Source organism: Lissotriton vulgaris, chromosome 2_1 (assembly GCF_964263255.1).
Source record: "Lissotriton vulgaris chromosome 2_1, aLisVul1.2, whole genome shotgun sequence".
Classification (NCBI taxonomy): domain Eukaryota; kingdom Metazoa; phylum Chordata; class Amphibia; order Caudata; family Salamandridae; genus Lissotriton; species Lissotriton vulgaris.
The window spans coordinates 1,636,690,092-1,636,762,180 of NC_141687.1; positions in this window are offsets into that span (position 1 = coordinate 1,636,690,092).

A 72,089-nucleotide genomic window follows, 5' to 3' on the forward strand; every position below is an offset into this window, starting at 1 on the left:
CCACAGGCTGTATGATATGTTGAATGATGTCTTGGAAAATTTCAACAGAAGAAGATACACCAATACTCAATCGCTTATAGTGATATAGAGCATTATGCGCAGGCAAGGTTGTAATGTACCTGGATTTTTCTTCAAGTTCCAAATGGTGATATCCTTTATTTAAGTCAATATTGAGAGAAGAATTTCTCTCCATTCAATTGAGTTATTCTATCAGCAATGTGTAGACCAGGATGTCTCTCTTGGTCAATCACTTTGTTGGCCTGATGCATGTCAATGCATAGACATACAACTCCTTCACTGTCTCTTTTAAGCACTAATACAATAGGAGAAACCCATGGTGTTGTACCAGTGGAATGATGTTGTATTTAAGCAACAAAGTAAGTTCCTTTCCAACAGGTTCTTGAAAGTTAAATGCAATTTGTCTGTGTCTTTGAATAACAGGACGGACATCCTAATTTATATGTAACTTTACTTTCATTGTTTTGAGTCTTCCTAACCCATGAAATAATGAAGGAAATTGGCTTACAATTTAATGATGGTCATTCTTGTTGTCGTTCACTGATATCACTCCCATATCAGCAGCACTGGTGAAACTGAGCAAACAGGCACTTGAAACCGTTCCATGAAGTACATGAACAGGCGCTTGTACCACTGTTTTCTTATGTTTCATTGTGGCTACAAATTAACCTTGACATCTTAAAGGCATTGAGGCAGCTCATGTGTAGACTTTAGTATTTGATTTTGTAAGTGGTAACAGAGACAATTCTTGATATTTCTCCTCAAGCATGATATTTATAGATAACACCGTGGGCAAATTTAACACAAAGTATCAGAAACGCACTCGCCCCCTGATATTACCGACCTCTTGGGCACAATGCAAAAACATGCTGCCACCCCCCCCCCCCCCCTCAGGGAGGGAACGCACCCCACGCACTGGACATAACCAGTAACTATGCTAAGACCTAGTGGACCTGCCCCTATGATCCTATATTGGCGCATCACATACCGCATTGGCACTCTTACCTCACTCTACTTACATCACAAACACTAATTTTCTTACAACCTCCCCTCTCCTACTTGTATATCTGAGGAAGTTCCTTTTTTCTTTTTATGCCTCACTTTTTATTACCCTCTCTTACTCCCTGTTCTATCCTGTTTTCCTGTTTCCATAACGGTTACAATATGTAACCAGGATACTTCCCCGCTAGCACGACACAGTTGAATTGGCATACAAATGATCAGTTATTACACAATAATTGATGCCCAGATCTTTTCACGAACACCAATGGCACATGACATATTGTGCACTGCCTGCAAGGAATGGACAGGGAACAGAAAACTCCAGGGGAAACATGCAACTCCAAACGGCAATGTATCATTATGTCTTCCCTAGAACTGTCACCAAAGCTAGATGTCAACACCCATGTTGAAGTATAAGATACAGTATATCCGAAATTAACGATTTGTTTGTTGGAATGCCATTATGCACACAGTCCTCTTTCGCATCACTACTGTGAACTGTAACTGCCGTGATATTGTGAAAATTGCAGTAAATATGCGTTTATCATTTACCTCTTCTTTAATCCTCTGATGACTGTCGTTGCATGTATTTAATATACTTGCAATGTTTAAGAAATGCTAATAAAATATATGCAAAAAAAAAGCATGATATTTATAGACACACCACTATCAATTATGAATGATATCGAACACCCATTTATCTTTAGAATAATCTTCAGACAATGTTTGGATGTCTTTGGTGCTTTTTCATGTCGATTTTCTTCACGTTGAATTGCTCCTCACATTTGACTAGTCCCACATGTGCATGCCTTTCTGAAGTAAACATTGACATTGCACAATTGTCAGTCACTTTCACTGAAAACTGATACTGAGGAACTTTTTGTTGATGATTTAGTTGATGATCAACTTAGTTTGGTGTCGATTTGCCTCAGTTGGTGTGACCGCTTGGTCTTGTGGGAGTGCGTCAAACATCACTGAGGTAGCGTTTGATCTGCAATTTTGTCTTCACGCTGTTGAATCAATTACCTTTCTATTCACCTTGCAAATCATCACAAAATGGTTCACTTTACCACAGGCAATTCACATCTATCCAATGGCGGGAGATTTACTTTCATGTGGAAAGGAAAGTCCACATCTATAACAAGTTTTCTTTTTCTATAGAAACATCACTTTGTTTTCCTCGGCCTTGTACTTTGACTTACTTTTCCTGCTTATGACTGATGCGCTTTGGGCATCTCTGGCCCCCATGTTAGTTTCTTGACAATCAGCATGCTCTTCAGAGTGAGCAGCCTTGAGGCCTGGTAGAAATGGGGGTATGCACCCTGTCCAAGTAGGGACCCTTATTTCTAGTCAGGATAAGGGGATTAAACACCTAAAATAACCCCTGCTCACCCCTTAGTAGTTTGGCACGAGCAGGCAGGCCTATCTTAGAGGCATTGTGTAAAGTATGTGTACAATGCAACACACATGGAAATTACAAAGTGTCATTTTTTGAGGATTGTTTATGTGTAGGAAGGGTCACATTCCTACACATGAACAATCCAAGGCATTTTTCATTTCCCGTGTGTGCAGCACAGCACACATGGAAAAAGCAAAAACAAGGAGAAATAAAGCATTTTTCCTAATTTTGCCAGGTTAAGACCAGGTTTGTATTGGTCTTAATTTTGGTGCTGCCCCTATTTACGATGTCCTTAAAAATAGGGGGCTGCATCAAAATCATTTGGTGTTGTGGTGGAACGCCCAGCGCAACACCCACTGCCCACCCCTTTCACGCATAGTGTGTAGGGGGCCCTTATTTACAAGGCAGCATTAAGCCATGTTAAGTTGCTTAATGCTGCCTTGTAAATAAGGCAAAGCCCCTATTGTAACAGAAACGTCACAAAAAGTGATGTTCCTGTGGTGATCGGGACTTGTACATATGCACCATTGTCTCTCAAAACTTCATCAATAGTTTCACCTGGTCTCTGTCTTTCTTGACTGAATATGTATCTTTCGTAATCTACATTTGGCAATGGATTTAATTTGATATTCGAGGCTATTTTGATTTGATTGTCCGTCACATCACCTTTTTGTGGTATCTTTTTTATTGCTTCCTTTACTCCTTCACCAGCCATGTTCCTCAGATACTTTATTATCTTCTAATTGTCCTATTCATCTATGAATTTAAAACATCATCAAAAGTCTCTATCCCTGCAGGCAATCTATTGACAAAATTGTGTTTTTGGCAGTATGAAATGCTGATGGCTGTTTTAAGAATGCAGCAGCCCTATACGCATTGGAGGACTGTAATGGTCTCTCAGGCTCTTCTTGTGGAACTTGTTCATGCAAAGCTTCTCTAGTGCCTTGTGACATGCTGGCTTAATGGCCAGCTTTAATAACTTTTAGAACTTGGACCTCGCCCTCTCTCTCATTGGAGCTCTTTATTTGATGGTACACTATGGAGTTATTCTGAGCCACTACGCAGCAGTTTTGGTGGTGGGCCTCTTCGTTTGGGGACAGCTCTGCAAGCACAACCTCCTGATCCTCCTTCTGGGGCCACTTTGCAGCGCATTGTAGCACAATGACTCGTTAATGGTTTCGGTAAGTAGCTAAACCTATATACTACTAGTCCATGAAAGCAGATAACGTTATAATATTTGAGCGGCATTGTGCTTAAATGTTTCTTCACAAACACCTGGTTAATCTCTGTTTCATAGCACAAGATTTTTCTATTTAACCCCTTTAGTGCTGCGAACGTTCGGCGGACGTTGCGTGCACTACCTCGCTAGTGCTGCGCACGTCCGCTGAACGTTCCATTCCCGTTAGCGCAATGGAACGTCCGCACTGGGGCGGAATTTGCGGCGCGCTTAACGGGTTAATATGTACTGAACTATTGCTGTGCACTGCTTTTGTATCCTGGTTGCATTCACCTTTAGCTTTCTTATTCCATATCACGTATGAGCATATGGCATTAATTTGTGAAATGGCACATTACCTTTTATTGGTGGCCGTTTCATTCAGTTCCAGGACACTGACATGTAGATTTTCAATGTCACTTTCTTTATCTTCAAGCGTTTTACACAGGCTGGCTTTGCACTGATTTCCCATCTGTGTCTGCATCAACTCTGCACTTCGACTGCGGGACACGTTGCACGCACAAGCAGTTTCCTGGACTATGGCAAACACTCTGGAAGAGCGGTTTCAGTGTACTGGTTTCGTATCCCCTATCTCGTCACTAGTTGTACTGTCCTACCAGCCTAGGTACTCACCATTAACCCCTTCGATGCTAACTGTTGACGATATTTGGCAATCACAAACCCACAATACCTCCTTGAATTGAACGTTAGAGTGTGAGGTTACAAGAATGCAATTATACAATTCTTAATCGTCAAAGGAAAGATTAGATTCCTGCTATTTTTTTTCAAGAGTGCAGTTGCAGTGCCATGGTACCCCATCGCAGACAGCAGAGGCCCACATCAACGTTATTGTAAAATCGAGCACACCAGCTGCCAAGTCTTTAGAACAAACTGTCACTGCCACAGTCAAGATAATGCATGTTGAAGTTAAAAGACATTATTGCTCACCATTGTGGAACCAGCACTCTAAACCTCTCACTAATGACAGTGAGGATTTAAGTTAAAAAAAGTGAGAAATTAAATATCAGTGCCTCAACAAGGCCACATCCTGTGAGGTACACAAATTGTTATTCCAGAGAGTCTACGTTAACAAGGGATTGACGTCGCCCATGAGGGACATTGAGGAATAGTTGCAGAAAAGAGAGCTCTCTGCAACCAAGTCCGGTCCTTATATTGACGATGGGGTCGAAAAGGAGCTAAAAGCTTGTTATGTATGCAACTGTCATTTGTTAGAAATGGGGATTTCCGGTTGGCTAAGGCTTGCGCCAAAGCCAGGCAGAAACCACCACTCTAGTCAGGGCAAGGAAGTCACCCGCCAAGATAACCCCTGCTCACCCCCTTGGTAGCTTGGCATGAGCAGTCAGGCTTATCCCAGAGGCGATGTGTAAAGAGTTTGCGTGCGCACCCAGCAACAACACCCAAGGCCCACCAAAAAAGGAAACTCCATACAAGGTTATATATAAAAATAGCCTTTGTATTATACCAAACACATTAGATCAGAAGTCTTCCAACTTTTTTGCTCTGAGCCCCCCTAAGCATAATGTTTTAATGTCAAGCCCTCCTTCCAAAACTTTACGGTAAGGAGTGGGTGAGTGTGAGGGAAAGGGCTGAGCGTAGGGGGCATGGATTATGAAATCATTTCAGGAGTACTTTTTCGATAGCTCATGAACCACACTAATTATGAGACTTCAAAAACAGCAAATGAATCAAACAAAAACAGTTATTGATCCCAAAATACTGCCTACTATAATTGAGGTGTTGTGAGCCCCTCGCACTACTGGACCTCAAAGCAACTACACTTGCTGCACAAATGATAACTTCAGTCCTGAGTAGCAGGCTATCTCATCTGACTCTTATACCCCTTCGCCACTATGCAGGACCTTCATTCTATTCTTAAAACAGGCCCTTTCAGAAAAAAAAGAGCTCCCACATGTGGTCTTCCTTTATCTGCAATGGTGCCCTTGGTCCTAATGTTAGAAAATAAACTCCCATGCACCTTTTTTAAAGTGAAACAGTCATAATTGTGTTTAAGTGAGCCCCTCTGACCCCTGGTTCACTAATGTTAGCTACTGCCTAGCAAAGAGGGCAGTCTCCTCTGCCGTTTGTTAAAAACATGGACTCCCATCTAGCCACACACCCTTCTCTGCCATCTCTCCGAGGCCAAACAAAGGTGTCTCCCCTGCATTCACTTTTCCCCTCCTATGGGCTATTGCGCTGAGGCCCAAATCAACACCGACAAGTGTATAGCGGGCCCTAATGCAAAGAAGGCTGTCACACTACATCCTCTTACCAACTGTTAATTGATTACTCACTTAATTTCAGGGCCACTGGAATTATACGTTTCTGAGGCAGAAATGTTTTCTGCATTGCAATGGATGTACCACATTTGCTACATAACCTATCATCTGCTGCATAATCTGCAGATTTTAACGAAAAAATGTGATTCTAGTTCAAAGGGATTAACAGTGACTTAAAACGTGGCTGGTGACATGTTCCAGAGCAGTAGAAGGCCCTTCATAAATGCTGATTGGTCATCTTGAAGTTGCTTATTGATATATTTGGGTCTTAAATTGGTACTAAAGAGGTATAATATTTCACCTTAGTGTTATCATGACTAAAAATGAAATAAAGCTAACCACAAAATGTGACAGATTATGCTGCATCATTTACCTTTTCTTCCTGCATAACTTGGTCCTCTCTTGCCACATAATTCCAATGGCCCTGCTTAATGCGTCAAAGTGACAATTCTTTTTTTAGAGGTATTGTAAGGGTGTTATACTTCAGAAAATGCTTACATTAGGGACAGTCTGATCATTTATGACTAAAGGCTATATTTTGTAGGAAAGTGTTTTTATTTCAAACACTGCATGATATTGCAGCAGCCTATGATAGACTGTGTGTATTGTAACTTGATTTTATTTTTCAGGGAATCATTTGCCCATTATTTCATATATAGTTAGCTGACAGCGAAAAAACAAAATACTCAGACTAGTTAATTCTTTTCCTTTAGGCACCTTATTGACACTCAGTAAATGTAAATGTACAGGAATTTATATAGCGCAAATCACCGAGCGGTTTCTAAGCGCTTGCTTAGGGAACCCGTCCTGGTATTCCCCTGTGAGATAACCCCAGCAGGGTATCCACAAGGTGAAAGCCAGGCATCCCGAAGCGAGGGGCCGTTGTGCAGATTAAGCAAGCTATTGCCCAGAGTCGCAGAGTGTGAACCTGTGAATCGCGTAGGCACCGGAGCGAGAATTGTCGAGTCCATGGACATTTTAGGACTCAAGACTCCGCCGAGCCAGGAATTGAACCCTGGTCCCGGGCTGACCTCTGCTTCCAGGTCTGCCTCCTCTAACCAGTGAGCCACACTTCTCCACGACATCAGTGACCTCCTTCACAGCACTTCAGGATGCGTGTAAATGAAGACAGCCAGGAAATGAAGCAGATAAATAAGGCTGCAGTTCCAGGCCATCTTCATTTACATGTAATTGCAGAGGCATTCGCGCCCCCCTTGGAAACCATCCACGGACCCCCAGGGGGGTGCGTCCCACAGTTTGAAGACCTCTGCATTAGATAGTAAACACACAATTTACAATGTGCCACAAGCACGGGCAGAATTTACAGAGGGATTAAGTACAGAGGACAGGGCCACGTGGGTCACTGTCAGGAATAAGCACTTTTAGAACTAGCACTTGGTAGAATTAGCACTTTGTAGGAATAATGCTTAGCACATAGAACATATAATAATTGTAGCACCAAATAGCAAATGTAGCACACAACCAGTAACCACTGGCAACAGGTAAGTACACACTACGTAACTCTAACCACCTTAGGCATGTATCACGCAGGGCACCATGAACTCACCAGTATAACTATACTAGGTAAAACAACCTCCTAGGCATAAAAATACATTTAGAGGTATAGGCAACCAGCATTGCATAAATCACATTAGGCGAGTATCACATTTGCGCCAAAATATCACAGAACTGACTCCAGGCCAACCTGACCTCTCAGGGGCTCACATGCCCAATGTCCAGAATGTCTGGGCTGGCTGCGCAGGCAGCCAAAGAAGAATGCGCAACAGTTCTCAGGGCCTAAATATAACAGCTGCCCACTAAGTGTTGGGCAGCTGGGGAACTGCGTATGGGCACCAGCCTGCCTTCTGAGCCTCCTCTGGGTTTCCAAATATACAACAGTGCCCAAGAACAAAGTGGGAGCCTCCTGGGCTCTGAATGCAAAATGCCCAGGAGCCTCTCAGGCTCGGATGCCTGCAATGCGCGTTGGAGCCTTGTGGGCTCAAAATAATAATGCCCCAGACGTTGGAGCCTCTTGGGCTCTGAAACAAAATGTGCCCAGGTCACGTTGGAGCCTCGTGGGCTCTAAATACAAAAATGCGACATTGGAGCATCGTGGGCTCTGGACTAAAATGCTGCCACCACTGGGGGAGCGGCCCGCTGCCAGCCGGGGCTGCTCTACCACCAAAAATGCCCCTTCCAGCGTTGGAGTCCCGCTCCGGGGACTCGGAAAGACAATGGCCCCCTCTGGGTAGGAATAGCCAGTCTGGACTTACCGGGCATCTTTGCTTGCAGGGGACTCCACCGTGGGGCTTTTCTCTCTGAACACGCGGTGGGGGCAGGCACCAGCAATGTGCCTCAAGCCCCCTCTGCCTCTCAGCTCCACTTGATGGCACCTGCGGGGCTCTCCCTCCGTCATGGCAGCCCCGCACAGGCAGGCGCCGTTGTTCTTCTTTTTAGGCGACTGCTTCTTCTTTCGTGGTGACGGGCGGCGGGGGCGGGACTTGCTCCTAAACCGGAAGTCCCACCCACCATCAGGCACTATGGAGCCTGACTTCCTGATTCCGCTGGGCGGCGGTGATTTCCCTCGCAATCCGGGGTAGGCTCCCGGTTCAAAAACACGGTCCCTGGCGGACTGGGCACCCGCTGGAGGCGCCGTCATTCTTCTTTTTAGGTGACTGCTTCCTCTTTCGCGGTGACGGGCGGCGGGCGCGGGACTTCCCTCCTAAACAGGAAGTCCCGCCCGCCATCAGGCACCTGATTCCGCCGGGTGGCGGCGATGATTTCCCTCGCAATCCGGGGTAGGCTCCTGGTTCAAAAACACGGTCCATGGCAGGGTGGACACCCGCTGGGGATGTAATTTATGGCAATAAGCGGGATGGGCACTCGCGAGGTGTGAGAGGAGGGGGAATACCTACGCCCAGGATTCCCTCTCGAGGAAAGGCAGCACAGCACTGCAAAAGCCCCCTCACGCTCCACTTCTTCTGGGGGGTCAGAAATACAGGGCGCCTAGAAAAGGAAAACTAAAGCGCTCCGTGGACAGTGTAACTAAAGCGCTCCCCCAGGCGCTTGGCAGGCCAAAGTTCTGGAGCAGTCCTTAGGAAGGCAGGGGGGGCAAAGGCTGGGCCCAGGGGCCAGCTCACAGGGCCCTCCAGGCAGGGAGGCAGTCCCCAGTGGTGGTTCCTCCTGGCACCCAGCAACAGCAGGCCCCCCTCAAGTTAGGATCAGGGAATGAACATGTTGCATGGGGTCACAGCCCCTTCTTATACACAGAATTCCTTTGTCTGGTAGCACAGGGTTAGGGACAAACCAGATGCAACTGGTTTTGGAGCACTCTGTTGTGCTCAGCCCCTCTCCCCTTCCACAGGACAGGCTAGGGGCATCAGACGCACCACAGGGGGTGGAACCAGCATTGTGTAGGGAAAGCCCAGCCCTATTCAGGTCCCAGGTGCACCCCTCCCTCACATCAACATGCAGATCTCTCCATTCACCACCGGGGAAGACCCATCCTGACTCCTGGAGCCAGGCACACCAGCTAGCTCCAGCCAATCACAAGCCAGACAGTCATTTCACATGTATTACACAGACATGCCAACTTCTAGAAGTGCAAAAACAACAGTTGATGGACAGAATGCAGAACAATATCATACATTCACCCCAGTACAGAGATCTGGGCCTAAATCCATCGTTTTTTTGTACTCCACAGCACCCCAGTTCAGACATGGCCAGATTCAAATCAGTCTTGACCCTCTGCCTCATGGGAACAGTCCAGCCCGAACTGCCAAGCCATGTCTTTCCTGAACCGGAATCAAGCATCCTAGGACCGGTTTCTGGCTATCAGCTGTCATATAGCTTGACTCCTGTGGTGTAGAGAGCATGGGACTCACGTCTGGGCGTAGCCATCCCACTCGGGGTGACAAATGCAAAAACAACAGGTGATGGACAGAATGCAGAACAATATCATACATTCACCCCAGTACAGAGATCTGGGCCTTAATCCATTGTTTTTTTGCATTCCACACCACCCCAGTTCAGACATGGCCATATGCAAATCAGCCTTGACCCTGTGCCTCATGGGAACAGTCCAGCCCGAACTGCTAAGCCATGTCTTTCCTGGACTGGAATCAAGCATCCTAGGACCGGTTTCTGGCTATCAGCGGTCATCAGCCAGGATAGCTTGACGCCAGTGGTGTGGAGAGCATGGGACTCACGTCTGAGCATACCCATCCCACTCGGGGTGACAAATGCAAAAACAACAGTTGATGGACAGAATGCAGAACAATATCATACATTCACCCCAGTACAAAGATCTGGGCCTAGATCCATCGTTTTTTTACACTCCACACCACCCCAGTTCAGACATGGCCATATGCAAATCAGCCTTGACACTGTGCCTCATGGGAACAGTCCAACCCGAACTGCCAAGGCATGTCTTTCCTGGACCGGAATCAAGCATCCTAGGACCCGTTTCTGGCTATCAGCCAGGATAGCTTGACTCCAGTGGTGTGGAGAGCATGGGACTCACGTCTGAGCATACCCATCCCACTCGGGGTGACAAATGCAAAAACAACAGTTGATTGACAGAATGCAGAACAATATCATACATTCACCCCAGTACAGAGATCTGGGCCTAAATCAATCGTTTTTTGCACTCCACACCACCCCAGTTCAGACATGGCCATATGCAAATCAGCCTTGACCCTGTGCCTCATGGGAACAGTCCAGCCCGAACTGCCAAGCCATGTCTTTCCTGGACCGAAATCAAGCATCCTAGGACCGGTTTTTGGCTATCAGCCGTCATCAGCCAGGATAGCTTGACTCCAGTGGTGTGGAGAGCATGGGACTCACGTCTGAGCATACCCATCCCACTCGGGGTGACAAATGCAAAAACAACAGTTGATGGACAGAATGCAGAACAATATCATACATTCACCCCACTACAGAGATCTGGGCCTAAATCCATCGTTTTTTACACTCCACACCACCCCAGTTCAGACATGGCCATATGCAAATCAGCCTTGACCCTGTGCCTCATGGGAACAGTCCAGCCCGAACTGCCAAGCCATGTCTTTCCTGGACCGGAATTAAGCATCCTGGGACCCGTTTCTGGCTATCAGCCAGGATAGCTTGACTCCAGTGGTGTGGAGAGCATGGGACTCACGTCCGAGCATACCCATCCCACTCTGGGTGACAAATGCAAAAACAACAGTTGATTGACAGAATGCAGAACAATATCATACATTCACCCCAGTACAGAGATCTGGGCCTAAATCAATCGTTTTTTGCACTCCACACCACCCCAGTTCAGACATGGCCATATGCAAATCAGCCTTGACCCTGTGCCTCATGGGAACAGTCCAGCCCGAACTGCCAAGCCATGTCTTTCCTGGACCGAAATCAAGCATCCTAGGACCGGTTTTTGGCTATCAGCCGTCATCAGCCAGGATAGCTTGACTCCAGTGGTGTGGAGAGCATGGGACTCACGTCTGAGCATACCCATCCCACTCGGGGTGACAAATGCAAAAACAACAGTTGATGGACAGAATGCAGAACAATATCATACATTCACCCCAGTACAGAGATCTGGGCCTAAATCCATCGTTTTTTACACTCCACACCACCCCAGTTCAGACATGGCCATATGCAAATCAGCCTTGACCCTGTGCCTCATGGGAACAGTCCAGCCCGAACTGCCAAGCCATGTCTTTCCTGGACCGGAATTAAGCATCCTAGGACCGGTTTCTGGCTATCAGCCGTCATCAGCCAGGATATCTTGACTCCAGTGGTGTGGAGAACATGGGACTCGCGTCAGTTCGGGCTGGACTGTTCCCATGAGGCACAGGGTCAGACTGATTTGCATATGGCCATGTCTGAATTGGGGTGGCAGGGTGGGCTAAAGAACGGTGATGGATTAAACCCATATTTGTCGACTGGGTGTGAGTGTTTTATTGGTTCAGATGCTCCGTCCATCACCACCCCCTTTTGTACCGCTTTGTTCGCCATTTGTTGGCAGGCTATGCTCAGACGTGAGTCCCTTGCTCACTTTGCCACTGGATTCAAGCAAGCCTGGCTGAAGACGGCTGTAATGCCAGAAAATGGTCCTAGGAAGCTTGTTTCTGGTCCAGGGAAGGCATGGCTTGGCAGTTCGGGCTGGACTGTTCCCATGAGGCACAGGGTCAGACTGATTTGCATATGGCCATGTCTGAACTGGGGTGGCAGAGTGGGCTAAAGAACGGTGATGGATTAAGTCCAGATCTGTTGACTGGCTTTGAGTGTTTGATTGGGTCAGATGCTCCGTCCATCACCACCCCCTTTTGTACCGCTTTGTTCGCCATATGTTGACAGGGAATGCTCAGACGTGAGTCCCTTGCTCACTTTGCCACTGGATTTAAGCAAGCCTGACTGAAGAGGGCTGTAATGCCAGAAACCGGCCCTAGGAAGCTTGTTTCCGGTCCAGGGAAGGCATGGCTTGGCAGTTCGGGCTGGACTGTTCCCATGAGGCACAGGGTCAGACTGATTTGCATATGGCCATGTCTGAACTGGTGTGGCAGAGTGGGCTAAAGAACGGTGATGGATTAAACCCAGATCTGTTGACTGGGCGTGAGTGTTTGATTGGTTCAGATACTCCGTCCATCACAACCCCCTTTTGTACCACTTTGTTCGCCATATGTTGACAGGGAATGCTCAGACGTGAGTCCCTTGCTCACTTTGCCACTGGATTGAAGCAAGCCTGGCTGAAGACGGCTGCAATGCCAGAAACCGGTCCTAGGAAGCTTGTTTCCGGTCCAGGGAAGGCATGGCTTGGCAGTTCAAGGTGGACTGTTCCCATGAGGCACAGGGTCAGACTGATTTGCATATGGCCATGTCTGAACTGGGGTGGCAGAGTGGGCTAAAGAGCGGTGATGGATTAAACCCAGATCTGTTGACTGGGTGTGAGTGTTTGATTGGTTCAGATGCTCCGTCCCTCACCACCCCCTTTTGTACAACTTCTAGAAGTGACACTTCCACACTAGACACATGAACACCGCACACATCATTGCGCAGCATTCCCTCTCATGAGTTCACACATACCAAACTGGACCCTGCACTCCCCACGCATCAGGAACTACCAGGGACACATACATTTCCCATGCATTCCTATGGGAGGGCAGGACAATCTCACTACACACACTCACTTTACAGTGGGACACTGTGTTAAAGTGCGTAGAAGCCAAAAATAACTAGCACCAGGTCACAATTAAAAGCAAAAAGTTTAAGGGTGAACCTGCCAGAAGGGCCAAGTACAACTTCTTTCATCTCAAGTTATTCAGCACCCTTTGAATATGCCAAAATTCCCACATCATGCGTAGGAGAGATTTTCTGTTGATTCATGTTTTCCTCTTGAGAATGGACATCATCTTCTAGTCATTGTTAATGAATATTCCTGTTTTTCATTGGTAGAAGACCTTTCATCCACTATACATGAAAAGGTTATTTAACGATTAGATGGCATCTTTGTAACATAGGGTGTACCTGCAATCTTAAAATCTGACTTTTAATAGTTGAGAATTCAAAGACTTTTCAAAATCACCTTAATATAAAGAATCAAAAAAGCACTCCTCTTTAACACCAGGCCAATGGCCTGGTAGAACGGTAAATGAGTACTCTAAAGAAAGCTGTTTAGAATGCTGCTCTGGAGAAGCTCAACCCCTCTCTCAATGATATGGGAAGCCCTGCAACTCTAATGTTTGAAAGAGCCATGTTGACCAACCTGCCCCAATGGACCAACCTCAGATCCAAGACTGAGGAAGACTTTCATACTAAGGACTTTATTCGCAAATGAAAGATGAAAATATATGCTGACAAACAACCTCTTGTAAAAGATGTCAACTTTACAAGAGGAAATTGAGTGCTTGTCAGACAAACGAGAAAAATAAAGTCTGATTCTCCTTTTGAGACTGAACCATTTACTATCAGTAACACCAAAGGACACATGATGACTACCCAGCGTCCTGGGAAGTCCCTTACGAGAGCTCCCTGTCACTTTTGACTTGTAGTCGGATGGAGCCGGGTTCCACGTTCTAGAGTTACTCTGGAACCCTGGTTGATGAATCATTGGTTCCTGCTTAAAAGTGTAGAGGGAAAAAAATCAATTGCCACTATGTCGCCAATTTCATTGTACCATGACGCCAAAGAATCACCAACTCCTGAGTAAAGTTTAGTTAAATTATTACAAAGCCAAGAACAACTGGACATAAAGACATCTCAAGATGAGGGTATAGAAATACATTGGTACTAATACAAAGCCAAACCTTCAGGTGAAATTGAGTCTATGAAGCATACAAAGAATGCCCAGTTCTAGAATAAGAACGCAGAATATAACTGCGCCTACATCTTCATTGAAGGTTTGCAAGTAAAAATCATTAGTCTGTCCATAAACTATCACTAACGTGACAGCCCTACTTAGCGTTCCCCAGGCAAGTTCAGGAAAAGGTGTCAGTGTGTGACGACTTCCTAAGAATGGGTCAAGTAGCACAAAGTTACAGAGCTCATTCTAAGTTGCTCCTTCCTCTATTCATATCTCCCGAGAAGAACCCCAGACACTGTTCCTAACCCCAAGACCAAACTCATAGGACACACCCATCATCACATTACCTGATCGTCCCATCGAGCTAGACACCTCCTCGTAGGTAACTTTCCAGGCAGTTGCAATGCTCCCAGTGCTGGCTTGATGACCTTGATTCCCAGGCCTTCTCCAGTGAGAAAGAACACCGTCCCACATTATCAGCACCACTTGTTCAAATGAATCCTCTCCTCCCTAAGCCTAGCTCCTAAAACAAAAGCGTTGTTCTAACTACCAAAGACAAATTCCTGCACCTGCAATAGAAACATGAGAAAGAATAGATTCTGCATACACATGAACGTTATGATCAACTAATCTGAAGAGCCAGGGAAAATACACTTGAGGCCTACGAATTCGGCTAACCTAGGAATCACCATGGAGCTTCATTAACCAAATGTATACATGAGCATTATTGCTGTGCAAGTTTAAATCAATGCATTACATAACAATGAATTCTTCTCATTAGTCACTTGTACAATCACTACATTAAAGCTTCATCATGTAAGTCACAATTAAAATGTTAATTTCTCCACATTGTATAGAACTATTTCTATCACTTCACTTTACACGTTATTACATTACATGTTCTAATGATCAAATGTTAACACAACAATGAATTATACATTTAGGTGCAAACTACTCATAATTATAATGCACCCCTATAAATTAAAGAGCACAATCGCTCTCTATAAGGTACATCACTCACCAAAGATTGACGTCAATGTAGAGACTGGGTCCAGACAACTGTTGATGACTGTATCTGCTGATGATTCCACCTCATCTGTGTAGATCACTGACACTTCAACTACCAGCTCCCGGTTTCCAATGACCCGATCAGGATGTGTGATTCAGGCGGCACGACGATTAATTCAAGAATTATAATTGCATATATATCTATGATTATTGGTGTATTGATTCATGTATTTATTTGTGTATTTAATTATTTTGGAAAATGTGTAACTTTTTTTATTTAACAAAGCGGTAGATGTAATGTCTTGTAAACAAAGAACTCTGGAACTCTTTTGGTTCCCACTGAACACCGTAGGCCTGTGACATAAGCATAGGAGGGATAAATTGAAAGCAGTCTTAGAACGTTGAGTTCTGATTTACACGCAGCAGAATAAAGAAGTGTGAAATTACTCTGCATGTGTGGCGTAGTTATTCGTGAGTACCTCAGCCGGTAGGATGCTACAGCAGTGTGCAATTCAGCCACTTGATGGGCATCAATCTGACATCAAAGGTTAATGCTTTGGTCTGAATTCATGGAGTATGAGATTATAGCAAGGGCAGGGTTGGATTGGGATTAAAAATCGGCCCGGGTGGGCCACATTTGCATATTGCCTTCTGCAAAACACTGCTTTGGCGAAATTTTATTAAAAAAGGGAGCTAAAAAAAATGCATGGGTAAAAAAAATTCATGGATTACACCTGAAAACAAGTGAGGCCACTTCTCCCCAGGCCCCACTGCCCCCGCTCAGTATGCACACATTATTTGGCCAGCCCAGTGACAGAAAGGGAGTGACACCTCTGCCCTTTGATAAAAGGGAAGTAATGGACGCCCCTCTCCCTCCAGAAAGGCCACTCAGGCACCCACTGGGCCACTGGCAGTATCCAAATAATGCAGAAACCACCAAAATCGGCCCCCCAGACTGCTCAAAAAAGCAGCCCACAGCTGGAACTACAAATCAAATTTCATTTCATTTCAACTGGACACCGGCCCCTCTGTCATTGCCCGAGTGCCCTCGTTACCAATCCGACCCTGAGCATGGGTGATAGGCAAAATCTGTTTTATTTTTGACAGTTTTACCTAGTAGGAACCTTTCCCTAGGATATGAGTGCTTCAAAACAGACACAGATTATGTTATGTTACACCTTTTTCTTTTTCAGCACAGGGAGATTTGCACGGCTTCAGAGAAGGCTGATCCAAGTCTGAGTTTGAACCGGTCAGAAAAGCCTGGCTCTTATATGGCTCGAGGTTCCAAGAGGATCTCGAGCTGCGTCAGAGACAGGCTTTAGGCTTGAGTGCTCAGTGGTTCACCCACCTCTAATTTAAGCAGCCGTATTTACGTAAGTGCCAGGAATGAGTGCCCCCTCCTGCCCCCCCCCAATAACCAATTAATGGAGTTACAATAGCAACTCCGCCCATGTCCCTGATTATCAGTGAAAGAAATGTTTAATTTACCTTCTGTTTACCTATCACTTCCGCCTGACTTTGCCTTATTAAGCTGTTTTTCCCCTCATTCCACCTTTGACTCTCGTTGAATTGTAGCACTTACAGAAGTGCTGATAGGCCAGCCACACCCAATCACGTTACTTTTGCAGTCTTGTGTGTATCCGCCAGTAGATAACAAATGCGCCCCGCCAAGGTTCCCTTCCATTAACAGTTCGCCTATATCTGTTCTTGTTTCCCCGCCTTTGTCTATATATTCAGCGACCTTGGGTGAACCTGAGCCCCGCCACGCGCCAGTCTTTGCCCGCTGGGGTGAGAGGACCCTCTCACAATGGTGTAGGGTAGACAATGCCTCATCACTGTCTTCCCAAGCACACACGCGGACCAACGAGAGCCTCTCAAGGCATGTTTCGTGCAGATAGCAGCAATAGTGGAGGGGCCGGCGCCAGGAGACACGCTGCGCAGGGACCTCGGTAGAAGCCGGTGCACTCGCCGCCTCCGACGCCGGCCATTCAAATGCAAAGTTCTCCTTTTTAAGGCGGCTTCTGAACCCGCGCTCTCTGTTGACTGCGTAGGAGACATCAAGGACCGCGTGTCCGAAAGAAAGGAGAGAGCGCGCGCGTGAACCCGCCTCACCTTCCCCCGGCATCAAGGAATAATCTTCAGGGGAGAAGAAAGAGGACCAAAAAAGCGCCTTTCAGGGCTATTCATGCTTTTGAATGAACCTTTACAAACCTGTACGCGGGGAGGGGGGCTGTGGGACAGGCATGGCAGCATTCTTCTGCGCACAATTGAGCCAGTGAGTAAATGAATATATTGTACTTCGCAACCTGCTCGTCCTCAGCGGGAAAGGCAAGTTGGCCAATGAAGAATTGTCCCTATAAACCTGCAGCTCAGTAGGGTTATAACCGAGACAGGCCTGTTGTACTGTAAATTATATACAGTGCTCAAGCGCTTGGCGGTCTACATAGCATGCTATGCTGTGTAGGGTGTGTGGTTGGAAGGGTGTGGTCTTTGTCTTGATACTTTGGGTCAATGGCCGGACAGGTCTTTTATTGCATGGGCATTTCTCCTGTGGGCCTAAGCCCTTTGAGACGTTTTGAAAGCCCAGGGCTGCCCTGGTGCCTCTGTCACTTTCTCTAGCCCCCAGGTTATTTGCAGCAGACACGAGGAAGCATCAGGAGAAAGAGAGGGGGAGGTAGGTAGAGAAAAAGTGATCACACACGGGGAGAGGGAGAATGGATGGATGGAAATAGAGGGAACACGAGAAGACAAAAGGAGTCTGGCTTGCTTTTGGATTCTCATTCTGGCCCTGTAAGTGTGAAATGATTCCATATTCTGCGTGATGCCCACTGTTCATGTTATGGAATGCAGCACATAGCAGTGTGATGGATGAAATCTGAGATCAGTGGGCAGTTTATGCTTTTTAGTAAGCTGGCAGCTTTGAACAGCTCTGCAGGTCTCTTTATGGTAGATTTAGGTTTAAGGTAGAGATGTGGGGTGATACGCTGGGATGCACTTTGTAACAATCATCCTATATATGATTGCCATTGTGAGATATCAAGAAGTGGTCATAGTGTGTAGCTTGTTGGGAACCGCAGTGGAGGACTAAATTTGCGCCCACCATTAGCCAGCAGTATATGGCAAATGTCTTCATTTGTTCCATGCCTGCTCAGCTGGTGAAGGGTGGATTATAGCTGTGGACTGGTATTGCAAAGTTACCATCAAAGGCCAATCTCTATTTTGTGGAGATTTCCTGTCAGAAGGATAAGAAATGTGCATTTATTAAGTGATTGAACCAGACTGTGTGGTTTGTGAGTCTGAAAGGAAAGATGATGCCGGAAGACATTAGTGCTGTATTTAGCATATCCAGGGCTGGCTGAAGAAAAAGATGGATCCCTTGCAGATTGGTGAATTTGGCCTCTGAATATATATTCCAATGGCATATGTGCACTACACAAATACAAATAAAAAGTAATAATACATCGCCACAAACAAATACTGCAAAAGGCAGAATAAACTAATCATTACTGCCACAATGTGAGCAAATGGGGTTAGAAACAAAGGGGCAGATTTACCATTTAATCATGCAGCGCAGTGCAGCAGCCGCAAATGCTGTGCAGCGTAAAAAGGAGAGCATCATATTTACAGAAGTATTGCACTCTCCTCCCCTTTCTCTAGCGCTGGCGCTAAAATCAGCTGCTGTGTGCCACGGAGACACCTTTGTGCCATAGTGCAAGAGTGTTTCCGTGAGTCTAGCATAGGTTTTGTACTGGAAGGGAACCCTACCAGTACAAAATACTATGCATAGATGGACTTTAACCCTTTTCCCTCTATGTATGTGTGTTGTAAAGTGCAGCACACGTACAGAGTTGGAAAAGGACGGAGAAATGAAAGCATTTCTCCTTCCTTACGCCTACTTCAAAAGGGTGCAGTTTTCTGATGCTAAACCCTGTCTACTTTATTTAGTAAATAGGGTTTGGCGTCAGAAACCTTGGTTGGTTGCATGGGAATGCCATCAACATCTCCTTGAGACAGCAAACTTCCTGGAGAACTGGAAACACACCAAGATTAACGCTTTACTCTAAAAACCCAAGGCGGACCCCAAGGACTTCAAGAACTTCCAGGTCATTTCTCTGCACCCATTCCCGGCGAAGGTCATCGAGAAGACCGTCAACAAGCAACTGACCCGCTAACTCGAAGAGAACAGCATCCTGGACCCATCACAGTCCGGGTGCCGCAGCAATCACAGCACCAAAACTGTCCTCATCCCCGCCACCGATGATATCAGGACCCTGCTAGACAACGGAGAAACCGCGGCCCTCATCCTCCTGGACCTGTTAGCCGCCTTCGACACAGTCTGCCACCACACACTACGAACACGCCTCCACAACGCCGAGATCCAAGAAAAGGCCCTAGACTGGACCACCTCCTTCCTCACCGGCAGAACACAGAGCGTCCGCCTCCCCCCTTCCGCTCCAAAGCCACCAAGATCATTTGCGGCGTACCACAGGGCTCATCCCTCAGCCCAACGCTGTTCAACATCTACATGGCACCGCTCGCCCACGTCGCCCGACTGCACAACCTCAACATCATCTCCTATGCCGACGACACCCAACTTATCCTCTCCCTCACCAAGAACCCCCACACCGCCAAAACCAACCTCCACGAAGGAATGAAGGCTGTCGCTGAATGGATGAGGAACAGCAGACTACAGCTGAACTCGGACAAGATAGAGGTCCTCATACTCGTATTCACCCCTTCGGCCTGGAACGACTTCTGGTGGCCGACCGCACTGGGAGCAGCTCCAACACCCACCGCCCATGCCTGCAACCTAGGGGTCAACCTCGACTCTACCCTTTCCATGACCAAGCGGTCTTCCTCCTGCTTCAACACCCTCCACTTGCTCCGCAAGATCTACAGGTGGATCCCCACCGAAACAAGAACGGTCACCCAGGCCCTCGTCAGCAGCAGGTTGGACTACCGAAACGCCCTCTACGCAGGAGCCCCGGCCAAACTCCTAAAACGGCTTCAACACTTCCAGAACGCTTCTGCACGAATGATACATACATTTACACATCCTCGACATCCCTCACTGCAGCCACATCACACCCCACCTGAGAGACCTGCACTGGCTCCTCGTCAACAAGAGGATAACCTTTAAGATCCTCACCCACGTACACAAGACACTCCACAACAGCGGACCAGCATACCTCAACAGCTGACTTAGCTTCTACACCCCCACCCGCCAGCTCCGCTCCGCCGACCTCACCCTGGCCACAGTCCCCCTCATCCGAAGAGCGACCTCCGGCGGCAGATCGTTCTCCCACCTCGCCGCCAAGACCTGGAACACTCTCCCCATCTACCTACGGCAGACCCAAGACCTGCTGTCCTTCAGAAAACTCCTCAAGACCTGGCTCTTCGAGCAGTAGCAGTATCCCCCAGCACCTTAAGACCCTCACGGGTAAGTAGTGCGCTTTACAAATGCTACGATTAAACGCCCATGCTCCACCCATATTATGCTCCCTTATGGCTAAGTAATTCAAAGCAGTGCTATGCGTTACTTTAACGTTATTTCCAGTGCTAAACAAGTGTAGCGCTGGAAAGTAAATTGGGGAAAAAAGATTTTACACCGATTTGTATCACTTTTGTGATGCAAACACGGTATGAAATCTTATTAAATCTCCCCCAAAGAATATTATGGGTGCTTTCAAACTGCCTTTACCTGAGGCTTGCAGTCTCCTGTCAGGAGTGTCCTGAGAACCTTGAACCCAAATTGTGTTTTTTGTGACCCGGAGACCCAACAGAAACCACAAGGATTTCTTTTATCATTCTGTTTAACTTTGGATTGTTTGTTTTCACAGGACTTTATATTTTGTTATTGGCTTCTGCACAGAATAGGAAATTCTAAATGTGCAACTCTTACCCGAATTAGAAATTGGGGAAACAGCCATCACAACACGGCTTTTTCCACACATGCAATTACAACACAAGCATTACAGCGCATGCGTTATTAAAATAAGTAGACTTTACTACGCATTTTCCTACTATGCAAATGCTTTTAACACGTATGCCTTTACAACGAATTTCATTCTAAAGGTATGTATGGTAAAGGCATATGTGTAGTAGAAAAATATATGGGGCGGTTGGCAACTATGTGTGTGGAAACAGACGTATGGGTAGGCAATCCACGACGTTAGAGGAAACGGAGAGACTCTTCCGCTTCCTCACAACGACATGCACCGCCCCCCTCAGGCGAGCTGCCTGTATCAACCATAAGGAGAGAGGTAAGGGAGATTGGGCCTGGTGCTTCTATTTTTGGGGGGGATTAGGGCCCTGGGGGGTTCGTGCAGAGGTAACCTTTGTAGGGTAGGGGAAGGACTGGAGGCCAGGGGGGTCGTGCAGGGGAAAGGGTTTCAGGGTTTAGGGGAGGGGAAGGGGATGGAGAAGGCCTCGGGTCAGGGGGAGTCGTGTTGGGGTAGAGTTTTAGGGTTTAGAGCATTGAAGGTTATTTTTGTAGAAGGGTTGGGGGCCGGGGTGGGGTGCGCCAGAGACTGGGGTTAGGGTTTAGGGTAGGAGTCAGGAAAACCTTTACCACGCATATGCTTTTATCATACATGCTTTTACCATGAATTTCGTTGTAAGGACAATGCGTAGTTAAGGCATAACCATTGAAAAAATATGTGTAGTAAAGGTTTGCGTTGTAATGACATTCGCCTTGTAACCTTGTTACGCATGCGTGGAAAAGGCATGTGTTACCACCAAATGCGGTGTAACGTCACACAACCTGGGACTTGACCTTGGATCGCCTACAAGCTCCAATTAAATCTGAATTTCTGGTACTCCACCTGCATTGTTCTACAAGTGAAGGAATGAGGTGGGCAGGGCTGTAGCTACGGCAGGGGGTGGGGGGGCTCGGGCCGGCATATCTATAATTTTCCATGGCCCCTCTGAAAAGTGCAGTCCTTGCTCTTGGTTTACATTGTTTTCCACATTATTATTTGAGTTTGTAAGGGCACAGTCCTAGAATGGTCATAATAGCAAATTGCCCTCAGTGTCTTGACCAAAGGGCCAGGCTGGGCCGGAACTCTTCTCCATCTCAGAGTAAAGTCAGTGCTGTCAGCACACACAGAGAGGCAGAGGCGGGACTGTGGGTGTGGCTTCCTTGTTGCTTGCTCGACCCTGCTCTGCCTCTACCAATGAAATCAGCATCCTGGAGGTGCCCCACCTTGGAGTCCGCGCACGTATGCTGCGCAGCTGAGGGAACTGATTTGTTACTTTACCTGGCAGCGTAGGGAGCAGGGGCAGCCTTAGGCATGTGCAAGCTGTGCACCTGCACAGGGCCACCAACCCCTAGGGGCCACCACACCAATATATATCCTTAATGTAATAATCCTCTGAGGATGGATACATATTTGCGTGGCGGCCCCTGGCAGGAATTTGGCCGCCTCCGACTCTGTTCCACTTCCAAACACCCTGACCCCCCCCCTCTTCACTGGCCTCCGTGCTCCACCCCACCCAGACCCCCTTTTCCGGGGCCCTCTACCTACGCTCCCTGCCCAGGGCCGCCATGAGCCTAGAGCCGCCCCCGCAGGGAGGAAAGTCAGTGCTGCTTTTAACGCACCTTCAGCCTGGCCCACATTGGCAGCATGCCACTTACCGTCTGCCAATGCTCAAGATGCCTCGCCCTGTAATATATGCTGTGATCACACAGACAGAGCTGCAGAGCTGGCCTTTTCGGGGCCTGAGGCCCATTGGCGCTACAGCACCTGGTGTCACAGTATCTGCAGCACTCGTCGCTGCAGCAGCAGGTTATTGCTTGCAGCATCCATGTCCAGAGCAGTGAGGGCACTCCAGCCGGACAAGGAATCAGCAGTCATCATTGCTGAACAACTGAGTGAACAAGCCTCGTCTGCTCCTCTGCAGGTAAACCATACCCACATCCCAAACGCACATATTTCAAGGTGTGCACATATGCGATAATGCAGAAAAAGGCAGCACAGGAAAATACATTTTTGCTTGACATGACACGATTTGGTCAAGCAGGGCAGCCTGGATTAATTCAGTATTTGCAGTTTCACATTCTGCAAGTTCGCCTATATATGGGAATGTCTTTCCCTCGTGTGTGTCCACTTTAAGCCAGTGGTTAATGATTGGATTTTAATTCTTAATTTTAGAAAGCAGAAGAGTTTCCACCTAGAAATATCAGATTATGTCACCCCATTGAGAAGTATTTATTAAAACTGATAGTTTTTAAACTTCAGTTTAGTAACATTCCTGCCCCTCTCTAAAACGTCAATGCTATTAGTGAGCACTATGAAGCAAGTCAGATGTCATGTGGGCACTATTGGTGCCTTAGATTCATTTTATAGGTGAAACAACATTGTAGCCTATCTCATCAAACACAAGAGGTTTTGTAGTCTGAACACCACAAACTCACATATTTGAAGGTGTTGTCATACTCAATAATGGAGAAAAGGGTGGCATGGGTGGCATAGGTAATTTAAATATTTGCTTGGGATCCCACAATTTGGTGGAGAAGCCAGGATTGATCCAATGTTTCCAGCTTCACATTTTCAGTTTAGCCATTAGATGGGAATCTCTTTTCTCTCATGTGCCTGTTTTATGTCAATGGTTAATGCTTTGACGTTAATTCTAAATTCTCGAAATCAGAAGAGTTTCCCTTTAGAATATCAGATTATGTCACTTCATCGAGGAGCATTTATTAAAACTAACCCTGGGCGAAGCACTACGCTACGCTCACAGAGTTTGCGAAGTTTGCGCAACTTTGCACTACACGAGCTGCACGTAGCACAGTGCGAACATGCGTAGTGCAGCGTAGCGTAGTGCAGCGCTCATTTTTTGCTTGTTCGCGGTCCTGAACATCATGTTCGCGACCGCGAGCAAGCAAAATGACATCCCGGCGAGATTCTGAACGCGGGAAGGTAAGGTTTCTCATTGTGAGTGGTTGCGCATGCTCGCGACCTCTCTCAATGAGAAACTACCAGTTCGCGTTGAGAAAGCTGCAGCTCGAGTAATAATCTACTCGAGCAGCAGAAAACTACAGCTCGCACTGTGCAAGATGCCGTTTTCAATGATTGCACAGTGCCGGATGCTTGTCCGCACTGTGCAATCATTGAAAACACATCTTGCACAGTGCGAACATGCTACTACGCAGCTCGCGTAGTGCTACGTGAAGTTCGCGTAGTGCGAAGTGCACTTCGCGTAGCTTCGCGTAGCGCTACTTCGGGAACTACGCCCACCCTTAATTAAAACTGACAGTTTTTAAATTTCAGCTTAAAAAAATTCCTTCCCCATGCCCAGACGAAAATGCTATTAGTGAGCACTAAGAGACACAGTTGTCACATGTACCCTATATGTCTTTATTGTATGTGGAGCAATGTTATAGCTTATTAAATCAAACACAATAGCGTGTTATACAGCATACATCCTGAGCTCACATATTTTCAGGTGTACTCATATGCGATAATGAAGAAAAAGGTGGCGCAGTGAAACAAAATCTTTCTCTAAGACATATAATTTGGTCAAGCAAGGAATCCAGAAATGACCCCATGTTGTGTTCGTAGTTTCACATTGTGCAATTTAGTCACTAGATAGGAATGTTTTTAATATATTCTGGTTTACAGCAAAGATTAATACTTTCACTTTAATTTGTAGCACCTGGACTGTGCACATGGATGGCAGGCAAGAGCCAAATTATGGTCCCACTATGGCTCAGGCTTCTGGTTGTTAACCCCTTGCATGCTTGTGACGGAACCGTTCCGTCACAAGCCTCGGTTGAGCTGCGCTTGTGACGGAACGGTTCTGTCACGGCCCGCTCGCCGCGCCTGCGCGGTGCAAATTCCGTGCCTGCGCTGACAAATTAATGGGCGGGCGGGTTCGTGACAGAACCGTTCCGTCACAAGCACAGCTTACCCGCGAGCCGTGACGGAGCGGTTCCGTCACAAGCATGTGACCGCCGCGCGGCCGCCCTACCCCCTTAGCGCTGCGGCAGAATAGCCGCCGCAGCGAAGGGGTTAAACTGGTGACATCTTCAAAGTGCTCAGAAGCTTTTATGGTGTGTATAGAGCTATACACGCATATTTGCATTAATTCAATGATATTAGCTGGATGATCCAGCGTTTAATTTGTAAAAGAATAAGTGCAAGGGCCCAAGTTTTTGCTCTCAAGGCCACAGCAGCACCATCGAAGGGTCAGGGTGCCGAATGCCAAAGCTGCGTCGTCTTGATTCTACCTCGTGTCTCTTTAATCCACATTAGGCACTTACTGTCTCTCTATCACACTCTTAAAGGTTCTTTTCTTCTCTGCTTTCTCCCTTTCTGACTGAAGACCGAATGGCTTTTAAATGTCAGCAGAACCTCGAAATGGCAATACAGAACCATATTGCACCTATAACCCCTTATTGATTCTTATTATTATTGATTCAAAGTGCATTTAACACTGGGCACTTTCTGGAAATAGAACGTTCAGGTTTAGGGTTCATGAATAAAGTGCTAATAATGCAATGGGCAATGGGAAAAGCCAATGGATGTTTATGATTCTGTGGCTACAGTTTTCAACACATAATTATAGATTTACTATGTTTGCCACATAATTTGCTCCATGGATTCACATGATTTGCAGATTTCACAAAAAAAATTCTAGCCCAAAAGGATGAAAATAATACTACCAGAAATGCGCTGCATAGTTCACCTTATTTAGATAACCTTGCCATGGAATTATAGTGGCTTTGACAATAGTAAATGTCTAGAGAGTTGTTTGAGGTAGAGGTATGTCACAAGGAACAGTGAAATATTTCCCATATTTCATAGTTCCCTTTGTGAAATGTGGGTTTATATACCACTGCATTTTGTGCAATAAAATGACTAAAGCACACAGACGGATAGATAGATAGATAGATAGATAGATAGATAGATAGATAGATAGATAGATAGATAGATAGATAGATAGATAGATAGATAGATAGATGCTCCAGCACATACAGATATAAACAGAGCTAGAGACCAGGCATATAGTAAAAGACAGCGCTAGGTAGATATATTATAGATAGTTGGGTAAGTAGATAAAAATAGAAACAGATACAGATGTCTTTTCCTGTTTTTTTCGTCGGTCTTTCCCTGTTGTTAGCTCTTCTTTGTCAATAATTTTCTGCCTTTGCCTCTTTCACTTTTCGTCTTTCCCTTGCTCAGATTCTGTATCTCTGTGCCTCTTTATCTCGCTGTCTGTCTTGGACTTTCTCTTTTTGTCTCTCTCCTCTTTATTGTCTTTATTTCCATCTCTCGCCATCTCTGTCTAAACGTGTCTCTCTCTCTCACTCTCTTTCTCTTTCTTTCTAGTCTTTCTCTGTCTTTCTGACTTTTTGGTCTCCAGTACCCAGAAGGTCGGGTCTGGTGGCTTAGTGGACTAATGTGTCCTCTGTAGAGGCATGTGTTTGACCTCATGATCACAGATTCAAATCCTGGTGGGTCCACCCAGCCTTTCATCCTCCTGAGGTCAATAAAATGAGTAGCATTGAGTTGGGTAACAATAAACACCTGTTCTTCAGAGCCAAGATACCCTCATTTGAACTTGCGCTGTAAAAATACACATAATGTTATTTCTCTCTTGCCTGTTCCCCCTTATTGTGCTCTTTCACTGTCTCTCCCGATCCTCATCTCTATCTGCTTATCTTTCTATGCCTCTTCCTTATACTCTCTCGCTGACTTTCTCTCACACTTGTCTTTCTATTTATTTGGTGTCTCTGCCCTTCTATGTCTCCCCTGATGTATCTCTCCACTGTGTCTTCTTTCTCCCTTTCCATGCATTCTCTCTCTGCCGTTATTCCCTACCTCTTCATCTTTTTGTCTCTCCCCGTCTTTATATCATTGTTTTTTCTCCCTCTCTGTTTCTATTTTCTCATATCTCCTGTCTTTGTCTGACTTTTCCTTCTCTATCTTTCTCTTGTTTTTGTCCGTGCATTGCTCCCTCCCTCTTCTCCTCTCTATCTCTTACCATCTTTCCCTGTCTTTCTCTCTTTCCTTGGCCATTATTAATGTCATGGGATTGGGTGTATTTTGCAGTCTGAAAACTAGTTGGACCATGTGGGAAGGTATGTCTATTAGTTCTCCAAGATGGCCTTTGTAGATGTGTGCTGACCTACCAAAGCTATGATATACACAACAGAAATACATTATTTATTAATGCACAGCATTATTATGGTTTTGTTTTTTGAAATTTTCTTTGGAATTGGTGCATCATCATACATTATTAAAGAAAGTATAAAAAGAGAGCACTAGTTACATGATTACGCTCTATCCTATAAATTATTCATAGGTTGAACAAATTCATACCTTCCTACATTTCCTAGAATTTTGAATGCCCTATATTTTCAGGCACTTGGTGTTCAGCAGCTTTTCGTACATTTCATTTAGACCAAGGTGAATTCTCTTCATTTGGTGTGTGTTTCATTTCTATATTGAGTAAATTTATTTAGCCATGGTCTTTTTTCAGACCTTTCTAATAATTTAAGCTAGACTTTAATCTCTGGATGATCCTTCAGGGCTCTACTCAGTATTGCTCATCCTGAAGGTTGAGCCATGGAATTAGAACCTCTGCCACATGAGAGGCAGTTCGTAGGTGTGGCACTAAAGCTTGAACACAAATAGGTACCATGACTCAATTTCCTTGATGAAAGTTGAGAGAGCGCAATTTGAGAAAAATGTATAAGTACACCATATTTACATTTTAGATGCACGAATTTAGTTAAAGCACTTAGAAGTGTCGAAAATATATAGAAATACATATACTTACGAGTGTTTAATCAATGTAGAATGCATATTTTAGAGTGTGAAGCTAACGTAGTAGTGTTTAGAAATGCTAGAGTGCTGTTAAGACTCCATGTTATGTGGCTGTTGCAGAAGAGGATCTAATGCTGTCAAACGTAGAAATGTGCAGGCCTCATGGCAATATATAAAGAACGAAAACTTGCCTTTACAGTTTCACATAAGATGGATTACTATTATTTAGAATATTATTGATCATACGTTAGAAATCATGTTTTGTAGAAGTGTTTCATATAATCAGAGTGTAATAGGTAGAACTTGTTTTAGTCTAAGAAATAAAGGTTCACAGAGTGCAAGCCTCTTGCAAAGTAATTTAGTAGGCCTGGAAAGATAAAGTCGCTCCTTTGATCTGCATGTGCTAGTTAAATTCGGGTCTCGTTAAGCATAAATTGCCGACTATGTTCGAAGTTTTACGACTTGAGAGATAAACTGGAGGTCGGAATTTGGGGCCCAATTCATGGGTGTCTGTTTGCAGGTGTGACGGGGTTCCAATCAAGAGAGTGATGAATAGAGCTCTGTCCGGGGAGACAGGCACAGGCCTGGAGGAGGGTCCAGGAATTTCCTGAGGGGTACCGGCGTGCCGAGAAGAAGCCTGGGAAGCAAGGTCAACGCTAACAAGAAGCCCAGAGGAGTATCAGTATGGAAAAAGCCAGAACCGAAACCACGTGAGAGGTGTACGTGAGGGGCGTCTCTGAGGGGCGTTTCAACTGTAATTGTGATTTTGTATTAGGGACAGCACCCTGGGGAGGAGTTAGAGCAGATGGCCTGAGGACCCTTAGAGAGCGGATGGGTAGGCAGAGAGGGCATGACTGCAATGCACAGATTTACATCAGAGACTAAGGGAAAGTGAGTGAACTTCTTTGGAAGTCACCACGGCTGACACCTTTTTAGGTTAAGATTCTGTTAAGTAGGGATGTCACCTAGTCCAGGGTAGGGACAGTCTAACCTGACTTTCTCTTTTGTAAATGACGCTTAAGTTACAACTTGTGTCTATTCTTGCCAACCTGCTGATATTTGAGTTGGTTTTGGTGATATTCTTCTGTCGCCTAAGATCGTTCAGAGAATTCATGTTTGTGTTGGTGCCAGTATACCTTTTGAACCTTATATTGAGATGTTTGTATCTCCAGTTATCTTTGGCTTTATAATAAAACTTTAAAACGTATTCGTGGTAAGTGGTTCTTCAGAGTCGTGCCAATTATTGGTTTGATTAACCTAGTAGTGTATTGCTTTTTACTCTATGACAGGCAACAAAGATTCAGTCGACCTAAGTGGGGATTTAGATCTAAAGTAATCAGATAAGAGATCGAAAATCCAGCCTTCTCAGTTGGTAGCAGGATTAGGATGGTTGCCTTCTAGAGGAAGGTGATCTAGACTAGGCTAAGATTACCCCGAGGCCCCTAGAGATCGAGAGATGACCAGCAGAAGAATCACCTGCCGAAGAAGGTGCTGACGGCACGAGAGAAAAGCAGCAGAGTCGGTCGAGAGTGAGTATAATAAGGGTCATGCGTTGTCAGATTGCGGTGTTTTGTGTTGTATTTGTGTTGTAATGTCATGCGGAGTTGAATGCCTATAGTGTGATTGAGGCAGGGTTGTGAGCGCGCGCAACCTGGTGAAAATCTTAAGTTCAGAGAAGAGCTTAAGTGGTTCGGGTGTATCGGGCATCCAGAGTAATTGTCGACCATTGTGAAGGGGGTCATGAGGTACCATTGATCGCCCGCAGGACCGTGATAGGGGGAATGCAAGAGTGAGTGTATGGGTAACGGACGCTGGTCGGAAGTTACTGTGTGTAAGTAACCTATCAGTTAAGGCGATTGTCTGGACGTCTACGGAAAGACATTTCGTCAGTTGAGGCGACAATTACAGTTAGACTGTGGGCGTACAGTCAAGAAAAGTGATCGCTTGGTCGGAAGTAATCATTTTTCAGAGTATGAATGGGACGCATGCATGACCGGGAGACGAGCTGAGAAAGGAGGGGAACTGCTGCGAAGGGGAGACGAGTGACGTCAGAGAGAGCCGCGCTGTGATAGGCCGGTTGGTGTGAAACCGCGCTGGGATAGGCCGGTTGGCAAGAACCGCGCTGGGATAGGCCGGTTGGCAAGAACCGCGCTGTGATAGGCCAGTTAGCAAGAAACGCGCTGGGATTGGTGGATTGTCATCAGGAAGTAAACAAACGCAGGGAATTAAGGAAACTGGTAGATTTGATCATGAAGTGTTTTAAATGCTTGAGAGCGATCTTTAAGAGAGAAAGGAGAGAATCTTTTGACGGGGAAGAGGCCCCGCCAAAGGGTACACCAGCTCATTATATGGCTACGAATGTTGGGTTGCATACTATACTGTGGATTTCTAATTGGAGTAAGATTACAAAGGGGAACGAGGAACTGACGTTTCCGAAATACGGAACGTTTAGATTAGAAGTATTGCACCAGTTAAAAGCAGTTATGACCTCAATGAGACCTCTGCCCAGACCAACACAGTTTGAAGCCCTTAATGTGTGGATTAGGGCGGCGCACGACAGGAACCAGAACAGGCGTCAAGAAAGAGTGAGACGATCGGTAAGAGCAGTGCAAGATGCCAAATGAGATGAGGAAGCTAAAAAGTGGAGAGTGCAGACTATTGAAGTAGATAAACTGTACCCAGTGATAGAAGTTGCAGGAGACAAAAGACCACCAGAGGAGGATGATGAGAGCGAGACAGAGGACAGTCTGATAAATAGGTTGTTGATAGACAGACCGCCTCCGTACAATAGAGGGATGGAAGGTGCCGAGCTCCAAAGGGGGGATGGGGCTGGCATAGGAGAGTATAGACCACCTCCTATAACAGACAGGGAATACGCCAAGAGTGAGGAAACAGCTCAACCTAGTCCAGTACAGAGAGTAGTCGGAAGGTTTGTGGTACAAAAGGTGCCAGAAATGGAGCGTGCCAAGTCCTATCAATTGCCAGACGCTCTCCAAGTACCTGTTACTATAGGTCCTATAGTATCGATTTATGACCCAGAGAAAGCACGAGAGGAGGAACAGGTACGGCTAGACAGAAGAGAGCAGAAATGGAAGACAGGAACAATATGATTAATTCTCGAAGGCAGTTGCCAGGACCAAGAGATCGGAGCACCCCATTAAATCAAGCAGTGGATCCCATAATAGATCAGGGGGGTCTGAGAGGACCGATGGATCTGAGGGGACCACGGCCGAAGTCCTTTAAGGAGTTGAGGGCTGACTTGAGAGAGTGGGATGCTAACACGGGAACCCAGAGTAATAGGTCAGGAGCGGAAGCCGAGTGGGGAAGTCGAGGTGATGGAACATTGTCTCACTGCGGGGCCAGTGAAAGCGGTCAGGAGTGCGATGGCAAAAGTCAGGAGAGTAGAGGGGCTACACATCATTTCCATAATGGAAATGGACAGGAGCAAGAGGATAGAAGTGTAGAGTGTGGAAGGGCGTCTCGTCTCATTCACAGCGAGGGAGACCGAAGGACACAAGAGTACAAAGACAGTTTTAAGTGCACTCACCATGCACCTGGCAATAATAGACAACACTGGGATCGCGGGAACATGGGGAGTTGCGAAGGGTCTTACCATGTGTTGAGTGATACTAGACAGCAAGGGAATTGCGAAAGCAGGGGGAACAATGGAGGGTCTTATCATGCATTTAGGGAGACCGAGCAGAATAGACAGAGTGAGGCTGTGGGAAATAGAGTATCATTTCATCACATGCCAAGAGGGGACGGAACTGCATGGGACCTAGAAAGATGGAACATGGGAGGACTCCCCATAACTCGCCCGAGCCCAGGCGTAGGGCTCGGAGCTGGGATGGGAGAGATGTCAATGGACCCTCTAAGAATAACTCATTGACAGCTGAGATAAAAGCAAGAAGGCTAGATGTGACCAGTTTAAAATCTGACTTGGATGAGATAATAGATGGCACGTTGCCTTTGGAGAGGATTGACATGTACGAGCAAGATGAGGTACTGTTCATAGCAAAGAATATCACTCGGAAAGCGAGAGCAGTACATGAGAAATTATCTGAATTGGCAGACAAGTAAATGGTAGACTTGTCGAGAACAAAGGCATTACAGGGTAACCATAGGTTGCATTATTCAGATCAGGACCTCGAAGAGAGGAGAACAATTGGATTGAAAACACACATAAGAGAACTGATCACAGGAATAAGGACATGGAGAGATCTGGACAAGTGGGAAGAAAGGTGGTCCAAGAAAGGGACTGTCAGGCGGAGCACAATTGTGATGTCCCCGGAGGGAGGGCTACAGAGGATGGAAGCTTACCCTTTGCGAGAAGTAGCGAATGGGAGCTATGTGCATGTGCCATGGAGTAGGGGAGATTTAGCTGCATTTACCAATTCCTTTCCTAAACTGAGGGAAAATCCCGTGGAGTGGTACAAACAAGTAGAGAGGTTTGTAAAAATCTCTAAAGTACTGTGGATTGATTTGAACACCCTATTTGATATCGTAGTTCCAGGTGACTTGTGGACAGCATGCAAGGTTAGCGTAGAATGGCCCATATCTGAACCAGAGAGGGATCCTCAGACTAATGGACCGTCTGAAAGAGTCATGGAGAAATATGAAAGGGTAATGACATGGCTGAAAGATAAAATGCCACCGCAGGACATAGATTGGGTGAAAATAGATCGAACTAGGCAGGAACCCAAGGAGACAGTCCATGAATATTATGAGAGACTACTAAAAACGTTCAAACAATACAGTGGACTAGATGTAATGGATCCCAAAGATATAGGACAGTTTGTGTCAAAATTCGTTTTGGGATTGAGACCTGATATTTGCTTGATGATTCAGCAACATTTAATTTGCTGGCAAAACAAACCGTTAGATGAAATTTTGAGGTATGCAAGGTATTGTAGTGATGAAATTGATTCTAAAGCAAAAAAACTTAAGGAAAAGCTGATGTTGGTTCAGATGCAGTCAGCTGGAAAGGGTGGGCAGCAGCAACAGGGAACAGGGACCATGGGGACCATGGGAAGGAGATCGAATAATCAGAATAGGGACAATGAGGAAAATCCAAGACCTAGAGTAGACCTGGCTACCTTGAAAAAGACGACAAAGTGTCACCAGTGTCACCAGGTGGGACATTGGAAACGCGAGTGTCCCTATAACCCTGAAAATGGAGAACTGGAAATAGAGGAGGAAGAAGTTCAGAGCAGTCCAGTAAAAGGGACGACAATACCCAAGGGTAAGGTGGTCAAAGGGGGGACCTCAGCTCCTCGAGCCCAGTTCCCTCAACCACCCAGAATAGCGACAGGGGGAAAGACCTATAGACAGATGCCACTTTTTGTAGGAGGAGAAGAGTGTTACTATGTTGATCCGTTGACTGGACAGCGTGTGACTAGAAAGGAAGATTGTACCCTTGGGGCAGTTCTAGAGGTGGACCAAAGGGGACCGTATGTAGAGGCAGAAGTAGCAGGGTGTCCTACGACCTTCTTGGTGGACACGGGGGCCACTCGATCCACTCTGAGATCAGCAGTGGTTCCGGACCTGCCAATGTCAGGGGAAACCATCAAGTGGTAGGAGTCGCAAATAGGAGAATGACTAGCCCTTTGACGGAACCAGTACTAGTGCGAATAGGAAAATACAGCGATGAACATCAGTTTGTAGTATGCGATTCAAGCCCTGTGTGTTTGTTAGGAAGAGATTTGTTGTGCAAATTAAATTGCACAATATACTGCACGCCTCAGGGAGTAGAGGTACAGACTAACGACGATGATGCCACCTTTAAGGTTGCAAATTCAAAGGTATGCATAGAGTTGTATCCTACCTTGACGGTGGAAGAACTCCCTTCGGACTTAAGAGATACGGTGTCATCTGAAGTGTGGGATTTCACTGGGGAAGAGATAGGACCGATCAAAGGAGTGGAGCCAGTGAAAATCATGATAAAACCAAATGTTGAATATCCAAGAACTCCTCAATACAAATTGACCCCGGAGACGATTGCAGGAATAAAGCCCGTGATCGATTAAACAGGGAATACTGAAAGAAATCGTGGGTAGTCCATGCAACTCCCCGATTATGGGTTTGCAGAAACCTAGTGGGAAATTCAGAATAGTTCAGGACGAAAGATTAATAACATAGTTGTTTCGTGTTGTCCAGTGGTACCGAATCCATCAGTGATATTGTTTCAGATACCATTCCAAGCTGAGGTGGTTCACAGTGATAGACCTTTGCCAGGCCTTCTTTTCAATCCCATTAGATGAAGAGAGCCAATTTCTTTTCGCATTTAAGCTGGAAAATCGCGTATTAACATGGTGTCGTATCCCACAGGGGTATACAGAAAGCCCATCGATTTTTAATCAGCTGCTGAAGAAAAATCTTGAGAGTCTAGTACTGCCACAGAACTCGGTTCTAGTCCAGTACATAGACGACCTACTTGTTGCGTCAGAAACAGAGGAAGCTTGTAAAATAGACACCATCACCTTGCAGAACCATTTAGCTGATAACGGACACAAGGTGTCTCCAAGCAAATTACAGTATTGTCTGACAGAAGTACAGTACTTGGGTCACAGAATTGAAAAAGGGAAACGGAAGGTGTCACCAGACAGGATAGAGGCGATAATGAAAATGAATTCGCCCACGACACAAAGAGAGGTCAGGATGTTTCTAGGAATGGTTAGTTATTGCCGACAGTGGATAGCTAACTTTTCCCTGAAAGCAAAGCCCTTACAAAAACTGACGCACAAGGAGGTGAGTGATCCGGTACCATGGGACAAGGACTGTTTGATGGCATTCTTGCAGCTGAGAGAGGACTTGTGTCGTGCTCCTGCTCTGGGAATGCCGGATTACGAAAAACCATTCTTACTTTACTGCTGTGAAAGGGAAGGTTGTGCTTTGTCGGTTCTAGCCCAAATTCATGGAAATGCCCGTAGACCAGTTGCATACTTCTCGGCTACTTTAGATACAGTAGCCGCAGCGTTGCCCGGATGTCTCAAATCCATTGCTGCAACAGGTGTCAGCATTGAGAGGTGTGAAAGTATTGTAATGGGACACCAGTTAGTGGTGTATGTACCTCATTCTGTAGAACTGTTAATGACCAGGACCAAGACACAGCATTTGACAAATAACAGGCTCACGCGCTACGAGCAAGTTATTCTTGCTGCGGAGAACGTGACCCTTAAGAGATGCTCTGTCTTGAATCCTGCTACTTTGATGCCACTCCCCAATGATATAGAAGATGAAGAATGTGAAGATCAGGATTGCCTTGATGTAACTGAACTATGCACCAAACCGAGACCAGATATTGTGGATGAGCCGTTGACTGACCCTGATGAAACTTTCTTTGTTGATGGCTCATGTGTAAGAGACAATATTGGTCAGTTGAGAGCCGCTTATGCTGTTTGCACCATTACTGGAGTTGTGGAAGCCGCTTGCCTGGAAGGAGTACACTCCGCTCAGGTAGCTGAAATCATTGCATTGACACGCGCCTGTTTAGCAGGTAACAAAATTCGAGTCACCATTTACACCGACAGCCAATATGGTTTCGGGGTAGTTCATGACTATGGGCAATTGTGGTCTCAAAGAGGTTACATGATCTCTTCAGGTTCACCTATTCGAAATGGGGAATTTGTAAGACTATTATTGGAAGCATTGCAAGGTCCGGCAGCAATTGCCGTTGTCAAATGTGTAGCTCATACGAAAAACACAGATTTTTTTTATCCCAGGGAAACAGATACGCTGATGAGGTCGCACGCTACTGTGCAGAGCAGGGATACTCTTTCACAGAGGTAGAAGTGGGTGGGACACAGGAAAAGACAGAGTTAACTATGATGCTGGAAACTGTAGACACCTGGGACGATTTAAAAGGCATACAAGAGAATGCAACAGATTTTGAGAAAAAGACATGGGAGACCGCAGGTTGTGTAAAAAGTGAAATGGATTTTAGGGTTTCAGCAGATGGAAGGGCAGTGTTACCAAATGAGTTAGTGAGTCCAATGGCGAGACAGATACATGGCCCGGTACATCTAGGCAGAGATGCTATGCTTCGGGTATTTAGACAGACCTGGTATAATCCCAAGTTTAGAGTAGCCGCAGAAGCAGTGTGTCAGCGATGTGTAACCTGTCAACAATTGAATGTAGGAAAGAGAACACCAGTCACATTGAGTCACATAGGGAGGTCTGGTGGTCCTTTCAATCGGATGCAACTAGACTTCATTGAGATGCCAAAATGCAACCGCCTCAGGTATGTTCTGGTGGTTGTCTGCATATTTTCCAGATGGGTCGAGGCACACCCTACACGCAGGTGTGACACACTCACGGTAGCAAAGTTGTTGCTTAGGGAGTTAATACCACGGTTTGGGGTGCCGGCCTCTTTGGAATCAGATAGGGGAACACATTTCAACAGCGAAGTTGTGAAGATGCTCTGCTCAGCATTAAATATTGATCAGAAGTTGCACTGTAGCTATCGACCAGAAGCTTCAGGAATTGTGGAGCAGATCAATGGGACGATAAAGTCCCGAATTGCCAAAGTGTGTTCATCGACATCTTTAAGCTGGCCTGATGCACTGCCATTAGTACTCATGAGTATACGTAGTACACCAGACAGGAGAACAGGTCTCTCTCCACATGAAGTTTTAATGGGGAGGGCAATGAGACTGCCATCAGTTCCAACTGCAGCTTTGTTGAATATCACAGATGATCTGATCCTGGATTATTGCAAGGGACTTTCTGATGCCATTCATTCTGTGTCTCTTCAGGTGCAAGCTGCTGAAATTCCATCGTCCAAAGACCTGTGCCACGACCTGTGCCCTGGTGATTGGGTCGTGGTGAAGAAGCACGTCAGGAAAATTGCTTAGACGTGCATTGGCGCGGACCCTATCAGATCATTTTAACAATGAATAATGCTGTTAAAGTTGGAGGGCTGCCCAACTGGATTCACGCCTCCCATACGCGGAGAGTTCCAGCACCCCTGGAAGAAACAGCTCCTCTCTCGGATGAAAATCCAGCTGTGGACGAAGAATCAATAGAGGGGACCAGCCAAGCTGTGGGGGTGTCGGAGGAAGCTGGGAGCGTGTCAGATCAAGTGGAAGAAGGACAGGACGACAGTGAAACTGACGTTGCCACAGAAGGAGAAAGTAGCTGTGAGTACGAAACAGACACTGATCAAGCTGCAAGTGATCAAGAGTCGAGTGTGAGGACAAGAAGCAGGAGAACAAGGCGTGGAGAGACCAGTTGGCCTGAAAGAAGGAAGAGGCCGAGCTTGAAGTCAACTCCGGAGAGAACCCTTGCTCCTATATCCGAAGACTCAGACCTGGACGAAGGTGCACAGAATCCAGAAGCGGAGGGTCCAAGGAGATCAAGGAGGATGCGTGTGCCCTGAAGAAGATATGCCACTCCTGAGTGGACCTACCTGGCAGCAGATGTCTTGTGCACAGAGATCCGGGAGGGTGAGGGAAGTGACAGTGACCAGCACTGATCCAATCATAAAGTTGGAAGTGGCGTTGTTGGTGCCTGGAGTTGAAGCTGAAGGGTTATTGACACTCACTATTCCCAATCCTCCTTACCTGAGCAGAATAAGAGAACTGGTTTTAAACAGAGTAGAATTTCCGACTTTTGGCACAACAGTATCCGTACTCGAGGAGACCATTCTTCGCCTAGAACTGTTAGAATACGTGATTAGAGCTGCTGGAACGCGGGTGATTGTAGACACCTAAAGACTTTTGTAAATAAGCAAGATTGAGAAGATAACCTAGCGCCAAGTGGAAGAAGAAAAAATGTAGGGACCTTTCCATTTAGTTGACGGAGAAGGGCTAGGGTTGTCTGTTGTTACAGTTCAAAGGACTGATTTCAAAAGAGATTGCCAGCTTCCTGAGGTGTAGTTCGAGAAAGACTGAATGAACAAAGAGAGACTGTTGAAGAAATAAAGAGAAAAGACTTTACATTGGAAAAGAAACTAAAAACTACACTGTCTAGAGAACATGGAGGCCGGCAACTCGAACCGTAAAGCGAAATGCATAATAGGTACACTTTTAGCGGGAGTAATTTTTCTTATAGTTTTAGTAGTTACTGTATCATATATAGTGGGACATGAGAACGAAACAAAAGCAACAGAAGCAAAGGTTGTGGTAACATCAAAACCTACTACTGCTGGTAAAAAGGAGGACAATACAGTGAAGGAAAAGGCTTTACTAGCAGCAGAAGCTCGTTGGTTACATGTAGATGAGTCACAGGGAAACTTTAAATCAAACGCCTATGCCAAGCTGCTGTATGAACACATGGACGCTATGGAGGCGAAGGACTGCTACGTTTGTATGCAATTGCCAGCCTCTGTAGACGAAGGTATTAGGTATCATCATCTCCCATTGACTTATGGGATTACATGTAGTTTGTTGCTTAGTATATTTTATGGACGAGATAGCTTTGAATACTATTTTTCAAATTTTGATGCTGTGTTACCAGAAGTCCCAGCTTACAAGCATATGAATAAATGGGACTACTATAAGAGTGAGGATCGATTAGGGAAATTTTTCATTCCTTGGAAAACTTTAGATACTTCACATGCCCGAAGAAATAATCTGACTTGCAAGGTATCAGAAATTGAGAAAAAGTTTATAGGGCAGGTGGATGATCGGTACAGGAGACAGAAGATTCTAAAGGCTTCTGGTCAATGGAAAACAGATTGGACCGAGGAGGAAAAGTCGCACAAAAGAAAGGGTAGTAATTGTCCAATAGCTTTAGATCGAACACAAAAAGGGAAGCTATGTATACATAGGGGTAAGACCTACTATGAAAATGTATTCGTGGGAGAAGTAAGTTGTGAACATGCCTTCCAATTAGAATACTACACGAAAGATTTCTTAAAAGGAATGCAGGTGATCCCAAATGTGTATTTTGTTTGTGGAAGAAATGCCTACGGGAAACTGCCGGATAATTGGTACAGTTCATGTTATTTGGCAATTGTCTTCCCCAAAATATATCATGCTAAGGATTTAGAAATCATAGAGGGAAAAGCTCAAGCCAGAGGGAGAAGGGATGTAGGCGATGCTGAGATAGTTGGAGATGTATTCGGCGCTATGTTCCCTCTTTTGGGGTTAATACTGAATGATGTCAAGATCAGGAGATTGGCGACAGTTGTAGATAGATTATCCGCCAGTACTGCTAGATCTTTAATGCTGGTGGAGGGAGAGATGCAATCGATAAGGGCAATGGTTCTTCAGAACCGACTTGCTCTAGACTTTCTGTTAGCCAAAGAGGGCGGAGTCTGTAAGGCTTTGAAGGTCCAGGAATGTTGCACTTACATTCCAGACAATTCAAAACCTCTTGAGAAGTACATACGAAACATCACTGAAATACACCAAGAAATTGAAGATTTGTCAAAAGTAAATGTGTGGGAAAAAGTGGGTCACGGAATGGGTAAAGTTGGAGGTTGGTTCGCCAATCTAGGGAAAAGCTTTATATGGTACATACTGAAGCCTATCATCATAATAGTGATCTGTGTAATCATATTGTGGGGGTTAGTGAGGCTGTACCAATGGTATAGGTCAAATAGGTTGCAAAGTTCCATGAGAGAACAGGAGCAGAGACTAGCTGCAATGCAGGACAACCAATACAGGAGTCTGAGGGCTCTAGAAATGATAAAACGAGGGAGCATTGCAACGAGTTCTGTTTGATTCAATTCAATGATGGTGTTGTGATGGTGATGACCCCTGGAGGTCATCAAAGGGGGGAACTGAGAGAGCGCAATTTGAGAAAAATGTATAAGTACACCATATTTACATTTTAGATGCACAAATTTAGTTAAAGCACTTAGAAGTGTCGAAAATATATAGAAATACATATACTTACGAGTGTTAATCAATGTAGAATGCATATTTTAGAGTGTGAAGCTAACGTAGTAGTGTTTAGAAATGCTGGAGTGCTGTTAAGACTCCATGTTATGTGGCTGTTGCAGAAGAGGATCTAATGCTGTCAAACGTAGAAATGTGTAGGCCTCATGGCAATATATGAAGAACGAAAACTTGCCTTTACAGTTTCACATAAGATGGATTACTATTATTTAGAATATTATTGATCATACGTTAGAAATCATGTTTTGTAGAAGTGTTTCATATAATCAGAGTGTAATAGGTAGAACTTGTTTTAGTCTAAGAAATAAAGGTTCACAGAGTGCAAGCCTCTTGCAAAGTAATTTAGTAGGCCTGGAAAGATAAAGTCGCTTCTTTGATCTGCATGTGCTAGTTAAATTTGGGTCTCGTTAAGCATAAATTGCCGACTATGTTCGAAGTTTTACGACTTGAGAGATAAACTGGAGGTCGGAATTTGGGGCCCAATTCATGGGTGTCTGTTTGCAGGTGTGAGGGGGTTCCAATCAAGAGAGTGATGAATAGAGCTCTGTCCGGGGAGACAGGCACAGGCCTGGAGGAGGCTCCAGGAATTTCCTTGGGGGTACCGGCGTGCCGAGAAGAAGCCTGGGAAGCAAGGTCAATGCTAACAAGAAGCCCAGAGGAGTATCAGTAGGGAAAAAGCCAGAACCGAAACCACGTGAGAGGTGTACGTGAGGGGCGTCTCTGAGGGGCGTTTCAACTGTAATTGTGATTTTGTATTAGGGACAGCACCCTGGGGAGGAGTTAGAGCAGATGGCCTGAGGACCCTTAGAGAGCGGATGGGTAGGCAGAGAGGGCATGACTGCAATGCACAGATTTACATCAGAGACTAAGGGAAAGTGAGTGAACTTCTTTGGAAGTCACCACGGCTGACACCTTTTTAGGTTAAGATTCTGTTAAGTAGGGATGTCACCTAGTCCAATGTAGGGGCAGTCTAACCTGACTTTCTCTTTTGTAAATGACACTTAAGTTACAACTTGTGTCTATTCTTGCCAACCTGCTGATATTTGAGTTGGTTTTGGTGATATTCTTCTGTCGCCTAAGATCGTTCAGAGAATTCATGTTTGTGTTGGTGCCAGTATACCTTTTGAACCTTATATTGAGATGTTTGTATCTCCAGTTATCTTTGGCTTTATAATAAAACTTTAAAACGTATTCGTGGTAAGTGGTTCTTCAGAGTCGTGCCAATTATTGGTTTGATTAACCTAGTAGTGGATTGCTTTTTACTCTATGACAGGCAACAAAGATTCAGTCGACCTAAGTGGGGATTTAGATCTAAAGTAATCAGATAAGAGATCGAAAATCCCGCCTTCTCAAAGTCTAGAAGTGCAATCTAAGGATTCATCTCTGGGTTGTACTGTACATGTTCACCGTCATCACTGAGGATATACGTTAATGTAGACAGTCTGTAACGGGACCTTTTAATCATTCACAATTAATGGTAGCAGAATACCCCCCCCTATTGCTGCCAGTCTCACGCCTTTATTCTTTCTGTGAACAAGTATCTATTGAGGACCATTGAGAATGATGCATCATATTGGTCATTGGTTTGAGTCCCTGGCAAAGCAAATCCAATCTTTCATCCTTCTGAGGATGATAACTTGAATATGGTTAAACTGGGAAATAGTAATACCATATATTGACGTCACTTTGAATTTGAAACTGCAAAATTATTTTATACCTGCAAATATTGAAACATAAAACATCTAAAGATGTCTAGGCACAGGAAAAAATTAAATGCCCACTAACACACCTGCACAAAGACCAGGCACACATGCACCCATGTCAACAGACCACCAAACATTCAGTCACTGATACACCCGGGCCAAGTGGCATATTAGCAAGGGCATTATCGCCGCTTTAGTGGGACTTTTTTCTGCTAAAGCGGCGATCATTTTATCGCCCTATTACAAGCTGTCGCTAACAGCAGTTAGCGAGAGCTTTTAGGCGATAGCGACTGGTTGGGGGCCCACTTTGAATGTCTGCGATATTTATTGCTAATGACATGCAAAGTGGGCGTACCCAACCTGTCAATCAATCAATCAATCATTTGTAGAGTGCGCTACATACCCGTGTGGGTCTCAAGGCGCTGGGGGGGAGGGCTCTGGCGGGGTGGGGTTCTGCTGCTACTCAAGAGCCAGGTCTTGAGAAGTCGTCTGAAGGCTAGCAGGTCCTGGGTCTGACGTTGGCCGGTAGGGAGAGTGTCCCAGGTGTTGGCGGCGAGGTAGGAGAAGGATCTGCCGCCGGCTGTAGTTTTCTGGATGCGTGGAACTGTGGCGAGGTCGAGATTGGCTGAGCGGAGGCTGCGGGTGGGGGTGTTGAAGCTGAGTTGACCGTTAAGGTAAGCTGGTCCGGCGTTGTGTAGGGCTTTGTGTGCGTGGATGAGGAGTTTGAAGGTGATCCTCATATTGACCTGTTAGCGACTGAAAGCTGTAGCTAACACAGCTATCGCCTATTAGCAAGGCAGGCTGTGCGGTTAAAAAAGTAGCGCTAAGCGCGATTATCGCCAGAACCTAACGCCTGCTCAGACCATGACTTAACCTGTAAATCCAGTTGGAGGTGGATATTCAGGTTAAGTTCCCATTGGCGTGAATGCCTGAACATCGCTGGATTTCCAGCGATATTCATTTTATTGAGCCGCTATCGCCGGATGTTTTATCGCATTAGAGATAAACGTTGCTAATAGCATGTTATCTCTGCGATAATATCCGGCAATAGACGGCGATAAAAAAAAAAATCGCTATTTGTTGCTAATATGCCCCCAAGAGACTTGGTTCATTGTATTGGTATACAGTACTTCTGGAAGGCAGAACAAACGTTGTAGATCTAACAAGAGAGTGGAAAGGGAATAGATGAGAGAGAGGAAGTAAGGAATCTGTATTTTAAATGACTTGATTTTTCTCAAAAGAGAGTAATGGGTGGTAGGCATTTGCTTGTCGGAAAAAGCAGAAGAGTAGAATAGGCTGCATTAGGAGGAAAACTAGAGTAAAGAGGGCAGGATGTATAAATCAAGGCGGAGAAACCATTAGAGTGAGAGACAGGGTCCCTAACATACCCTTACAGATGGTAGGTAAACTGTTAGAGAGATATGTACGATGACCACTAACTAGAACACACAGACTAAAGCATAAGCAACAAATGCATTTTTCACCTACACTCCCACACAACGAAAATAGACAACAGGCCCAATGTGCTATTAAGTTTTATTTTGCTTTTCAGAAGAATCCCAAAGTCTCCTTTACAATTGTATTTTAATTATAAACAGTGTAAATACGCCAGTACGGTTTGTGATGTATCATCTTCCACAGCCTTAGACAAAACTCCTATGGTTGAATCCTCAAAGTAAACACAAAGAGGTGATGGACAGAGTGCTGAAACTTTTCAAACACGTCATTCTTTAGCTCACTTTGCCACCCCAGTTGAGAATCCTCAAAGTTGCCTTAAAGCATTTTGACCAGGGTTACTGATCTTACATGCTGTCTGTGCACCACTGCATATTAATGTCCCCCAAAAATCCTTGTGAAAAACCTGATAATCCTGCCTCACCCCGTAAAACTGTCATTTAAAATGATATACATTATTGACTTAACATGCTTTAAAAGACTCAATTTGTCACACTTTTTCAGCAAAGATACTTAAGGACCTGTATACCTTAATAAAGAAATGCAAATGAGAATACATAGTCTGCATTGAAATAGTAGTACAGCGAAATCTTTTTCAAAACTTTTAAGTCAATACAATCTGGTCAGAACCTTTTCTTGGTGGTCTCACCATAGGGGCCACCCCCCCCAACCAAATGTTCCTGGCTACGGGCATTTATGGGGTCATCCTCCACTGCCAGATAAAGCACCCTCCTTGCCTTCTTAGCAACTGAGGCGTCACCCTCAACTGGAAAATTGTTTGGGCTGTACATGGCTGATGGGCACAACCTGCTGCTCAGTCCTTACTCTCTAGCCCTCACCTGCAAGGTGGCAAGGGCTGTTTAAAAAGTAGGCACCAAAAGTTCAAGGAAGAGTTGTATGGTGACCGGAATTACATTTGGATGCATGTGTGTCTGCCAACCTTCAGACTATTGAGGCTTGACTAGGGTATATGCAGCCATAAGGATCAGGCATACTGCCCGAATATTCTCCTATGGATGCCCTCTAGGGTTCCTTTGCCACTGTGCTGAAATTCGCCTGTAATAAGTCAAGATTCAAGATTCTCTAGAGTGCTGCCGAAGCACTGAGAGCAGAGCCTTGAGGCCTAGCGGGCTGTCAGAAACCCTTCTTCCTAGCTCATTTCTCTCTGATGCCGAGGTTATTGCGTGACCCACAAGAGAACTCCATGACTTTGCCACAGTATGCTCCATAATTCACCAATCTTCACTGAGTGCTGCTTACATACTGAGGGGCAGATTTACAATCCCCTTGTGACATTTTTACGACACCATTGTGTCACTTCTGTGACGCAGCGGAGTAAACCATGCGCCACTATTCGACAAATTTACAACGTGACACATCTAGTGAGAAGCGTCACGTTTTAAAGCTCTGCTCTTCATTATACCTGCGTCAGGTATAATGTATGCAGGATGGGCATTCTGTCACAAGGAAGCCCCGTAAAAGTGTGAGTCACTTTTAAGTCCCCGTTGCGTCAAAACCTTACGCCTGCTTGTAGCTGGGGTAATGAGTGACGCAGCACAGCAAGTATAGGCTGGCCCTGAGCAGTGCTGGAGTTGCGTTGCACCACGGTGCGCGGCATTGGAAATGCGGGGCAACCATGGTGGTGCAAGGGGTTCCTAATATCACGCAACATAACTGTTGCATCCCTGCTGATCTGCAGGGATGCGCCAGTTATTGTAAATCTGCCCCTGAGACGGGAATCAGGAGTCATGGCAGGCCAAAGGGAGCAGCCCGTCTGCTCTTATAGTCTTTCTGGTTTAGAGAGGAAGGCTGTTTTCTACCTTCTAAGTACGACAAGCATCCCCAGAGTGAGAGTTGCATCTCCCTTCTGACCCTCTCTCCCTACTCTAATTACATTCACTCTATTTTTTATAACATAGTTTATTGATTTTTGACATAATAAAAGAGTAACAAAACAAAGACCATAGAGGCAGTTACGTTTACAGCCCCAGCGGCATAGCCGTGGCACTCATAGAATATCAATGGGGAGAGTATACAGCTGTAACTTTGCATTGTTCCAGGGAATCGGCAGCTACGCACAGTCATGAGAGTGCCCTCTGAGTTCTGTATAAAGGCGCACAATAAGAGAGACAGGAACAGGGATTAATGGACGGCATCCACTCAATGGATGGGTGAGTCCCTCTGAGTCTCCAGTGGAACATCTAATCAGACCCAGTGGCACCACCCCTCCAAGGTGCCCATATACGTTCATATTTATGGGGGACCCCGTTGCTTTGTAAACTAACTTTTCCATAATAGCACAACGGTCCATTCCCCTCTACCACTCATGAAAGGAAGGGGCAGATTCATCTCTCCAATGGCGGGCTAAGTTTATTTTAGCGACCAAGGGCCAGATGTAGGAGAGAAAATACCGGTCGTAACGGCCGCTTTCGGCCGTTACCGACCGGTATTTAGGATTTGGCATGTAGGGGCCATCATTTTACAGAATCAGTCAATTTACCAATTTGGTAAATTTACCGATTCTGTAAAATACTGAATCGGTAATTTTACCGATTCGGTAAATCCACATGTAGGTGACACTCCTAAGAGTGTCACAGGCCCTTAAGAATTGGTATTTTACCACCCAATCCAATTGGGTGGTAAAATACCGAATTCAGGTGTGCATGCACACCTGTGCAATGTGACACACAGACATGCCCTTAGGGCATGTCTGTGTGCCACATGGCACACAAGTCCGGAATTGGGGTGCTAGAGGGTGTCAAAGTGACACCTCCTGCACCCTTGCAGGATTTGGTATTTACCGATTCGGTAAATACTGAATCGGTATTGCCCATTGATTCCTATGGGCTTCATGGCCCATAGGAATCAATGGGCAATGCCGATTCGGTATTTACCGAATCGGTAAATACCGAATCCTACCGATTCGGTAATTCTTAAATTCGAATTACCTACATCTCCCTCCTTCATATTTACCGACTCTTAAATACCGAATCGGTAAAATTCGGTATTTAAGAGTTGGTAAATATGAATTACCTACATCTGGCCCAAATTATGCTACAGCCAGGAGGGTGGGCATGGCGCTAAGCTCCCCCAATTCATCCATGATCCCCAGCAATATCCCTTTGGAGCTGAGCTCCAGCTGAAATCCCAGCACCTGCCCCATCCTATCGTTAATGCCCTCCCAACACCTCCACACCACAGGGCAATCCCACAGCACGTGATATAAAGCACTAGGGGAGTGGCAACAATGCAGGCATTCTGGTCCGTGGGCTTTTCTGGAGAGCAATACATTCTATGTATGATTGGTGGAGGAGCATGGAGATTGTGAGCTTGCACGAGGCCATCTTCGCCTCCACCCATTCATTATCCTCGAGGACACCAACATCTTCCTACCATCTGGCCCCTAGTGTCAGCAAGGGGCCGGGGGTGTTAACCACAAGTGTTCTATATAGGCATAAAATAAAACATTGTGCCCCCAATTCATTAGTTACCAGTTTACAGTCAAGAGGGGTACACTCAGGGGGACAACGAGTTGTTCCATTATTTATCAAGGGTGTGCCGTAGCTGCAGATATTTATAAAACTCGGAGCAGTGTAATCCAAACTCCTCCGCCAGCTCCAGGAAAGATTTCATGCACCTACCAATCCAGATGTCTCCAAGCACGGACATGCCGATAAGATCCCCTGCGCTGAAACTGACCAATTTGGCCGGCTCGAACAGCCAGGTGCCATGCCACAGAGGAGTCGCTCCTGTGACAGTCGCAGTCTGTGCAGGTGACAGCGGAGGGGCCGCGTTGGGGGGGATTTCGAGGGATGGTGCAGAGAGAAAATTAATTATTTATTTAATTTTCCCTCTGCATTGTCCCTTGAAATCCCCCCCCAGCGCGGCCCCACCTCCCCTCCGCTGTTACCTGCATGGACCACAGCTGTTCTGTGAACTTGACATACCAACCACATCACATGATGGAGGGCTGAATACCAGCACTGCAACGGAATGTGGCTGACCAGTGGTAAGGAGTGGGGGGCCAGCTGTTTATAGTAATGAGAGTAACCTATATGGCGAAGCAACTCCCATTCTAACCTGTGAGCCAGGTTATCCCCGACAGCCCAGAAGCATTGGTTGATGTTAGTAAGTTTAGATTCCCCGTAGCACAATTGAAAATCAGCCCAGCCCAGACCCGCCGTACCTGAAGAACCGCCACTCCTTCCACGTACCCAAAAGATACCTCCGATCAGCCGAGCTCTCTCTGGCCACCGTCTCACTTATCTACAAGACCAGAATGGGAGGAAAGTCCTCCTCCTACCTCGCAGCCAAAGCCTGGAACAACCTCCCCATCCACCTCCTGCAATCTCCCACATTGCCCTAGTTCAGGAAGGACATCAAGACCTGGCCCTTTGGATGACCCCAGCACTCAACGGAGACCCCAACCCCACCCCCAGTGCCATGAGACCCTCACAGGTGGGTATTTGCACTTTACCAACCCTGATTGATTGACTCATACGTGGAGGATCAGCATTTGACAAAGTATACCCTTGGGGTCTTGCCTGCCTCCAAAGTCCTGAGCCTCAAGGTCAGTGAAAAAGGTCAGTGGCAACTGGTAGGGATAGTGATGGAGGACATATAGGAACCTGAGTTGGGCCACTATTTTGAATAGGGCTCCCCTGCCTGTAATCAAGAGAGGAGGTTTCAACCATTTTCCCATGTCTCTCTGAGTTCTGTCCACCAGTGGGACAACACTGATCTCCCAATAGTGTAGTTCGGTGGGAGCCACCATCATGCCCTGATATCGAAAGTGGTCAGTCACCACTTGCAGCTGGGGACTGAGTTCCCCTTCCAGAGACATCTCCCGCAGGGGTACTAGGTCAGACTTCCCCCAGTTTACCTCAAGGCTTGAGGTATCGCCGTAGAGCTTGAATATTTCCATCAGCCGTGGGAGCGTCTCACCGGGCTTCCACAGGAAAAACTGCATGTCATCCGAGTATAATGACACATGGTCCTCCGTGCCCTCTCACCACTCAAAACCACTGAGCCTTATATCTAGTCGCACAAGTTCCTCGAGTGACTCTATCTTGAGGGGGAAAAAAAAGGGGGAAAGGGGGCAATAATGCCCCATTCACCGTTTCCCAAGCCCATATGTCAAAGTAGAGGAGGATGCCCAGCCGCGGAAGCGTGGGCCAAATTGCATCTTCTCAAGCACTGCCCAAAGACAAGGTATGGGTGAGTATAATTTATAAAGTTTCAGCAGGAAAGACCCAAGGATGCGGGTGGGCAGGTCATGCATAAGAGGGTTTGCCTGCTCTGAGGCACTAACTACATACACTTTTACTCCTTCCTTTATATATGAACTTCAGTCGAGTAGTGGTTGTGTGCTGATAGTGTGGGAATCAAACTTAACATTTGGTACTATAGGGTAACTAAGGTGGGTGTTGATGGATTTTCGGCTTCACCTCTTTATTAGGTGCCGCCTACATAGAGCTTTGAAAGTCTGTTGTCAAAGAGCTATTGTATTTAAACAGTAAATAGTCATATATATACATATAAAGCAGCGCATTGGCTTTCTGCGAGAAAGAACACTGTTTTTAAGTTTATTAGCGTAGTAGTAGTAGTGTATTTTGTAAAGCGCACAGCTGCCCCAACGGGGTGTCCCGCGCTGTATAATGCTGTGGAACCCTTCGTGGCTCTCCCTGTGAGATGCCCCTCCTGGGCACCCCCAAGGCGAAGTCAGGCATCCCAGTGTTGTAGGGGCCGTTGTGGAGATTAAGCAAGCTATTGCCCAGAGTTGCAGCGTGGGGCCCATGATTAGAGTAGGCGCCGAGGCGAGAATTATCGAGTCCGCGGACATTGAGCCCAAGACCCTGCTGCGTTGGGACTTTAACCCTGGTCCCGGGCCTGATCTCTGCTTCAGAGTCTGCCACTCTAACCAGTGAGCCACACTTCTCCAAGTCCTCCTTGCTCTCCATCACAAAGGGTCCAACCATCTCTCCTCCCTGTTCAGGTAGTACACTCCAGGCAGGTCACTCAGATCCTTGTCAGCTAGGAAAGCCTCCATGCACAAGTTCCGGAACGTCAGATGAGGCAGTCAGTCCATCACCGGGGCAGCTGCCAAGTTATGGAAAGGGTGCCTTATATACAAGGCAGCATTAAGCCATGTTAAGTGGATTAATGCTGCCTTGTAAAAAAAGGCAAAGCCCCTATCACCACCACAATGTCCAAAAAAGGGACGTTGTGGTGGCGATAGGGGCTCGTAAATATGCCCCTTAGTTCCACAAGATGTAGGAACCTTCTGGTTTATCTAGTTGTTATTTTCTGTGTGCTTTTGCAATATAGTGTTTGAATCCTCGCCCCACGAGGAGGAGCAAGCCTCAACTGCTTGACCTAGCTAGCTTTGAACAGCAACTGAACTCAGATGTGGACTGACACCAATCGTTTAAAGGTGCTAGCTCTCACTTCATCATTCCAGCCATGGACCTGGGACTACCTTGATAAGTCTGTGCTAGGACGCAGGCGCAAGAGAGAGCGTACCCTGCCACCGTGATGCCAGAAGGTAGTCCGCGGTGTGAGGCAATTCTTACAGTGCTGGTGGGTCCAGGAGACAAGAAAGGAGAACCACTAAACAGGGTTGGTGGGCATATAAAAGATGCCTAATCTTTGAAGATTTAGGGAATTTACCACTTATGATGAAAAACACAGAATTGTCGGTTTGGAGCGAAGGCACCAATAAGCCCCAAGTCCTTATTACTATTGTGCACCGTACAAGAACAGCACATAGTAATCATTGAGTCCAGACCACATGGCAAAACTTTATTAAGTTAAGCTTGCATTTCTTTTCTCTTGTTTAAGGTCCCAACAGTGCTTTAGCCGAACCTTAAGCTACATAGTTTCTCCATAAAACCACCCAGACCATTGATCACTACTGGACGAGAACTTCCCCGCTGTACTGCTAAACAAATTGTATCTTTTATTAACAAGCAATTATCTTTCTTCAGTAAATTGGATTCACTTTAATATATTCCTGTTTGATTGTCTCTTCCACTACCTCATGGATACTATGAAGAAATTAAAGGTCTGATTTAGACCCTGGTGGTGAGCCTGCTGTCTGTGAGGGTGACTCAGGCCATCGTCTATGCCACCCTAGCCGGACTGCCACCCACAAAATTAAGAGAGCACGGATGGCTGGTAATCTCTGTGCCTACACAAGAGCTGCTGCCACAATGGCACCTGTAAATACACTAAATGCTGAGTGCATATCCCCTTATCTCTCTGACGGCCAAGCACCAAACATTTTTGCTTTTCAGAAACCAACCCACACCCTGGAAGTTTTTTTTCCCCCAGGGTGTGGGAGGTCATTATTTTTTTTCTGTTCATGACAGACGGATAAGAAAACAAGCATTTGCAATGCAATAGGTCTCACATTTATGCGAGTTTGAGCTATTGGCATGGTCAATGACAATGCCTCTTATTTATATTTTGGTTTCTAAAACAAATAAAAAGCATTGTCATTTACAATGCCAGTAACTTAAACGTGTGTAAATGTGAGAACTATTGCATTGCAAATGCTTGTTTTTCAATTACCTGTGGAGTGCAGCACAGGCGTCTGCTCCACCCTTGCCCTTCACCAGAAAGCCTTCACAGCCTTCTAGCGCACACCCCACCAGTTGTAATCAGACTCGAGCTATAAACTCAACTCCTGCAAAATACAGACAGTAGTGATCGAAGGACTGGACGGTGGCCTTTCAGGGGTGGTTCCACAAGTGGACAATCTGATGTATCCCATCCAAGATAATGGCAATTAAATTGTTTTGACCTAATATATAACACTTTTATAATAATGTGTGTTAATGCTGAATAGGTCGGATGGGGGTGCTAATCTCTTATTGGCAGAAGCAAAAGGATGGAGGTGCTTAGTTTCTCATAAAAGCTAGTGATTTGGTAGCATCAACTATGTACCCATGACCAGCGACAGGCCGTCTAGACCCCACTTACAGCCGTCTGTCTTCAGATTTCACCCCTGAATCAAGGCAAAAGCGGGGAATAAGGGTAAATAAATATTTTTGGTCAATCACCCACGTTTTCACTTCAGAGAATACAAGCAAATCCTTAACAGCAAGTAATACTTCGAATGCACCTTTGTCAGGCAAGGAAAGTTTGCCCTCAATGCAATTTAACAACCATTGACTAATATATACACGGTCACAAAGACATGAATGTTAAATTGATTGAACTGCTTCCTTGCATTCACAGTTTAGCAATAGACATCTTCAGTATGTATTTATAGCAAGTGATACATCACAAAGTGCAACCAGGTGAACCTCAATGTTTCCTCATAGGGACAATAAATGGTACTAGGTACGTAGAAATCTCCTGCAGACAGAACAATGTGGTAGGAACTTGCTGCAGGCAGAGGTAGGTTGATACAGCACCATCTCACATTGCGTTACTTACTTTACCTATTTACTTACTCTCAGAAACGAGTAAAGGATTATAACAAAAGAGTCAAGCAGAGAGCTTTGTGTTTTTAAATACTGAACTTACTGTAAAGTCTATTGTTCAGCATTTGGCTTTCATACAGGTGTTCAATCGCAGACTGTGCCATATATATATTATAGTATGACCTTGGCTACTCCCAATAATTAGTACATCCGGGTTGCTGTGGGAAGCAATCCACTGTTAATCCAACTACACCTCCCTATACATTACCCCCCACAAACCATAACAGTGTCTTACACCGAATCCCAGATGTGGCAATACTGTTAAAATAAATGACAACGTGTGACTCAGCTGAAGGAAGATTATTGGAATGTCAAAAGATTAGATTTAGCAGTGATTTTTTTAGGATGACGGACAGGTTGTTTATTACAGGTGATGGGAGGGAGGCAGTTGTGTAGCAAGATCTGCTGATGCCATGTCTTGGCTTTTGCTGCTATAGCAGCTGGTGCTGTTCATGTAGCCCGATTTATTTGTGTCCGGAAGCTTGAGTCCACCTGCACCTCATGAGTGAACAGCGCCTAGAGTTGTTTGCAAAGCAGGAGGCGCATACTGGTGCCAATGAAGGGGTAGCATGAAATCTCCAAGCACTGAATAGATGCTCTCGTATTAACACTTGGAAGCGTTGCATGCCACACAAACATGGCCATTGCAGCAGGGGTTACCGTCACGCAGACAGGACATGTATGTGTACACTCAGCTTTTGAGGGGGCCTGTGGACCCCAGTGACGCTGGTTCAGTGCAGGACTGTAAGCGCCTTTGCTTGGACCTTCAGCGTCCTTTTTACACTTCTTCTGTAGCACGGCGACAGGCCAAGGTTTGCGCACAGAGCTGCCATTGTGGACACCCTTGGAACTGGCACTCTAATTAATAATAAACTTTTACGTGGATAAATAATACAACTTCACTTTTTGAGGAAGGTATTTTAGCACACAGAAATAGACTGCTCTGTTTAGCCAATAGGTAGCCCTTTTTCATTTCGTCTGCCCCAGGTTTAGTAACTAAACGGTTAGACCGTGAATCCAGGAGTCCTAGGGGGCATATTCTCAAGAACGTGTGATAACCATTGCAAAAGTTACTGGACGCAACTTCCAACATCACAGTGTATCGTGGGAAAATTACTCCATGTTAACAAAGTATTTTCAACATGGCGGTACAATGCGATAGTCTCCAGATAAGGTGTCAACTGACCGCGCTGAAATCAACGCCACGCCGCAAAAATCCAAAAGGCAACTGCAAAAACAGCTGCGATGAGAGTAATCGCGATACTGATATCAGCAAAAACCAGCTACAGGCCTGCAAGTCACACACGCCAGGCAGGAAAAACCACCATAAAAGTAGACAAAAACTGATAAACAAATGCCAAACAACAGCGAAGCACAATGGACGTTGCCTGAGCAAGGACGGAGGAGAACCAGAACCCCACAAGCCTTCTGGAGGACCTGCCTAGGACCTCAGTGTCAGGGAAGGCCAAGGAGAAGAAGAGTAGGAGAAGTGCTTCATTCCGCAGGAAAACAGGATCCTGATAACGCAGGTGGCTGAAAACCATTAACAACTGTTTGTCACCTCTACTGTGTTATTGGCAACAAAAAATGGACTATTGCAGTCCATCGTGGACAAGGTGAATGCAATGGGAGTGCTGAAGAGGACAATTGAAGAGGTCAAGAGGCGCTGGAATGATGTCAAGCGCAGAACCAAGCTAAAACTCGCGAACAACCAGAAGGTTGCCAAGACCTGGAACGCCCTCCCCCTCCACCTACGACAAACCGCAGACCTCCCAGCCTTCAGAAGACTGCTTAAGACCTAGCTATTTGACCACTAGCTGCAGCCCCTCCCCCCCCAGCGCCTTGAGACCCTAGCAGGTAAGCAGCACACTCTACAAATCCCCTGATTGATTGATTGATTGATCCTAGTGAATGCAATAGCTAGTGGAGCGTCCATGCCCGGTACTTGGGCAGGAGCCGAAATTCTTCCCATTTTTAAAAAAGGGGATCACACTTTACCAGGGAACTATAGGCCTATAAGCCTTATCGATTGTATACAAAAAGTATCGGCAAGGTTGGTACTAAGTAGGATTCAGATTTGGATGGAGGAATGCAACATCATGTCTCACCTCCAGGAGGGGTTTTGGTCATGTACTAGCACTATCGACCAGGTGTTCAGGTTTATCCTCATTTACTGGCGTACCATAGTTTTAGGGGGAGGCACCATCTATGCAGCCTTCGTCAACTTAAAATCGGCCTTCGACCTCGTTCCCGAACTAAGATGTGGCGCACCTTTTTGAAGCTAGTTATGCCGTTAGACATTCTGGCACTTCTGGTCAAGCTACATGCTGCTAGCTACGCACAGGTGAGATGGGATGCGCAGGGAAGTATCACTCAAAAGTTTCCTGTAGAGAAGGGGGTGAGACAGGGGTGCATTTTAGCACTCACCCTCTTCTCTCTATACATAAATGGGGTGGTGAATTATTTTGGGAATTTCCCAACTGATGCGCTGTCATTAGCCGGGCATAGGATCCCGTTACTCATGTTTGCAGACGACACCCTCATCCTCTCCAAGACAAGGAAGGGCCTTCAAGGTGTCCTCTCTAGATTTGAGGAGTTTTGTGAGGACCACAAATTAAATGTTAATGTGGACAAAACAAAATATATGGTCCTGCACAAATATAAGACGATTGTGGGTAGAGTCGAAATGAAGGGAGGCACATTGGAACAAACTGAGATTTTTTCCCATTTAGGGTTAACCATTGATAAAAAAAATTGAGCTGGAAGCCCCAAATAGAATTGCTCACAGTCAAGAACGCCCAACTGCCGGGTGCATTGGTTAAGGAGCAGAGATCTTCATATACCAAACCTATTGCTCCTGTATTACAAATCTATCACACCAAAATTGGCGCCTCGACCCTATAGGGGCTGAGCTGTGGGGATATGCCAACTTGGAATCCTTGATGCTAGCACAAAACAAGTTCATGCGGTCTTTAATAAGTCTCCCACAGTGAACCCCGTACTACCCCTATATTCGGATCTGGGCTGTCATTTCATTAGGGACGTGGCACACTATAGGCCAGTTGCATACTGGAGAAGGCTATGGGTGACCCCTGAGCTTTCACACTATGCCCTCGCTCTAAAAGATGTAAAGGAGGCGGATGTCACAAATAAAATTCCATTGCTAAGGTGTGTTAGAACTACACTCTGTTAGATGGGGATGAGTCGCTTATGGACTTCCCCCGCTGACACTGTCTTTCCATCCAAAACAGAGCTCAAGGTAGCATACTGGAAATTGATAATAATGAGGCGATTCGTGGCCCTTACTATACCTTCCTTGTCTAGAACCTCCCTTGATTTTAAGCACAAAGTAAAGTACGAAGGCTACTGGGATCTAATTACCACCCCCAAAGATCGGAAACTGCATCATCAGTTTAGTGAGGGTTCTCTCCCCACTAATGCATTTACCAACAAATGGTGTAGCTCGATCAGCAGTAATTGCCCACACTGTCCGAACTGAATCAGCGATACACATATTATTTGCCTGCCCAACTTATAGCAAGCCCAGGTTAAAATGGCTGCAACCCATATGTTTGAACTTGGGGACCCGGCCCAGCAATGAGGCATTCAGGATTCTAAATACATCTATGGAAGAGTCCATTGTGATCGCTGTTGCTACGTTTTTGGGATGAGTGTGGGTAATTCGCTGGAAAGAAAGGAGCCAAGGTAGATACTCAGGTTTGGCATTATCACTATGCACTTCACATCATTTTTATTGCCTGTTAAGAAAGCAGTAGTATTGTAACATGTAACAATGAAAACTAGTATCCCAAGCACTAGCTCTGGCAGGGCATTTTTAGAATTTTTTTACACATTAATTGAATAATTTTGTAATTTTAGAGTGGATGTTCCATTATTAGATGAAACATTTTAATAGTTAAATTAGACAAATCATTTTAATATTTAAATTGGAACTATGTTATACTCACCTCTAAGTGCACTTTGCATCAACTATTGTGATTTAAAAAAAAAATCAAAATAAAGTTTATGAACATTCTGAATCACACAGATGTGTTGTGTCTGTGGTCTTTCATGTGTGGTAATATTGATGAATGTAGGGTTAGTGAATTCCCCCTACCCGGGCCAAAATATTACCTTCGATTACCTACAGCACCGAGGCACTGCGAGGGAGAGTTAGCAACCTCCTGGACAAAACACTGGTCAAAGCATATAGAACAATGTTCAGCCTCCCAACCTACACCTCACCGACACAAATTCGTTTGGAGTTTGGTCTCATAAAGCAAATCTGGGCCAGCTATGGAGCTTTCATCAACTGCTGGCACAAGATTAGGTCAGCAAACCCTAACACATTAAATCACTTCCTCTGGCAAGAGATTCAACTGAGGCAGAACTCACCCGCAGGGCAATATTTTAAGGAGGCTTTGATAACCACATGCCTTTCCCCCTTATGGGACACACACTGCCTTCATTCAGTGTTCAAAAAAACGGTGTGGAAGACGTTGAAGACACATTCCTTGCTAGAGGACTAGGCGACCTTTTCGGCTAGAGCGCACGCCTAGATGACTCTGGCCGCATATAAGTCCCTAGCCCCACAATAATACTTTAATTTGGGATACTCAGAAATACTGAAACAAAAATGTTTAAAGTTCAGGCTAGGAGTGTTACCAACCACGCAGCAGCTCCCTTGCTGGAAAAGGGTGCAGGCTTTCACACAATACAGTCTGTGCAGTAAGGATCAAGGTGACATCACACACATCATCTGTACCTGCACGGAGCTGAGTCAAGAAAGGAGACAGCTGCTAAAAATCCCCCTCAATCAAAGAGGGATCAGGACAAGGAGACAAGCAGTCCTGGCATGCTTTGATCCTTCATCGCCACAATTGAACACAAAGCTAGTCAGATTCCTCGAAGCAGCTCGGTCAAAAATGCCAAACTGACTCCTTTTCTGCAGACAACTGGTCTACGGGGGCAATCTTTATTAAGTGGACGGCCAACCACTACAGCGGATCGCAACTTTTCTAATGGCCGCAAAGGCATAACTAGCCGGGTCACTATAACTGTAATGACACAGAAAGTCCTTTGCAGTTCACGCTGCGACACTCATGAATGAGCATGAACATTTAAAATATGGACGATTTTTAATAATAGGGATCATTTTAAAAATGGAATTATTTCTTCTTTTTGTATGTACTGCAATGGTTTTAAGTAACTATGCCAATAAAGTTTTACCTTTACCTTTACCCTACTTCCATGTGGCTCATGTCGTTGGACACAGGGTGACACATTGCCGAATTTGATCCGGGTGGAGACGACGCAACAACTGGGACACACGCATTAGTTCCTTCCTTGTCCAGCCCTGTACGGAACAATGCCCAGAGCCCCGGGGTCATTGTTCAAATGCTTACGCTCACAGGGGGGGGGAGCGACAACACTATGTGTGCCAGGTCTCCCCTGTAGTGATCTGCTGTTCACGAGTATAGTTGCAGCATGCCAGCGCCACTCCCACATGGCTGGTTTACTCCTACACCTAACGCATCCAGCAAACGCATCACAGCACATGTGGCCCTGGCAATAAAAAGGGCCGTGCACACGTGTACGATGACATTTCTAACCTCTCTCAAGGTGTATCTGTGTGGTCTGCATGTAGGCATGGGGGCCCAGGGGCCTGCAACATCACATTCCGCAGACCTGGAGGTGACATGATGGTGTCCGCACCACGATACCCAATCATAGAGCTTCCATGTGTAGCGGGGCACAGAGTTGGTGGCACTGGATAAACTGTGGCTGGCACAGGCACAGGATGGTGACTTTTGGTGCACTGATGTAGGGGCACCTTAAGTGCTGAGCGGGTGTGCAACCTGCGATGATGCCCCGTCCCGGCGGTCGGGACAGCTCAGGTTTTTTTGTGCCTTGCTGGACCACAGTGTAGGCCTGCGCTAGCGGGCAGCGTGGATCTACCGCCACATGGCATAGCATTCTGGATCACAGAGTTAATGGCACCCATGAGGCTGAGCGGGTGTGCAGTCTGCGATGATTCGGGGTGCACTGGTATGTCCTCTGTCATGGAGAAATCAAGACCTAGCACCAAATGTGAGACCTGGGGGCCCGCGGAGTGGTGCTGCATGATGTGGAGGGTGCCATGTCCGCAGGCCACGGGCTTGGGTCTGGCACCGGCATGTGGTTGGCCCGCATTTCTACACGCAGGTAGCGGCAGGTGAGCAGTGAGGCCTGGGTGCGCAGGGGCAGGCATGAACCGCTGGGCAGTGGGAGGGGCTGGGATGCAGCTGCCTGGGTGCGCAGGGGCTGGGGTTCAGCTGCCTGGCTGCGCAGGGGCTGGGGGCAGCTGCCAGGGTGCACAGGGGCTGACAGGCGATGATGTTGTGTGCAATTGTATGTAATTTGCCATTCAGGTATGTGGACTCTGTTTCAGATGACGGGTCTGTCTCAGATGTGGGACCTGGTGAACTGCACTACATACCGACACATGGTTGGAGACACACCGGTGGCAGCAGGTGATAAGTGTGGCCTGGATGCGCAGTGTCAGCTCTCCCTGTCCCTCTCTTCTTTTCTCTGTGTCTCTCTCCCCGTCTCTGTCCGTCTATCTCTCTCTCCCCCTCTCTGTCCGTCTAACTCTTTCTCCCCCTCTCTGTCCGTCTATCTCTCTCTCCCCCTCTCTGTCCATCTATCTCACTCTCTCCCTCTCTGTCCGTCTATCTCTCTCTCCCCTTCTCTGTCTGTCAATCTCCCTCTCCCTCTCTCTCTCTCTCCTTCACTCTCTCTCCTTCGCTCTCTCTCTGTCCCTTGATGTGTGCAGGACACACCTTCTCGTCATGGTATTTGTCTTGCAGGCTGTGACCAACGGAGTGTCCCGAGGGGTGCCACCATGTGTTTTCATTTCCGTTCTGTGTTTGTTTTAATACATTTTCATTTGTTGCTTTGAAGGTGAATGTGTGATGCTCATTTTTGTGTCGACACATGCATGTAACCAGATGTGATTGTGCGTCATCAGGCGGAATGTTTGGTACATGGTTTTGTGTAGTCGATGTGGCATGTCTTTGTCTGGGGGGCCGGGGGGCCCAGGGAGTGGGGGTCGTGGTGGTGGATGTTGTGGCCCTCTTGGGTGTCCGGCTGCATGATGAGTGGCTCCATGGCATCTGTTGTTCTTCAGGTGTGGCTCTGGGCTGGGCTCCCATTCATGGTGCAGGCCGTGGTCCGACTTTACACCAGGTCAGAGCAGGTGTTAGTTGCCTACTGCTAACGCACCTTATTGCATGTTTGGGATCTTATCACCGATGTGGCTGGTCGTTGAGAATGTTGCAGTGTGGTGTTGTTGCTGCTTTTTGCTCGGGAACGCCTACTCTGCATTTCATTAGTGATTGTTGTGGAGGTCCTCTGTGGAGATGTTTTTTCGGCTGCTATCGCAGGTAAACTTGTGCTATGGGCTGTTAGCACCAGCTTGTGAATGGGGTGATATATTTATCGCAACTTTTGTTGCGATAAAGTGCCGTTAACTCAGCGATAGCTCCTTGAGACTATGCCCCCTAGTTTCTAATCCCAGCTTCACAATTACATAATGAAGTGTGATCTTGAAAAATCTATTTATTTTGTCGTCTTTTTCGCAGATGCTCCAAACTTAAAAGTGTTTTCATATGGGCCAGCAACATTCTTGACTGGGTTTAAAAAAATATACTTTTTTTACCTTTCACCTCAGAGAAAAAATCCATGTGATTTGTTTGTTTAAATATTTTATAAACTTGCACGCCAGGAGATTCCTCTACATGCATACCACGCGGAAAGTATTTAACCAGCAGGCACTGAGGATGCTAGAACAGGTGTGTGTCAGTTTTTGGATGCTTCACCTCTCACAAATCGATGGCGAGATAGCAAGCATTAGAAACCCATGGGTTGCTCCTGCACAGGAGCTATGTCCATTCACAAGATTGCATTGCATTATTTTCCATTCAGCTGAACTATGTTTCTTCATGTTTATAGCTCTTCTTTTCCAAGTAAGTAGATGAGGTCATGGAGAGGTGTGTGCTGCAGACGTAATGCAACAACACAAGATTGTGGGGGTATTGCACCGTTACAACGCAACTTTTACAACGCACTACCATTACATCACAACTTTTACAACGCAAATACCATTACAATGCATGCCATTACAACGCATGTCATTACATAGCAGATACTATTACAACGCATGCCATTACATCGTAAGTATAGGTAAGTATATAATTTTTATTTTATTTTACAATATTTTATTAATTTAATTAATATTAAAAATAAAATAAAATAATAATATATTAATTTAAGTAATTTTGAGGTATTTTTAGGTTTTAGGGCTGGGTTTGGTTTTTGGGGTACAGGGGTATTTTTAGGTTTTAGGGCTGGGTTTGGTTTTTGGGGTACAGGGGTATTTTTAGGTTTTAGGGCTGGGTTTGGTTTTTGGGGTACAGGGGTATTTTTAGGTTTTAGGGCTGGGTTTTGTTTTTGGGGTACAGGGGTATTTTTAGGTTTTAGGGCTGGGTTTGGTTTTTGGGGTACAGGGGTATTTTTAGGTTTTAGGGCTAGGTTTGGTTTTTGGGGTACAGGGGTATTTTTAGGTTTTAGGGCTAGGTTTGGTTTTTGGGGTACAGGGGTATTACGACTTTAAATAAATTAAATTAATTTAATTTAATTAAATTTAAAAAATTAATTACAATATTTACAATTATAAAATTGATTGAATTACATTACTTAAATTAAATTAATTACTTTTTTAAAATTTATTTAATTTATTAAAATTAAATAATATTATTTACAATTTTTAAACTAATTAAATGTCTTTAATTATATTAAATTAAATTATATTATGTATTATTTTAATTTTATTTCAATTATATTTATTGTAATAAATTAAATTATATTATTTACTATTTATAAATATATTATATTTCATTGATTATGTTATATTAATTAAATTAAATTAATTACAATTTTAATTTTAATTAAATTACTATAATTAAATTAAATAAAATTAATTACTGTTTTACATTTTTTAAATTATATTTATTATTTTAAATTAATTAAATTAACTTTATTACATTTTTAAAAAAAATATATACTTACCTATACTTACGATGTAATGGCATGCGTTGTAATAGTATCTGCTATGTAATGACATGCGTTGTAATGGCATGCATTGTTATGGTACCTGCGTTGTAAAAATTGCGTTGTAACGGTCTGCGTTGTAAAATAACGCGTTGTAACGTCATAAATCCGATTGTGGGATGTATGAAGCCAGAGCAGCTTACTAGAAGAACTAAGCAATTCTTTACTTATATAGCCTGTGCTTGATAAAATGTCCTCCCTGTTTCTGATTCAACTTCCTTATTTTGTAATTACAGCAAACAAATGATGGATGGAATGCTGACAATGCAAACATTCTCCCTCAGTCAAAAGATATGGGTTAAATCCATTCGTTCTTTTGCCCACTATGCCACCCCAGTTTGGACCCAGCCATATGCAAATCAGTCTTGACCCTGTGCCCCATGGGAACAGTCCAGAGCGAACTGCCAGGCCAGACCCTACCTGGACCTAAAACAAGCATCCCGGGACTGGTTTCAGGGTATGTCACCCTTCTTCAGTCAGGCTAGCTTGAATCCAGTGGCACAGTGAGCAAGGGTCCCACGTCTGGGCATACACATCCCACTTAGGGCGAAGAGCATTACAGCAAACAAATGATGGACGGAAAGCTGACTATGCAAACATTTTCCCCCAGTCAAAAGATCTGGGTTAAATCCATCGTTCTTTTGCCCACTACGTCACCCCAGTTTGGACGCAGCCATATGCAAATCAGTCTTGACCTTGTGCCCCATGGGAACAGTCCAGACCGAGCTGCCAGGCCAGGCCCTCCTTGGACCAGAAATAAGCATCCTGGGACCGGTTTCAGGGTATGTTACCCTTCTTCAGCCAGGCTAGCTTGAATCCAATGGCACAGTGAGCAAGGGTCCCACGTCTGGGCATACCCATCCCACTTAGGGCGACAAGCATTACAGCAAACAAATGATGGACGAAATGCTAACAATGCAAACATTCTCCCCCATTCAAAAGATCTGTTTTAAATCCATTGTTCTTTTGTCCACTACACCACCCCAGGGAGGACCTGGCCTGGCAGTTCGGGCTGGACTGTTTCCATTGGGCGCAGGGTCAAGAATGATTTGCATATGGCTGGTTCCAAACTGGAATGGCTTGGTGAGTAAAAAACCTATGGGCCTCATTTATGAGAAATGACGCATCGTTGCGTGAAAGCAGCGATGAGTCACTTCTCAATGCGCATTCCTTGCGACATACCTGATGCGTCATATTTAATGTATGACGCATCATGTCGCAAGGAGTTACAGATAGGTCAGTATTTCTGACGTATCTGTAAGCGAAAAAGTGACCCATTGCTGGAGTGAATGAATGAATGAATGAATAACTTTTTATTGTTTGGTTACTCAAAACCATTACATTAAAACAAACGTATAAAAAAGGAGTTACAAAAGTTAAAACAGGGAATGTTTTAGCGAAATAGTCTATGCATTTACGGAGTCTCTATTCATTTATGCCCTGAGTGGCCATCATCTTAGACCGTGTCTCTTGGATGAACTTCCCAAATGAGGCCATGTCTTTTACTGTAGACAGTGTATATAATTGATGGACCGCCTCCTTTACAGTTCGGGTCCCCGCATGTCTTAGAATGGGCCTAAGGTAGAGACTGCGTGCTGCACGCAGGGACGGGCAGCAAAATAACAGATGAGCGTGGGACTCACGTTTGTAGTTGCAGAGCCTGCATTCTAATGCACCCAGCTCTGCCCGCTCAACAGCATATAGTTCTTTAAGGGGCAGAGGGTGTAGTCTATAGGCTAGAATCTTATGCTGGAGTGTGTCACAAAAGTGACGCAACTCCAGCAATGCTTCCTTTCACACGGGGCAAGCCCTATGTGAAAGGGCCTGCGTCAGTCTTATGCCTGCTGTGAGGCAGGCGCAAGATTTTGATGCAACGGCATCCTAGAAGTGACGCAGTGAAATCTCATAGATTTCACTGCGTCACTTCTACAAGGCTTTTTGCGGGGGAACGCCCCCCCTGCATACATTATACCTGACGCAGGTATAATGTAGCGCAGGGATTTACAAAGTGACGCATCTGCTTAGATGCGTCACTTTGTAAATAGTGCGCATCATGAAGCATGTTTTACACTACCGATGCGTCACAAAAAGTGACACATCGGAAGCGCAAAACTGGCGCAAGGCCTCATAAATGAGGCCCTATGGATTTAGGAGCAGATCTCTGTACTGGGGCGGATTTATGACATTGTTCTGCATTATGTCTATCAATTGTTCTTTTTGCAATCATTATTTTGTAAGGCAGCAGAACAACTAGGAATTTTTCCAACACGAGAAAAGTTATTTAACTTAAAGTTCAGATGAAAAGTCTTCCGTATGGAATGCACTTTTGTTTGATTTTTGAGTTTCCTGGTGCGCGCCATAATAACTAAACTTTATATGCACAACATCTGAGAAAATGCCATCTTATTCTTTCAGATACCGGAAAAAGAATAGTTTTCAGGATTATCGAGATGATGAAAAAAAAAGTCACATTGATTTGCTTTGATTCGAGGAAGGTTACTGGTCCAGGTTTCGGGCATTTTAAGGTTATTAGAAGCCGTGGGTGGGCTGGTCTCTGCTCTTGGATTGACAGCTCTATCGGACCTACAGTGTGATGGTCAAGAAGAGACACTTGACTGGTTGCAATTGACATCAAGCTGCAGTCAGACCCAATATTATTTTAAGATGTTCAGAGAATTCCAGAGGTAACGTTGGAGACAATCAAGGCCTAGTAAGGGTCGGATTCCTCTCCATCCTTTGACAAATATCGGAAGGGATGCTGCAGGCCTTTCAAAATATCAACTGCAATGCGCTGGGATGAGCAGACTGAAGGGACATTGCTCCTTTCGCCCTGGACAATTATTTAAAATTGAGTTTGGTCCAAAAAGTTACCTTATGGAGCATAGCTACTGCGGCAGCTAAGAGTTTAGTAAGTCAACAAACATCAAACAACGGACTCAATAACCTCTTGACACAAATATTCCCTTTAGTTAGTACCCACCAAGAAACATGTTAACTCAGATTAACAAGTATTAGATGAGTTGGGATGTCCTCCTAACAAACTCTCTTGAAAACAAGCCTGACAGTGTGAGTTGTGTTCACGCTCCCTGGGATAGATGTACTTACATCGCCTAGGTAGGTCTGCGATTCCATCTGCCTTTGAAGATGTTTCGCTGCACTGACACATGATGAAGGGATGACACATGCCATCTCTCAAGGCGAGCCTTAGATCGTCCCTGGCCTTGCAGAACCCACATGATCTATTGTTTATTTATTCATATTTACAGGACTGCTTTTCACAGAGAGCTACTTTTAATCTCCAGGCCTCACTTACATTATCAACGAGTGTCTGCCTGCAGCAGGGCCGCGTGGCCTCGCTTATAAACACGGATAAGCACTGCCCTCGTGAAGGGACCAGTTGCGTGTGCTGCTGCAGTCCTTTTGTGATTCATCTCATCAGCGTGTGCTTCCCTGCACAGCGAGTGCCACGGATGTCATTGCTGCATGTGCCAGGGTTTGCCTTCTTTACTTAAAGCTCTAACAAGCCCGGACTGCTCAATCACATCCACTCCCGAGGGCACTCCTTGCAAAAAACAAGCATTTGCAATGCAATTTACGCAAGACCTATTGCATTGCACCACGGAAAACGCAGGAGCGGGTGTTAAGCACAAATAATGGGAGTGCGGGCGGGGCTGAGAAGGCACTGAAAAAAATTGTTCTCACAGTCTAAATAACATGTATGGTACTGTGTAACACTCGAAGTAAAGAGGCCAGTAGCCAAGGTAGGGTACAAATGACCACATGGCCATAATAAGGAGGGACTAACAAGCCTCATAATCAATCAGAACACAGCAAAGTCACAAGCCAATGAAAAAATGGGCGGGGAGGGGTTTCCCTCACGTTGTGAACTACCACAGATCTTCCCAAGGGCAGCGCTTGCGCGCCGACTCTAGGCTCGACCTGAAAAGGATTTAAAACCATCTGCTCTAAATAGGGTGGGAAACCATATGTCCTTAAGCCGATGGTCTCTACTCCATAGGGCTTTAGAGTACGTTTTTTGATATCATTCAACGGGACGCCACCTTTGGAAACCTGACAGTCCACTTGACCCGTAATTGGCTCAGCCCAGTGGCGGCTAAGGCAGAGTGATGTTGCCCCAGTGCGCAAAAGGAAAAATAAAATGACAATAACGTATCATAACTATCCTTTTATTCTACTATTGTAGTCAGTGAACTTTTTCAATGTGGGGTAGGGTGAAGCGGGGCTAGCCAGAGCATGGGACGAGTGGTTTGCACTCCTAAGTGCGCATGACTGTTTGGCCGCCGCTCTTGGGTTGGCCAGACAGTTTGTACACACTTTGCATGTTCCCTAGCAGGCTGTGCATGGGGGACATACACAGGCTCCCTGTCCCCGTCTGAGCACCAAACCACAATGCTCAGACCAATCACAACACTGCAATGCAGCATTGTGATTGGCTTAGGGGAACCTGGGATCCGGGGTGCTTTTTAAGGCTTCCTGCTGCCGGAACCGGAGACAGGAAGAAGGATATGAAAAGGACAGCCATTCCAAGGTAAATGTTTTTTTTTTAATTCCCCCAATCTCACCACCCCCGTCCTGTAGTACCCGCTCGTGGGTTGAGGTTTTGGGAGACTGAATTCTCTGTCATTTTTCTAATCATGTAGTCTGTCCAACAAACTCTTAAATGAGCCCCGAACTTATCTAAGTGGAATGCTATTACACCGGAAGACATTAGACACCAGAGGCAAAAGACAGCACTGACAACATTTATTTCTGAATTACCGCTGTGTGACCCAAAATAGAGAGAAATGCATCACACTCTGGTGCACACTTAATCAATGTGAGCTTGAAGTTAAAAAGACTGCCAATGAGCCAGAATGGTGCCTTTAGGATTTGCAGTACTATCTTTAAGGAAGGGTCTGTATCCAACAATACGGTGTCTTTGTAGAGGGCATGATTCATGGACCATTTTATGTATTTCCACCAGCAAGGCTGTAAATGCGAATGAGCAAGTGCTCAGCCAGCCACGACCAGCGCGTGTGACCAAGTTTCTTGCAACGAGACACAGGTATGAACCGAGATAAACACACTAGTAAACGAAAAGGAAAAAGAATGTGCGGATGTGTTATTCGTAAACACAAACCCAGACAAAGGCAGCAAAGCGAGGTACAAGAGACAAGGGGCCTCATTTATGAGGCTGTGCGTCACTTTTACGCCGCCGGTGCGTCACTTTTTGTGACGCACCAGTGGCATAAAAAATGCGCCTTGTTGCGCCATATTTACAAAGTGACGCATCTAGGTAGATGCGTCACTTTGTAAACCCCTGCGCCACATTATACCTGCGCCAGGTATAATGTATGCAAGGGGGGCATATTGACGCAAGGAAGGGTCGTAGAAGTGACGCAGTGAAATCTATGAGATTTCACTGCGTCACTTTTAGGACGCCGTTGAGTCAAAATCTTGCACCTGCCTCACAGCATGCGTAAGACTGATGCAGGCCCTTTCACATGGGGCTTGCCCCATGTGAAAGGATTCATTGCTGGAGTTGCGTCACTTTTGTGACACACCAGTGGCAGCAGGTGAACTCCTTGCGACATGATGCGTCATACATTAAATATGACGCATCAGGAATGTCGCAAGGAGTGCGCACTGAGAAGTGACGCATAGCTGCATTCACGCAGCGATGCGTCATTTCTCATAAATGAGGCCCAAAGATTCAGTCAGGAAGTGATTTATTGCTTCACAGTCAGGGGCAGCTCCTATGCTGTCTCAGTTTTGTAAATCTGGGGCAACATTAAAAAGCAATACTTTACCCAGTAGAAAGGGCTGCTGTTGCTCCTGCACCCTACGTAGTAACTAACATCATGTATATGTATATTGTTCATATACATGTCATTCATTTTTAGAGGAAACGGTTTCCTATGCAAGAAACAATTGGGCCATTTTGCCATCTGAAGGCTTTTAAATTCCACCAGCAAGGCCAATTTCTAGTATCCCTGCCTAATAACCACTGACAGCTCAACTGTTGGGTGGTTGTCACCACTGCTCAGTGCCTATAAAAGTACACCGAGGAGTTCATTTACTGCAGAAGGAGAAGGGAACACACAGAGAAGGAAACACGCTAACTTACAGAGACACATATAAAAGCTGTTTATCACAAGGCTCACAGATCAGTGAAGAGCTGAGATAAGAGGGAACAAAATGAAAAGAATCAAATCTTTGCATTGCTGCTGCCCTAACTGAAATATAATGTGAGCAGGAGTACTCTGGCATTGTGTCGGGCAGGTGATCATTCGACAATGAGTCACCTGCCTTATTATGATAGTACCTCCATGCAGACTACTGCTGCTTGTGTTGTGGCCCACAAAAAGGGCAGCAGCACAAGGCGCAGTAGAAAAAGACTGTTTGTGCACATCCATGCAACATGTGCCAGGCCCATATGGTGCATGGACATGTGAGTGGGCACTACATTTGCCCCCCAGACCGCCTAGCAGGTGCCTACGGGGGACTTGGGGCCCACAAAGTCCCTTTGTGTCTGCTTTTTAATGGCAGTGAGACCTCCATGAATAGGCAGTTGGAAAAGGACATCATAATCCCTAAGGTGCAGGCACTGCCTGCATTGTAGGGTTAGGAATCCGACCGCCGTCCTGACGGGATCTATGATGCAATTGAAGATGGCGATTCCTGCACACAACCTTTGTGGTTCCACCGGCTGCATTTAATGCAAAGGTCGGACCGATTCCCTGGATAGCGGACGGCCCACCACCGATGGCCTGTCGGTGGCAGTCCGCCCACCATTTGAATGAGTGCCCTAGATACTTTTTTACTCTGAAATATCATTCACTAATACTAACGAAAGTGGAAGCTGTCTGGTAAGAAAGTCTAGAAAGGTCAGGATGCCTCCTGATGTAAACTAAACAGAGAAAAGATGTCTGGGATCCAACAAGAGTATTGGGCTAACATGGAGGAGTGAGGACCCAGGGGTAAAATGAAGCAGCCTGATCCCATCCTACACAGTCAGGACATAAAGGGGCCACGTTTTTTCTTCTTCTCTCATGTGCATGGTGTCAGTCTGCCTAGGGTCTGGCCAAGCAGACGTAGGTGGATTCTGGGCTTTTAAAACATTATGTTGTTTTTGTTCAGGTTTCCGGTCTTGATTGCTCTTCCATTCCTTCCTTGTTCATGGGGTATATTTTCTAAAGTTAAGAATACTGCTTACTGCTGAACAAAGTGCATGGCCACTGCCCATGTTATCCATTACAGTCCTCTTCACTCATTCAACTCCATCTTTGCCTGGGACATGTTGACATTACGATGAGTGGGCGTTTTTCTGATTACCCCTTTGTTTTTGGTTTACACAAAGTGAGCATATCACTGTCCCTGTGGCCAGGTAGGTACTTTGAATCTGCTAAGGTTTCAGCCCTTACTATAATTATAACGTGCACATCACTTTCGCACTTACAATCACCTATCACACTGCCAGGTGCTGTGTACCATAATATGATGACCTCGCCTCTATGGTCATCATGCTCGAAATGAAAATACATACCACATGGGCTCAAAACAAAAACAACATCCTTGCAACCACACATCCTCTGTGGTGTAGAGCGCTATCTGTGTGGATACGTGTTTCAGCACTCCACATAGGGTTAATACGTGCAACAGAAATAATGCAATACACCAAGGCCCAGATTTATATTCTTAGCATCAGGTTTGTAAAACTTTTGTGACGCAAACCTGTTGCACAGTGTTACGATAAGGGGGGATTTCATATCTAACGCAAATCTGGATTTGCGTTGGATAGTATCCCAAAGTAACACAAAGTTGTGCAATGAGCTACCTTATACTACTTTCCATCGAGGGGGCAGTCAATATTTATTTATTTATTTATTTATTTATTTATTTATTTATTTATTTATTTACTGGCATTTTTAGAGCGCAACCAAATACCCGTGGGTGTCTCGGCGCTAGACTGCAGTAATGTCTATCCTGAGAAGTAGATACGGTGGGCTGAGGATGTGAGTTACTGGTCAAATAACCACGTTTTTAGTTGTTTCCTGAACTGTAGGAGTGATGAGCTGGATTTGATGTAGTAAGGTAGGGAATTCCAGATCTGAGAAGCTGCAGCAGGAAAGCGACGGTCGCCCCAAGTAGCTGTTCTACTGCGTGGAGTGATTAGTTGATTGAGTGTAGAGGAGCGGAGTGTTCTGACTGGATTGTAGGGTTTTAGTTGATCTTTAAGGAAGCGAGGCCCCTGGTCCTGCATTACTTTGTAAACTATACACATGGCTTTAAACTTTATTCTATTTTGGATAGACAGCCAGTGATAGGTTCTCAGAGTATCTGAGATGGGGGTGAATTTGGGTTTTTTGGGTAGCAGGCGTGCCGCCGCGTTTTGTACAGTCTGGAGTTTTTTGGTGACTCTTTTTTGTGCATTTAAAAGGAGGCCATTGCAATAGTCAAGGGAGGTAAGGACCAGTGATGTAACCAGGGTCTTGGCGGCCGTGTCAGGTAGAAAAGGCAAGATTTTTCTAATCATCCTGAGTTTGTAATGGGCCGTGGAAGCTACCTTGTTAGCATGGGTCATAAAGTTGAGTTGGTCATCAAACATGACTCCCAGATTTCTGGCCTTGGAGGCGGGACAAGGTGGGGTGCCGAAAGTTGATGGCCACCAGGCTGTGGGCCAAGATGGTGAGAGCCTGCCAAAGATGACCACCTCCGTTTTGTCGGAGTTTAGCTTTAGGCAGTTACCTGCCATCCATTCACCTATCGCCGTCATACCAGCTTGGAACCGTTCGGCCACCTCCTGACCATCACCCTTAATGGCCAGTACCAGCTGCGTGTCGTCGGCGTATGAGGTTAGGCTCATCCCATGTGCTTTGATGACACTAGCAAGGTCCGACACGTAGATGTTAAAAAGTGTCGGACTTAGGGATGAGCCTTGAGGAACCCCACACGGTAACGACCGACTGGCAGATTGGAATGGGCCGAGAGTGACCGCCTGGGTTCTGTTAGCCAGGAAGGACGTCAGTAGATCTTTTGCAGTGGACTGTATGCCCATTTTTTTGACACGGTTGACCAAGATCTTGTGGTCAACCGTGTCGAATGCTGCAGAAAGATCTAGGAGCACTAGCAGGGCTGTCCCTCCCTGGTCCCGGATGGATCTAATATCATCTGCTGCCTTAATGAGAGCGGTTTCCGTCCCATGGTATTTGCGGAACCCAAACTGGGTGTCATCAAGCAGGTTATTTCTCTCTATGTGATCCGATAGCTGTTGGTTCATAGCTTTCTCCGTGATTTTGGCTAAAAAAGGGAGACTTGCTATAGGCCGATAATTTTTCAGCTCTTGTCTGTCCAGATTGACCTTTTTTAGTAAGGGCTTAATCAGTGTGTTTTTCAAGGCATCCGGGTAAGACCCGGTGCTCAGTATTGAGTTGCAGACCTGGGTGATGACAGGGATAATGGTGTCTGCGACCGAGGTTAACACAGAGGTGGGGCAGGGGTCCAAGGCTGATCCTGATTTAACTGAATTCAGTATGGTCCTGGTTTGATCAGTGGTTAGGGGAGTAAAGCTCGTCAGAGGATTGCTCAGAGTGATCAGAGGAAGGGGGGTACTGGTAGTGCTTGGTTCTGAAGTGAAAGTTTGGTAGATGTTATTTACCTTCTCAAAGAAAAACTCCGATAGAGCATCGCATAGTGATTGCGAGGGTGGAGGTGTTAAGTCTGGTGTGTTACCTGATAAGGTTTTAGCTATATTGTATAGCTGTTTACTGGAGTTTTTGGCTAATTCTATATGTTTAGAGAAGAAGAGCTTTTTTGCTGCTGTTATCATGGATTTATAAGTAGCTAGGGCCTTTTTGTATTCATCCTTACTTTCGCTATCATAATCTCGTCGCCAATGTCTTTCCTTGTTCCTTGTTAGTTGTTTTTGAGTTTTTAATTCTTTAGTGTACCATTGGGCAGTTGGAGTATTCCTGTTTCTAGAATGGGATTTAGTTGGTACTAATTCCGAAGTGGCGACACTCAGCCAATCATGGAATTGATGTGTGGCAACACTGGGATCGTTGGATAGGTCTGGTTTGAGTTTAGTTAATAGTATGTTTAAGTTGTCGTAATTTAAATCCTTCCAAGCTTTGAAAGGACCAGGCTTGGGGTGAGGGATCTTTTTACTCAGCGAGTCTTTGATGGTCATGCTAAAGAATATGGCCGAGTGGTCTGTCCATGTCATCGGGAGAATGTCGGTCACTTGTAGATTTTCGATGTTAGTGAAGATGCCATCTAACGTATGTCCTGCTTGATGGGTCGGGGCGTCAACCAATTGCCTAAGACCTATTAATTCTAGGTCTGACGTGAGGGAGATAGTATCATGGTCGTAGTGTTGCTCGAGGTAGAAATTAAAATCGCCCATAACCGTGGTGGACTCATCTGTGGCTATAGATTCAGTTATCGTCCCCAGGTTGGTCAGGAACGCTGCTCTGGACCCCGGAGGACGGTATAGGAGCACTCCCTTGAAACTAAAGGACGGAGAGAATTTTATTATAAAATGTAGGGCTTCGCATGACAAAGCCGGGATAGGGGAGGTACGAATTTCGAAATGATCTTTAATTATGATGGCCAGACCTCCACCTCTGTTTTTCACCCTGTCCAGCCTATGGACAGTGTAACCAGGTGGAACTGCCGTAACCAGGTCTGGGGCCGATGCCTCATCAGTCCATGTTTCAGTTACGTACAGTGCATCAAGATTATGATCAGTGATAAGGTCGGCGATCTCTTGGCAGTGTTTAGGCAAGGATCGCGCATTGATGAGGGCCATGGTGATATGATTCTCCTTAATGCTCTTAGTGGCAGGAGTGGTGGTGGTACTGTTAGTAAAGTGAATGAGGGTATTGCAGTGAGGACAAATAAGATTAGTACCTGTGGGCATAAGTGCCGGGTCAATGATGGTGCAGCGAGAAGCGGGCGAGGGGCGAAGTTGCAGCAAGGTGCTCCGCTGATAAGGTAGGGGACAAGCAGGGGCCATGGCCCTGGGCCCGGTGCGGACGGGCGCAGACGGGCTTGCCTCTGGCGCGCCTCCGGCGCGCCGTCGGCGCGCCCGCTGCGCGGACGGGAAGCCTTCATCTTATATCCGGCGTGAGGAGGGTGGGAAGCGTCCTGCATCTCGAGCGCCACCCCTCCCTCACCCAAGATGGCCGAACCCTTCTCTCCAGGTGCCCCGGATACCAATGCGCTCTGGGAGTCGGTTCGAGTGGCCAGGGATCAGAGAAGTTTTTAATCAACTACCACATTTAAATCCCTATATTACAAAGGTATTAAAACATGTGCAGCAAGTTTTTTAAAATCAATAGGTGGTTCATGGGCATCCCATGGGTGATGCATGGTGTTCCAATGCAACCACCCATTGATTTTGACACAAATTCCCTATCTACAAAGAATCATAGACAGGGATGTGCGCAAA